Source organism: Salmo salar, chromosome 09 (assembly GCF_965601325.2).
Source record: "Salmo salar chromosome 09, fSalSal1, whole genome shotgun sequence".
In the NCBI taxonomy this organism is placed as follows: domain Eukaryota; kingdom Metazoa; phylum Chordata; class Actinopteri; order Salmoniformes; family Salmonidae; genus Salmo; species Salmo salar.
Window position 1 is genome coordinate 27,565,928 of NC_138299.1, and position 72,089 is coordinate 27,638,016.

General features: G+C 42.4%; 3 protein-coding genes and 1 pseudogene across 5 annotated transcripts; 3 read left to right on the forward strand and 1 right to left on the reverse strand.

The window, feature by feature from the left end:
* The first annotated feature begins 2,564 nt into the window (after positions 1–2,564).
* LOC106611128 (all trans-polyprenyl-diphosphate synthase PDSS2) lies at positions 2,565–26,613 on the forward strand. 3 transcript variants are annotated; one of them, XM_082955701.1, is made up of 7 exons: positions 2,565–2,807; positions 3,112–3,246; positions 3,375–7,403; positions 9,080–9,203; positions 23,104–23,178; positions 24,620–24,751; positions 25,905–26,613. In XM_082955701.1, the coding sequence occupies exons 4-7, from the start codon at positions 9,114–9,116 to the stop codon at positions 26,061–26,063; spliced, it is 456 nt and encodes a 151-aa protein (XP_082811827.1). In that variant the 5' UTR covers positions 2,565–2,807; positions 3,112–3,246; positions 3,375–7,403; positions 9,080–9,113; the 3' UTR covers positions 26,064–26,613. The 3 variants fall into 3 exon arrangements, with proteins under 3 accessions (XP_082811827.1, XP_014066482.1, XP_014066479.1); XM_014211007.3 differs by having other exon boundaries at positions 7,258–7,403; XM_014211004.3 differs by lacking the exon at positions 3,375–7,403.
* A 10,087-nt stretch (positions 26,614–36,700) lies between these two features.
* LOC106611127 (BEN domain-containing protein 3) lies at positions 36,701–41,402 on the forward strand. Its single transcript, XM_014211003.3, has 4 exons — positions 36,701–36,850; positions 38,049–38,103; positions 38,239–38,435; positions 38,614–41,402. The coding sequence occupies exons 2-4, from the start codon at positions 38,052–38,054 to the stop codon at positions 40,852–40,854; spliced, it is 2,490 nt and encodes an 829-aa protein (XP_014066478.1). The 5' UTR covers positions 36,701–36,850; positions 38,049–38,051; the 3' UTR covers positions 40,855–41,402.
* A 4,128-nt stretch (positions 41,403–45,530) lies between these two features.
* On the reverse strand, positions 45,531–48,213 carry LOC106611126 (transmembrane protein 151B pseudogene; annotated as a pseudogene).
* A 4,866-nt stretch (positions 48,214–53,079) lies between these two features.
* Positions 53,080–60,396, forward strand: LOC106611140 (growth/differentiation factor 6-A). Its single transcript, XM_014211035.3, has 2 exons — positions 53,080–53,541; positions 56,424–60,396. The coding sequence occupies exons 1-2, from the start codon at positions 53,214–53,216 to the stop codon at positions 57,425–57,427; spliced, it is 1,332 nt and encodes a 443-aa protein (XP_014066510.1). The 5' UTR covers positions 53,080–53,213; the 3' UTR covers positions 57,428–60,396.
* Positions 60,397–72,089: the final 11,693 nt, after the last annotated feature.

Genomic DNA, 72,089 nt, shown 5'->3' on the forward strand with positions numbered 1-72,089 from the left:
GGACTCTAACCCGGAAGCTTACAAGAAATCCTGCTATGCCCTGCGACGAACCATCAAACAGGAAAAGCGTCAATACAGGGCTAAGATTGAATCATACTACACGGCTCCGATGCTCATCTTATGTGGCAGGGCTTGCAAACTATTGCAGACTACAAAGGGAAGCACAGCCGCGAGCTGCCCAGTGACACGAGCGTACCAGACGAGCTAAATCACTTCTATGCTTGCTTCGAGGCAAGCAACACTGAGGCATGCATGAGAGGATAGTGCTGTTCCGGACGACTGTGTGATCACGCTCTCCGTAGCCGATGTGAGTAAGACCTTTAAACAGGTCAACATACACAAGGCTGCGGGGCCAGACGGATTACCAGGACGTGTGCTCCGGGCATGTGCTGACCAACTGGCAGGTGTCTTCACTGACATTTTCAACATGTCCCTGATTGAGTCTGTAATACCAACATGTTTCAAGCATACCACCATAGTCCCTGTGCCCAAGAACAAAAAGGCAACCTGCCTAAATGACTACAGACCCGTAGCACTCACGTCCGTAGCCATGAAGTGCCTTGAAAGGTTGGTAATGGCTCACATCAACACCATTATCCCAGAAACCCTAGACCCACTCCAATTTGCATACCGCCCAAACAGATCCACAGATGACGCAATCTCTATTGCACTTCACACAGCCCTTTCCCACCTGGACAAAAGGAACACTTATGTGAGAATGGTATTCATTGACTACTGCTCAGCAATCAACACCATAGAACCCTTACAGCTCATCACTAAGCTAAGGATCCTGGGACTAAACACCTCCCTCTGCAACTGGATCCTGGATTTCCTGATGGGCCACCCCCAGGTGGTGAGGGTAGGTAACAACACATCTGCCACGCTGATCCTCAACACTGGAGCTCCCCAGGGGTGCATGCTCAGTCCCCTCCTGTACTCCCTGTTCACCCATGACTGCATGGCCAGGCACGACTCCAACACCATCATTAAGTTTACAGATGACACAACAGTGGTAGGCCTGATCACCGACAACGACAAGACAGCCTATAGGGAGGAGGTCAGATACCTGGCCGGGTGGTGCCAGAATAACAACCTATCCCTCAACGTAACTAAGACTAAGCAGATGATTGTGGACTACAGGAAAAAAGAGGACCGAGCACGCCCCATTCTCATCGACGGGGCTGTAGTGGAGCAGGTTGAGAGCTTCAAGTTCCTTGGTGTCCACATCAACAACTAACTAGAATGGTCCAAACACACCAAGACAGTCGTGAAGAGGACACGACAAAGCCTATTCCCCCTCAGGAAACTAAAAAGATTTGGCATGGGTCCTGAGATCGTCAAAAGGTTCTACAGCTACAACATCGAGAGCATCCTGACTGGTTGCATCACTGCCTGGTATGGCAATTGCTCAGCCTCTTACCGCAAGGCACTACAGAGGGTAGTGCGTACGGCCCAGTACATCACTGGGGCTAAGCTGCCTGCCATCCAGGACCTCTACACCAGGCGGTGTCAGAGGAAGGCCCTAAAAATTGTCAAAGACCCCAGCCACCCCAGTCATAGACTGTTCTCTCTACTACCGCATGGCAAGCGGAACCGGAGTGCCAGGTCTAGGCCAAAAAGGCTTCTCAACAGTTTTTACCCCCAAGCCATAAGACTCCTGAACAGGTAATCAAATGGCTACCCGGACTATTTGCATTGTGTGCCCCCCCAAACCCTCTTTTTATGCTGCTGCTACTCTCTGTTTATCATATATGCATAGTCACTTTAACTATACATTCATGTACATACTACCTCAATTGGGCCGACCAAACAGTGCTCCTGCACATTGGCTAACCGGGCTATCTGCATTGTGTCCCGCCACCAGCCAACCCCTCTTTTACGCTACTGCTACTCTCTGTTCATCATATATGCATAGTCACTTTAACCATATCTACATGTACATACTACCTCAATCAGCCTGACTAACCGGTGTCTGTATGTAGCCTCACTACTTTTATTGCGTCGCTACTGTATATAGCCCGTCTTTTTACTGTTGTTTTATTTCTTTTTTACTGTTGTTTTATTTCTTTACCTACCTATTGTTCACCTAATACCTTTTTTGCACTATTGGTTAGAGCCTGTAAGTAAGCATTTCAGTGTAAGGTCTACTGCACCTGTTGTATTCAGCGCACGTTACATATAAACTCTATTTGATGTCAATGACGCTTCTTGAGAAGAACAATTCAATCCTAAATCGACAGAAAATACAAAAATGCATGTTTTTCTTTTCATTTTTGTCACTATTTCGCTATTAATGTTGAATCCTTCACAGTTAATCAAAATTAAACAATGTTTTGTCCATTTTAAATCCACAGGCAACCCAAATCTTTATAGAGTGGACTTTATAACACATTTTTACAAGATACATGCATATCTAATCTTTTTTGGTGATACAAAGCACAAGACAGCGTTCACTTGCAGCCTATTTTAAAACTGATTCCAAATGCTGATAAATGGGGCACAACCATGGAAATAGAATCCATTGATTCTATTTATATGGGCATAAGGTACTGTTGTAAACGTTTTGCGACATACCGTAGGGCGTTTCATCAAGATGGCGGCTTCCTGTGTCAATGCTTAACTTTTTAGGTCGTGTGTTGCGGAATATTTACAATACTTTATAGGATATCTCAAAGGGAATAAGTATCAAATTAAGTAGGGTGATAACCCAGCATTATACTCAGGACATACGTGGCGCCGTAATGTAAAGAACTCAAATAAATATGACATTGTCGCCAGCGAGGATGACACCCATCATAACGTTACAGGTGTTGCTAACATGATATATTGTAAATATGGATAGCTAGCTAGCTAGATATCTAATTTAGTAACTTAATGTAATTGCCTGCCATTGTTTAGTTTATTTGTTTAATCGACTTATTCTAGCTTGTGCTAAGCTTTGATCGAAAACTCAAGGGTTTGCTTTACCCTTGTTTCAAGTTAAATGAGTAAAAAACCTTCAGCTGTAAAGATGACAGTAATTTGGTTTCGACTCGTGCATCGGTTTGTTAAACCGTGGACAGAGGAACATAAGTATTTTCTCCAACGCAACGCTTTCTAATTTGAATAAAGTGGTCTCGGATGCAGAGAAAATCGTGGGTTATCCGACCTTCTTCATGAGCCTGCGCTGAGTGATGAACTTAGTAATGTAGCAATGCACTTGAGGAAACTGGTTGGAACAAAACACCCGTTACTCAGCACTGCAAGGTATGGTTTACACACAAACATATAGTATTGCAAATGATATTACATCATGTTTGTAATGCAAGTATTTACATGCACAATTTCATCATGCACAAACAATGTAACTCTATGTTGGCTATCTGTGGTTTTAGAAGACTTGATTCTGTCAGTTATGACTGTGATGTCAATCACCATCTTCCCAACAATAACTTCTGATCAAGCTGATCCAACCAACTTCTGCCTCCTCGACTGACCAGGTCACCCCCACAACAATGCTCCAAAATGTAGGAACAGTACAGGGCCTGTTTTCTTTTCACATAGGCTTATAGCAGCTGGCACCATATGCCATCAGGCCAGTTCAGTTCCCTTTAAGTGACTCAAGCCATGCTGCAGTTAACCAGGGTATCAGTCTGTTTGTGCCATCATGACACTCCTTGCCATGGGAGTTGACATGATGGCACAAACAGATCTGGTACCAGGCTATGCCTCAGTTTGCAATGTGAGAAGAAAATAGACCCATCCACATTGGGTGCACCTACTGTAGGTCAAATTAGGTTGTATTTAGAGTGCACAATCCTATTAATTGATTTACTGAGGAAAACCCTGGGTTTCTGGCCCCTCAGTACAGGCTACACTATAGGCTATGTACAAGGGCTAAAGATCTCCGTCTTATGGATTCTGGAGAGGTCATTTTTAAGATCAGTGTAGAGGGGGGCTGGCTTGAAGATGACAGCCTTATACAGTTACAAATATATTTATTTTCTCTTTTACACTGTGTGCACTGAACTGAGATGCATGATTGTTGATGACACTCCGCTGTTCAGATGAAGGGAATGAAACAGTCTATAATGCACACCACAGTAGCGCTCAACCCAGACAGTGCTGTGTAGGCTACTGTAGCTGTTGGCAAAGTAATTCAAAGCCTATAATTTATCACTCAGGATGATACTTTCCAGTGCTACTATTTTTGCCATGGAATGTTATTAAAACAGACCTATAGTAGAGTAGTTTACCTATTTACCTAGTCGGCTTGTTGTTGTGTGTTCTATGTGAGATAAATACGCCTCTCGAGGTGCATACAAGTTCCGAGAGCCATAGGAATGCTCTCGGAAACGTATTCTGACAAGCAGTAAATGCACAACAATTCTTAAAGCACGACTGCCTTTAAAAAGCAATGAATCCCTTTGAAAAGGGCCTATGTGGCATCGATATGAGTCAGAAACAGTTATTCTAGTGTCAAAATGTACTACGAAGTGTAAATAGGATCATGTTGGTCATAAAGTCAGTCTCGTCTAAAAGGGAGTTTGGAACATCCGTGCGTCACAACGGGTAAATGAAGGTTGGGTTTTGATTTGACGATATACATTTGCCCACTAACATGGGGTGAACAGCTGCGGTAATTGCTCTCTATCCAATAGCATAGACCATGAGACAGACCTGCCCAGTAGACTTTGTTTACATAAGACATGTCACACATTTTTTTTACTTGAGAAATACTGCACTAAACACCTTAGTTAGATGTAAAATTGCCAAACTAAACATCCTTGGCAAAAACATAACTCATGAAATCTGTAAAAAATGTTTATCGTAGATTCATTCTGGAGATTTTGTGAAGTGAAATAGGATATTGCATCAACAGTGTTTCATGGGGGACAAACATCATTAACCAAACGCGGAATCGGTCAGGAAACACACCTCCAAGACTGAAATCTAGTTTTTCTAATGAACAACAGAAAAACACACGTGCCAATTGGAGTGTTCAGTGGCTCTTTAATGCAATTGCAGGAAAATACATTTCGTTAAATATATTTTGAAAGCAGTTTTGGCCTTTGTTTAAAAAAAGAGCGGGATCCTGGTTTTATGTTGTTACCGTGTTTATTTCTCTACTCCTTCAATTGTGTGGAATCATTTTACAAATGCAGTTTTACAACCTGAATTTCAAGCAGGGTTTAGGAACAGCTGCGGAACAGTTTGTCATGGGATTTTCTTGTTGTTGCTTTAACCGCTGGTGTGTCAAAGATGCTGTCATTGAGAGCAAGTGTGATGACTGGATGGTTGCACAGCTTAAGCCCCATAATTAACCATCCTTATGTCTCAGACAAGTTTTAATTTGTTGTTATTTTGTAAGCTGTTTCATGATTTGTACCGCTCCCTGAGAAAGATGCTGGTGTCTTCTCTTGTTTGTTTTTTTTAGCTGTAGAGGACTGAGCTGAGTAGAGCGTCTACCCTCTTGTGGCTTGTATTGGCAATTCAATTGTCTCCTCTCCTTGGGCAGTGCCTACTGGTATTGTCAACAAAGTTATGTGTAGACTAGTGACCTCAGACAAATAGTCATCCAGTAAATGTAAGCAAAAGAAAAGCCTGGGGAAAAAACAGCCTACACTAAATCAAATGGAGGATTGACATAAGAAAATAAGAGATTGTTTGATGATGCAATGGAAACCAAAATAATACAATTAGTGTGATTTTCCTTCAGAGAATTCTAGCCTACTAAAAGGTTGAAGCAAAAGAAACTCACTCAAAATGTGTCTAATTTCAATGATAAGTTCCATGGAATCTGTGCTGTGCAGATTATTTTAGGGCCAAGTGCTGTCAAAAACTAGATTTGTCTGTGTTTGATACAATGGGTGTACAAAACATTAGGAACACCTGCGCTTTCCGTGATATAGACTGACCAGGTGAAAGCTATGATCCCTTATTGATGTCACCTGTTAAATCCACTTCAATTAGTGGAGATGAAGTGGAGAAGACAGGTTAAAATGGATTTTTAAGCCATTTCATTGAGATATGAATTATGTGTGTACGATTTAGACGGTGAATGGGAAGACAAAAGGTTTAAGTGCCTTTGAATGGGGTGGTAGTAGGTGCCGGGCGCACCAGTTTGAGTGTGTCAAGAACTTCAACGCTGCTGGGTTTTTCACACTCAACATTTTCCTGTGTGTATCAAGAATGGTCCACCACCCAAAGGACATCCAGCCAACTTGACACAACTGTGGGAAGCATTGTAGTCAATATGGGCCAGCATCCATGTGGAACACTTTCGACACCTTGTAGAGTCCATACCCCAACGAATTAAGGCTGTTCTGAGGGGTAAAGGGGGTGCAGCTCAATATTAGAAAGGTGTTTCTAAAGTTTTGTAAACTCAGTGTATATATTTCCAAACTCAGGTTGGAGTAATACTGTGAGATTGTGAAAATTATGATAATGCCCTTTTAGTGTAAGAGCTTTTTGAAAAGACGGGTGGTAAATCACCAGGCGGTAAATTTGTTATTAGACCAATAAGAAAGACTTCCAAACCTCTCTGCCATAACAGATAGTTTTCAATTTTCCTGTCCCCACTCATACCACTCCCAGACAGTCTGAGCAAAATTCTTGCTTGAGAAATTTCTCTTTGCTAAGAAGCCATTTTTGTTTATTTTTGTCCTTTTATTTGAAAAAAATCAAAGGTATTTAATTGTTACCCAGAAATGATTTTATATTGAGATAAAAAACAGCTGCTTTGTTCATTTAAATGCTCAACCCCAAATGACTGTGCAACACGAGCAGGCAGTGTGACATGAACTCATCTAAACATTTGACCTTGGTGTTCCCTTTTCCTTTCATTCTTAAAAAATTCAGTTCAGCTAAGTCTGGAGTTAGAGTGGCAATGCAGAACAGAAGAACTTTCACATTGTTGCAGGGAAAGACCTTGACCCAGTTTGACTTTTCTCTGCAAGTGGCTTCCATTGTTTTCAACTGAGTTTTTGTCGTCACATGTAGGAGTTCAGGAAATATTTAGAGGTAGATGCCAAATCCCATTTTGTACACTAAGGAGTTTATCCAATTGCTACCCTCAAGTGATTGTGTTCTCAATTAAGAAAATGGTTATTGATGCTTTGCCCCAAAAATGGTCTAACTACATGTGATACATTTTAAGAGCTGTGCAGTACTAGGTCTATGTACTAGACCAACAGATAAGATTCAGAGAGCGCTGTAGTAGTGCTACCCATTAAAATGACATTGACCCATCTCTCTTTCTCTCTCCCTCTTTCCCAGCACTCATCCCGGGCCCCACCCTTTTGCAGGAAGGTGGTTATGATTGATTGATGTGCCATGGTGTGGCGACTGGCATGAATATTAATCAACTGCCATCTTCAGGCTGCAGACCTGGCCAGTCTCGCCACAGGCAGACAACATTTTTGGTGTGGTTGCTGTTCTTTCAATTGAAAGCTATAGGAATTTCAGTGTAATTTCACGCCTCATAATGTCAGTTTTTACCTCTCAATAAATCTTGTTTGGTTACCTAGGGCTTTAAAAACCTGGCAAAAGTGTACTGAATTTTGTTGAGGTTAACCTAGGCTACATGCTGTTATTTTTGTTACAATTATGAACACAGAAAAGTATCAGATGACAACTTGTTTCATGTGATGGTTTTCCTTAGGTTCCACTGAGATAGGGATTTAACAGATAAAATTAGACCTGTCAGTTTCCGTACTTATCTATTGCACTTACCGTGTCTCCCATCTTCCTTTTTATATCTCTCTATTCCCCTCTCCCTGCCCATCTCTCCCTCTCTCTCCCCATCCTTTTCTCTCTTGTTCTGTTCCTCCGCCTCTCTTTCTCCTACTCTTTCTTCCTCTGCCTCTCGCACTTTCCCTTCATTCTCTGTCTGTCTCTTTCGTCCTCTCCTTTGCCTCTTTCTCTCCCCGGTTGGTGTCTGGGTGGGTGGTGCTCGGTGTCTACTCAGGGCTCTAACGAGAGTGTGATTCATGGCATAGGGGGCTCCCTGGGGACAGGATTAGATGTTCTCTGTCTAACCGCTCCCTCGGGACCACAGTTATTTTATCTTCACAGTGGCCAGCCCACCACTAGAGCCTTGCAGCTCTGCTTGAATTGTATGTTTGGCCCCGTTCTGCTGGCAAACAATGTGTTGTGCCACAGCTGATCAATATGGTTCGGTCTTTAATTAATCATTAGTCTCTTGTCTAAGCTTGCTTGTTTAAAGCTACACTCTGAGATGTATTAATTATTTTACTATAAAAGGCTGGGTTCCACCAACAAAAATGCAAGCAATGGAGAAATATTCCAAGGTGCATTCCATGACATGAATTTTCACAAACAGAACATTTTTTGTTCTTCCCTCACCTCCCTTCATAGCTGTGCTCTCAGGTTGACACTTTCCCCTAGCAATTAAAAAAAAAGGTTGTCTGGCAATTCAGCTACTGAAAATGTTTATCAAATTCTGATGTCTTGAAGGTATGCTCATTGAATATAAAGCCCTCCACCACTTCTCTGACAATGCAGTTGAATTAATGATGATTTTGAAAGGCAGTTGTCTCCATGAGTGTGTTGACCTTTCTCTGTGTCACCCCATGAAGCAGCAATTAGCCATTTTGTTTGCTTAGCATTGATGCGAGGGAATAAAGGGATTTTTGGGGCGCCCCTGGAGAGAGGCGTTGAAATCTACACACATCCTCATTAATATAGTGTCGCACCACCTCTCATTTCCATACAATTACTGGGAATTTTCTTTGTCATTGTTAAGAGGCTGCTTACTTAGCCTGCAATTCCACGCCAATTCTCTGCTTGCCATAATGGATTTTGGGATGATGAAAATACGTATGTTTTTTTTTTTACTCCTGAAGGACATTTTATTTAAATGTGTGGGAAAGATGAAATATCATACATGAAATGGAACATTTTGGCAAATTCAAGATGTGGCCCAAGGCATGCCTGTGTTGTGTCAATCTCACCTACATTTCATTTTTCTGTCTTCATTCAAATGTATTTTTTTGTGTATGAAAAGAGCATATCTCCACAAATGTATAAACCCTTACCCAACAATAAATTACTGATTGATGCCTGGCCCTCTTCTCAGGGGCTTCATCTATGACAGCAGAAACAACCTTCAGATGAGAGGCCTGGTGGTCCTGTTGATGTCCCAGCCAGCACACAGCCTCAGACCTCCTGCCCCAGGACATGGTCAGCAGCATCTACCACAGGTAAACACGCCTCATGTTCCTCCATAGCTTTCTTTCCTTGTCTCCTTTCCTTCAGACGGGAAAATACTTTTCATTGCTCCTGATCTGACAGCACCCACACACACCAGCTCCACTTTGTCATTTTTTCCGATGACAACATTCACTTATTCACTCAAACGCAAGCACCCCGCACACATACAGAATGTTGCCCAGAACATGGAATTTTGTGTGGAGATTACTCTACAACCATGCCAAGTGGTTACCAGAAGTCGCTGTTGTGTTTGGCAGGTGGTACACTGGGTGTCTGAATGGCCTTTTTCTTGCTCCTAGCTGGCAAGCAGCACTGCCTCAACTATAGCTTCAGTGGAGAAGTCTGTCAAGCAGGACGGGAGGGGGGGATAGTGTGGAGTGGCTGTAATGAATATGCTTACAGTCTGACTTATCAAGTTATCGACCATCCATACGATTAGGGCTCCAGCTATTGAAATAACCCAAAATTCAAAGTAAACAAAAGCAATACATCAGCTACTTCAGGATCCCCAAACTGCAAAATGTTGCATCCAGTTTCATGAGGATTGTGTCTTCTACTCAAATCACGTTTTGTCACATGCGCCGAATACAACAAGTGTAGACTTTACTGTTAAATGTTTGTTTACGAGCCCTTTCCCAACAATGCAGAGTTAAAAAGTATGAAAAATGAGCAGAAATGGTAACACAATAAAAAAACAATAACGAGACTATATACAAGGAGTCCCAGTACCGAGTCAATGTGCAGGGGTACGAGGTAATATGTACATGTCGGTAGGGGTAAAAGTGACTAGGCAATCAGGATAGATAATAAACAGAGTATCAGCAGCGTATGTGAAGAGTGCGTGTGTGTGTTTTGCGTCAAAATGCATGCATGTGTGTGTGAGCATATGTAGTCTGTTGGAATGTCAGTGTAGTATGTGTGAGTGGGGGGTAAAGTCCAGTGAGTGTGCATAGAGCCTGTGATGTGTCACGATGATGAACTATATTACATCATACTCCCTGTCCTTTGTATTTCTGTCGGACCCTCTCTCTCTCTGACACTTTCTCTCACCCTTCTCCTTTCTCTCTTCCCCCTGCCCCTCTCGCTCTCACTTTGTCTTGCCCCCTCTCCTCTGTTGAAGGAATGTGGGCTCATTAGCACCTGGGCCAGAGCACTGATGGGGGGATTGATTTATACCTCCAGGGGAATTTTCTCCTCCCTCATGACAGACAGCATTTGTAAAATGTCTCCCACTCCAGTGCCCAGTACTGATGGCTCACCAGGGAACTCAGCATAGAGAGAGGGCCAGAGCTGTATGGAATCAGAGAGATGGAGACAGAAGGAGAGATGGACAGAGAGAAAGGGAGACAGACATAAACAGACAGACACAGAAGACAAAACAGCCAGATACCCAGAGACAAAACAGCCAGATACCCAGAGACAAAACAGCCAGATACCCAGAGACAAAACAGCCAGATACCCAGAGACAAAACAGACAGATACCCAGAGACAAAACAGACAGATACCCAGAGACAAAACAGACAGATACCCAGAGACAAAACAGACAGATACCCAGAGACAAAACAGACAGATACCCAGAGACAAAACAGACAGATACCCAGAGACAAAACAGACAGATACCCAGAGACAAAACAGCCAGATACCCAGAGACAAAACAGCCAGATACCCAGAGACAAAACAGACAGATACCCAGAGACAAAACAGACAGATACACAGCTGTATTGCAGGGTATTGCGGACCCTGTAGAGGGAGGAAAATGGAACAGAACACTCAGGACAAGGGGCGTGTTAGGGGCGGGAACGCCTCAGCAAGATGGCATGAGTTGCTATGCAACCGGCTGCCGAAGCTATTTATACACAAGTCCCCTTCTCCCCTTTTTCCTCCCCTGGCTCCAACGCTGCTTATCATGAGTTGTAGATCTGAGGCAGAGACTTCGAGGCTTCTTTAGGGGTCCTAGTGTGGGGTGGGAAGGGTGTCTGTTGAAGGAGTGGTGGTGGGAAGGGTGTCTGTTGAAGGAGTGGTGGTGGGAAGGGTGTCTGTTGAAGGAGTGGTGGTGGGAAGGTTGTCTGTTGGAGGAGTGGTGGTGGTGGGAAGGGTGTCTGTTGGAGGAGTGGTGGTGGTGGGAAGGGTGTCTGTTGGAGGAGTGGTGGTGGTGGGAAGGGTGTCTGTTGGAGGAGGGGTGGTGGTGGGGGAAAGGGTGTCTGTTGGAGGAGGGGTGGTGGTGTGAAGGGTGTCTGTTGGAGGAGGAGTGGTGGTGGTGGGAAGGGTGTCTGTTGGAGGAGGAGTGGTGGTGGGAAGGGTGTCTGTTGGAGGAGGAGGGGTGGTGGTGGGAAGGGTGTCTGTTGGAGGAGGAGGGGTGGTGGTGGGAAGGGTGTCTGTTGGAGGAGGAGGGGTGGTGGTGGGAAGGGTGTCTGTTGGAGGAGGAGTGGTGGTGGTGGTGTGAAGGGTGTCTGTTGGAGGAGGAGGGGTGGTGGTGGGAAGGGTGTCTGTTGGAGGAGGAGGGGTGGTGGTGGGAAGGGTGTCTGTTGGAGGAGGAGTGGTGGTGGTGGGAAGGGTGTCTGTTGGAGGAGGAGTGGTGGTGGTGGTGTGAAGGGTGTCTGTTGGAGGAGGAGTGGTGGTGGTGGGAAGGGTGTCTGTTGGAGGGGTGGTGGTGTGAAGGGTGTCTGTTGGAGGAGGAGGGGTGGTGGTGGGAAGGGTGTCTGTTGGAGGAGGAGGGGTGGTGGTGGGAAGGGTGTCTGTTGAAGGAGTGGTGGTGGGAAGGGTGTCTGTTGAAGGAGTGGTGGTGGGAAGGGTGTCTGTTGGAGGAGTGGTGGTGGTGGGAAGGGTGTCTGTTGGAGGAGTGGTGGTGGTGGGAAGGGTGTCTGTTGGAGGAGGGGTGGTGGTGGTGGGAAGGGTGTCTGTTGGAGGAGGAGTGGTGGTGGTGGTGTGAAGGGTGTCTGTTGGAGGAGGAGTGGTGGTGGTGGTGTGAAGGGTGTCTGTTGGAGGAGGAGGGGTGGTGGTGGGAAGGGTGTCTGTTGGAGGAGGAGGGGTGGTGGTGGGAAGGGTGTCTGTTGGAGGAGGAGTGGTGGTGGTGGTGTGAAGGGTGTCTGTTGGAGGAGGAGTGGTGGTGGTGGGAAGGGTGTCTGTTGGAGGGGTGGTGGTGTGAAGGGTGTCTGTTGGAGGAGGAGGGGTGGTGGTGGGAAGGGTGTCTGTTGGAGGAGGAGGGGTGGTGGTGGGAAGGGTGTCTGTTGAAGGAGTGGTGGTGGGAAGGGTGTCTGTTGGAGGAGTGGTGGTGGTGGGAAGGGTGTCTGTTGGAGGAGGGGTGGTGGTGGTGGGAAGGGTGTCTGTTGGAGGAGGAGTGGTGGTGGTGGTGTGAAGGGTGTCTGTTGGAGGAGGAGGGGTGGTGGTGGGAAGGGTGTCTGTTGGAGGAGGAGGGGTGGTGGTGGGAAAGGGTGTCTGTTGGAGGAGGGGTGGTGGTGTGAAGGGTGTCTGTTGGAGGAGGAGTGGTGGTGGTGGGAAGGGTGTCTGTTGGAGGAGGAGTGGTGGTGGTGGGAAGGGTGTCTGTTGGAGGAGGAGGGGTGGTGGTGGGAAGGGTGTCTGTTGGAGGAGGAGGGGTGGTGGTGGGAAGGGTGTCTGTTGGAGGAGGAGGGGTGGTGGTGGGAAGGGTGTCTGTTGGAGGAGGAGGGGTGGTGGTGGGAAGGGTGTCTGTTGGAGGAGGAGTGGTGGTGGTGGGAAGGGTGTCTGTTGGAGGAGGAGGGGTGGTGGTGGGAAGGGTGTCTGTTGGAGGAGGAGTGGTGGTGGTGGTGGGAAGGGTGTCTGTTGGAGGAGGAGGGGTGGTGGGAAGGGTGGTGGGAAGGGTGTCTGTTGGAGGAGGAGGAGGGGTGGTGGTGGTGGTGGGAAGGGTGTCTGTTGGAGGAGGAGGAGGAGTGGTGGTGGTGGGAAGGGTGTCTGTCGGAGGAGTGGTGGTGGTGGTGGGAAGGGTGTCTGTTGGAGGAGGAGGAGTGGTGGTGGTGGGAAGGGTGTCTGTCGGAGGAGGAGGAGTGGTGGTGGTGGGAAGGGTGTCTGTTGGAGGAGGAGGAGTGGTGGTGGTGGGAAGGGTGTCTGTCGGAGGAGGAGGAGTGGTGGTGGTGGGAAGGGTGTCTGTTGGAGGAGGAGGAGTGGTGGTGGTGGGAAGGGTGTCTGTCGGAGGAGGAGGAGTGGTGGTGGTGGGAAGGGTGTCTGTTGGAGGAGGAGGAGTGGTGGTGGTGGGAAGGGTGTCTGTCGGAGGAGGAGGAGTGGTGGTGGTGGGAAGGGTGTCTGTTGGAGGAGGAGTGGTGGTGGTGGTGGGAAGGGTGTCTGTCGGAGGAGGAGGAGTGGTGGTGGTGGGAAGGGTGTCTGTTGGAGGAGGAGTGGTGGTGGTGGTGGGAAGGGTGTCTGTCGGAGGAGGAGGAGTGGTGGTGGTGGGAAGGGTGTCTGTTGGAGGAGGAGTGGTGGTGGGAAGGGTGTCTGTCGGAATAGCTGCCAGTGCCAACATTATTATTATTATTATTATTATTTAGCTGCATTTGTACAGGATGTACTCAATACCCCGCTTTATACTTTTGCTGCAGTAGCAATACGCTCAGTATTTGTCTAAGATTTGCTAAGATTTGTACCCAGGTTAAGATTTGATGTAAGTAGTGTGGCCAGATAAATTAATAAACTGCATTGAATGTTGAATCGATGAATCAAATGTTAAATTAGCCTAAATGTTGAGAACAATTTATGTATGTAATTTTCATCCCTAACTTGTAGTCTGTTAAAACATCTACACTGACACATTTTAATCCTGTGTGTTAATAACATCACTGCAGCGATTGAAATGAAAGACATTGTCAAAGAGAGGACAAATGTACTACTCTTCACAGAAGGGGGACAATGGGTATGATTGAGCAGAGAAATAAATGACATTATAGCAATTTAATAACAACTCTCTCTGAGCAACTGTAGAACATGTCTGGCAGCAGGTAATTACAAGGCATGCATGTCTACAATGTATTATGGGCAGGAACAACTAGAATTGACAGATGACTGGATTTGAAATGTCTTATCAGGACTGCTTCACACCATCTGAAAGATGGCCCTAAAGTGTCCATCAGCGCAGCCATCCCTGGCTCCCTCCACAGACTGACCCCCCCCCCCTCAGTATGTCTGTCTTGCCTCGGCAGGCTCAGCCCATATGGAGGGGGGGGATCTAATTATCCCCCAGCAAAGACTGAATCAACGTTTGATTATAGCCTCCCTCTGGCCACGTTCAAAGACTCCATTCAAAAACAATTTGCATGTCTTTTCTCTGGTAATCAAGAATAGCTGTTATTTCTAATGACTATAATGGCATTTAGTAAAGGCTTATTTATTTTTCCTCAATAATGAAAAACGTTATTTTTAAAATGTATTTTAAAGATGCGTTCAGGAAGATTGAAAATTACCTCGTTTTTTTTTTTTTTAAACCCACCGTTTTGGACTCGACGCGTCAATGCATGGCTCATACATGCATAATAAACCATCTGCAGTCCTATCCCAGCGGTTGAAAGGCACCGAATCCTTACATTCTTATTACCTGGCATCATTTAGTGCACGAGATACGCGCTCGTTCATGTCCTTTAGTGAGCGCGCTCTGAAGCGAGATTGCCTGGCTACGTGACTTTAACATTTAGTTATTTAGATAACAACGAAAATACAGAGAATAAATATATCGATCAAATCCATGCAACCTAAGTTTGAAATGTTTAAGTTAGATCTGTTAGACCTCGGTTGTAGTTTCATTTCTCTCTTTCAATAGACTACATTTCTCCGGAATAGTGTTGAGCGATTAACCGAATTGTATGCGTTTTTTCGGTTATTAAACAACTAATTGACGGACTTTTGAATTCCATTTAGTTCGTTTTAGTGAGCCCAACGCACCGTTTCTCTAGAGATAAATCAAATCATTGCAGTTGATTGCCAGCGATCATCATTAATCAGGTAGACACTAGGGCTATATATTATCACTACATGACTTTGAAGGAGTAAGTCATTTGAGGCAAACATATTGTAGGTAGGTTATAACTTTTCCATTGTATAAATTACATTATCACAATAGATTGCTTGCCATACTAGTCTGTACAGCAATGGGAATTAGCCACAACCATGTTTAAGGGCGGGGCTGGGCAGGTTACTTTCTAAATGTAAAAGATAGTTATTAGTTACCTGTCCAAAATTCTAATCAGTAACGTAACTTTTGGATTACCCAAACTGAGTAATGTAATCTGATTACATTCAGTCACTTTTAGATTACTTTCCCCTTGAGAGGCATTAGAAGAAGACAAAAATGTATGTTACCAATTGAACAACATCTATTGCAGGATAAATCAATGTTAAAGTTTACATAGCTGGCCATATATGGATGTTACATTTTACTTTATGGTTTGGTTATGTAGGTGTCTTTTAACCCATCGCTTTCTACTACATATAATAATATGATTCAATTATCTTTACATTAAAAACCAAAGTCTGTCAGAATTCCACTCATTCCAATAAATGTTATACCCATTGATCTTCAAGAATAGGACTTGGAAATATGGAAGTATAGATTAGCCAAATAGTTTTACCTGAGCATAACCCCAAAACTAAGGACTTATTAGCCAGCCCCTCTGTTTATGATTTTGTTTTCTAGGAGGACTGATTGGGCTCATTGATTCGAATTCAAAAATAAATGCTGCACTCATGGAATGGCATGCTTTGGAGCACTACTGAAAAGTGCTTTTTACATGTGAAAAATGAATGCCATACAGTGAGGGGGAAAAAGTATTTGATCCCCTGCTGATTTTGTACGTTTGCCCACTTACAAAGAAATGATCAGTCTATAATTTTAATGGTAGGTTTATTTGAACAGTGAGAGACAGAATAACAACAAAAAAATCCAGAAAAACGCATGTCAAAAATGTTAGAAAATGATTTGCATTATAATGAGGGAAATAAGTATTTGACCCCTCTGCAAAACATGACTTAGTACTTGGTGGCAAAACCCTTGTTGGCAATCACAGAGGTCAGACGTTTCTTGTAGTTGGCCACCAGGTTTGCACACATCTCAGGAGGGATTTTGTCCCACTCCTCTTTGCAGATCTTCTCCAAGTCATTAAGGTTTTGAGGCTGACGTTTGGCAACTCGAACCTTCAGCTCCCTCCACAGATTTTCTATGGGATTAAGGTCTGGAGACTGGCTAGGCCACTCCAGGACCTTAATGTGCTTCTTCTTGAGCCACTCCTTTGTTGCCTTGGCCGTGTGTTTTGGTCATTGTCATGCTGGAATGCCCATCCACGACCCATTTTCAATGCCCTGGCTGAGGGAAGGAGGTTCTCACCCAAGATTTGACAGTACATGGCCCCGTCAAATGATGCGGTGAAGTTGTCCTGTCCCCTTAGCAGAAAAACACCCCCAATGCATAATGTTTCCACCTCCATGTTTGACGGTGGAGATGGTGTTGTTGGGGTCATAGGCAGCATTCCTCCTCCTCCAAACACGGCGAGTTGAGTTGATGCCAAAGAGCTCCATTTTGGTCTCATCTGACCACAACACTTTCACCAGTTGTCCTCTGAATCATTCAGATGTTCATTGGCAAACTTCAGACGGGCATGTATATGTATTCTTGAGCAGGGGGACCTTTCTGGCGCTGCAGGATTTAAGTCCTTCACGGCGTAGTGTGTTACCAATTGTTTTCTTGGTGACTATGGTCCCAGCTGCCTTGAGATCATTGACAAGATCCTCCCGTGTAGTTCTGGGCTGATTCCTCACCGTTCTCATGATCATTGCTACTCCACGAGGTGAGATCTTGCATGGAGCCCCAGGCCGAGGGATATTGACAGTTCTTTTGTGTTTCTTCCATTTGCGAATAATCGCACCAAATGTTGTCACCTTCTCACCAAACTGCTTGGCGATGGTCTTGTAGCCCATTCCAGCCTTGTGTAGGTCTACAATCTAGTCCCTGATATCCTTGGAGAGCTCTTTGGTCTTGGCCATGGTGGAGAGTTCGGAATCTGATTGATTGATTGCTTCTGTGGACATGTCTTTTTTATAGGTAACAAGCTGCAGTTAGGAGCACTCCCTTTAAGAGTGTGCTCCTACTCTCAGTTCGTTACCTGTATAAAAAACACCGGGGAGCCAGAAATCTTTCTGATTGAGAGGGGGTCAAATACTTATTTCCCTCATTAAAATGCAAATCAATTTATAACATTTTTGACATGCGTTTTTCTGGATATTTTTGTTGTTATTCTGTCTCTCACTGTTCAAATAAACCTACCATTAAAATTACAGACTGATCCTTTCTTCATCAGTGGGCAAACGTACAAAATCAGCAGGGGATCAAATACTTTTTCCCCCCACTGTATACTGCATTTGCTATAGGCCTGTTTACCTTTTTGTTGGTGACACTTTGATATCTTGATAATATGCAGCTGTTTAAAGGGCAAATCCACAGCTGAAAACTGTTGTTCTGATTAAAGAAGCAATACAACTGTCCTTTAGACTAGTTGAGTATCTGGAGCATCAGCATTTATGGGTTTGATTACAGGCTCAAAATGGCCAGAAACAATGAACTTTCATCTGAAACTCGTCAGTCTATTCTTGCTCTGAGAAATGAAGGCTATTCCATGCGAGAATTTGCCAAGAAACTGAAGATCTTGTACAACGCTGTGTACTACTCCCTTCAGAGAACAGAGCAAACTGGCGCTAACCAGAATAGAAAGAGTGGGAGGCCCCGGTGCACAACTGAGCAAGAGGACAAGTACATTAGAGTGTCTAGTTTGAGAAACAGACGCCTCACAAGTCCTCAACTGGCAGATTCATTAAATAATACCCGCAAAACACCAGTCTCAATGTCAACAGTGAAGAGGTGACACTGGGATGCTGGCGTCCAGGCAGAGTTACTCTGTCCAGTGTCTGTGTTCTTTTGCCCATCTTAATATTTTCTTTTTATTGGCCAGTCTGAAATATATGGCTTTTTCTTTGCAACTCTGCCTAGAAGGCCAGCATCCCGGATACGCCTTTTTACTGTTACCGTTGAGACTGGTGTTTTGTTTGTACTGTTTAATAAAGCTGCCAGTTGAACAAATGAAAATATATTTGACATTCTTCAAAGTAGCCACCCTTTGCCTTGAAGACAGCTTTGCACACTCTTGGCATTCTCTCAACCAGCTTCATGAGGTAGTCACCTAGAATGCATTTCAATTATTCAATCAACAGCCTTGTTAAAAGTTAATTTGTGGAATTTCTTTCCTTCTCAAAGCGTTTGAGCCAGTCAGTTGTGTTGTGACAAGGTAGGGGTGGTATACAGAAGATGGCTCTATTTGGTAAAAGACCAAGTCTATATTATGGCAAGAACAGCTCAAATAAGCAAATAGAAATGACAGTCCATCATTACTTTAAGACCTGAAGGTCAGTCAATCTGGAAAATTTCAAGAACTTTTAGTGTCTTCAAGTGCAGTCGCAAAAACCATCAAGTGCTATGATGAAACTAGCTCTCATGAGGACCGCCACAGGAAAGGAAGACCCAGAGTTACCTCTGCTGCAGAGGATAAGTTCTTTAGAGTTACCATCCTCGGAAATTGCAGCCCAAATAAATGCTTCAGAGTTTAAGTAACCGACACATCTCAAAATCAACTGTTCAGAGGAGACTGTGTGAATCAGGCCTTCATGGTCGAATTACTGCAAAGAAACCACTACTAAAGGACACCAATAAGAAGAGACTTGCTTGGGCCAAGAAACACGAGCAATGGACATTAGACCGGTGGAAATATGTCCTTTTAATCTGATGAGTCCAAATTTGAGATTTTGGGTTCCAATCGCTATGTCTTTGAGACGCAGAGTAGGGGAACAGATGTTCTCCACATGTGTGGTTCCCACCGTGAAGCGGTGGGAGGTGTAATGGTGTTGGGGGTGCTTTGCTGGTGACACTGTCAGTGATTTATTTAGAATTCAAGGCACACTTAACCAGCATGGCTACCACAGCATTCTGCAGCGATATGCCATCTGATTTGCGCTTAGTGGGACTATCATTTGTTTTTCAACAGGACATCAGGTGACCTGGCCTCCACAATTACCCGACCTCATCCCAATTGAGATGGTTTGGGATGAGTTGGACCGCAGAGTGAAGGAAAAGCAGCCAACAAGTGCTCAGCATATGTGGGAACACCTTCAAGACTGTTGGAAAAGCATTCCAGGTGAAGCTGGATGAGAGAGTGCCAAGAGTGTGCAAAGCTGTCATCAAGGCAAAGCATGGCTACTTTGAAGAATTTAAAATATATTTTGATTTAACTTTTTTTGATTACTACATGATTGCATGTGTTATTTCATAGTTTTGATGTCTTAACTATTATTCTACAATGTCGAAAATAGTAAAAAATAAAATAAAACCCTTGAATGAGTGGGTGTATCTAAACCTTTGAAAAAATTGATGTAGCAACTACAGATTGCCCCTGTAAGGCTATCAAAAGTGTGCAAGTTTGAGCATGTGTCCATTGGGCCAATGGATGCACTATGCAGCATTTGCAAGAGCGCATTTTTCACTGGCTGTCCACTGGTTTCAAAAACAATGATTGATAGGCAGCTTAAACTTTTGAATTCAACCATTATTGGGTTCAAATAAACATTTAGATTTGTGAACAGCCATCCACAACAACCCAATCCGTAAAGCACAAATAGCTAAATGAGAGAGCAGCAGTGTGATTCCCATCAATGCGCTATGTAGATATCAATAATAAGTGATATTTATCCGCCGCAATCACCTCATGTTTCAGCATAATAATGCACGGCCCCATGTCGCAAGGATTTGTACACAATTCCTGGAAGCTGAAAATGTCCCAGCGCTTCCATGGCCTGCAAAATCACCAGACATGTCATCAATTGAGCATGTTTAGAATGCTCTGGATTGACGTGTACGACAGCGTGTTCCAGTTCCCGCCAATATTCAGCAACTTTGCAAACCATTGAAGAGGAGTTGGACAACATTTCACAGGCCTCAATCAAAAGCCTGATCAACTCTATGTGAAGGAGATGTGTCACGCTGCATGAGGCAAATGGTGGTCACACCAGATACTGACCGGTTTTCTGATCCATGCCCCTACCTTTTTTTTTATTTTAAGAGATCTGTGACCAACAGATGCATGTCTGTATTCCCAGTCATGTAAAATCCATAGATTTGGCCCTAATGAATTTATTTCAATTGACTAATTTCCTTATGAACTGTAACTCAATAAAATCTTTGGAATTGTGGCATGTTGCATTTTTGTTCAGTGTATGTTTTACTGATGACAATTCGATAATGTAAATATTTCCTCCTCTGTAGCCAGAGCTCATCCACACGGCCTTCCTGGTGCATCATGGGATCGTCAACCTAAAGGAGTGGACCAACTTTGATGGTCCCCTGAAGGACATGCAGTTTGGAAACAAGATGTCCGTTCTCAGTGGGGACTGGCTTGCACTGGACTGGCCCAGCTGTCTTCCAAAATGCAATCTGATTTCAGCCTTTTACCTGTGAGGTTTCAATAGATTGTCAGTGAGATGAAGATGATACTTGACAATGTTGAGATTGCAGCAGTACAGATACGGATATTAATGAGAATACAAACAGTATAAGCAGAGGAGTTTAAACACCACTTACATCAGCTTGCTGTGTCAAGTTTTCCTGGCCGTTGTGGATTGATCGAATCAACAAATCTATTCTCTCACTTAGGCCACTGGCAGGCAGACTGATACTCACACACACACACACAAAATATGCTTGGGTGGGAATAATGCACCCCCATTTACACAGGTTACATTCTTTTACGTTCTTCTACTCATTCTTACTAAGCACTTATGTAGATTGTGTTTCTGTGTGTGGGCATGGGGGTCACAGATCACTTCCAGTGCATACACTGGCAATCCTTTGAGGACAGAATGTGTCACCAACCTCAACTGTCAGAATGTGGCTGCACAAGAGGATCATAATAACCTATTTTCTCTCTGCTTTGCAATCTTCCAAATTCTCCCCTCAGCTCAGATTGTCTGTCTGAGCATGCACAAACAGGGATTTAAAATGCCACCTAAAGACACTGTGATCATGACAATTCTGATAACAGAAGTACCCGTTTCTATAAATTTGGGCATTGTCAAAGTGATATACATAGGCATTTTTAACACCTTACATGAACATCATGGCACTCATTTGTTTTGCAGTATAATTCATATTGTCGTCTTTTCAATAATGTAATGACATTCTAGAGCTCCCCTGTTGGACATACCTACATGTGCCCCCCACTCTCCCCCTAACAGTAAAATGTTCACAAGAGTTGTAAAACAAAGTCTACTTGAAATTAGTACTCACGTGTGTCTAAACTATGGTCATGACACTGTCTCTTAAACAAACGGACAATGACAAATAGAGACCCCTATTCAATACTTGATAGAGAATAAAATGTTCACACTCACCAATTGCTTGATATTTTACATTTTTCAAGGATTGTTGTGTGTTACCAAGACAGACATGACTGTAGTAGCAGTCGTAGCATAAGAGCTTAGAGGTGTATAAGCATTTCACATAAACCAGGGAATTTTTTAGGGGAGCAATTGATCTGGATTATGTGTTCCGGCCTTGAGAGGAATCCTAGGCCGGTATAAATGGTAAAGTGATCTCGGAGCCCAGCTCCGGTTTCTCTCCCTCACAGACCTGTCGGCAAAACACGATCTGCCTGGATTTGGGAGTAGAGTAAGGGGGAGGCGGGGGCTTATCTGATACTTTCCTAAAAAAGACCCCCCCCCCCCCTTTCATTTTCCTCATTCCCAGCCTAGCAAAGACAGCACATCTGGGAACACTGTAGGGGTATTGTCCTTTTGGGCCTTTTGTGAGGCTTGAGTTTCTTTAATATTTCCTAAAGGATCTGGTTACCCCAAGCGCACTATGAAGACTGATAGAGACACACTCTCAAATCATGAAAAAACCTCTTGACTGTAAGAGAGTACAACATATGGATTGTCTTTCTTATCATCTACCTAGAACTGTACATCTTTGTGCCCATACGCTGTTCTTTAGGAGCAATTGATTGTGAAAGAAGATAAAGCTGATAAACATCGTGTTTGTGATTATTTAAACTCAGTCACTGATTTGGACAATCATATAAAATGAGGTGCCTGACTGAATTTACTTTGTAGGATTAGTATCATGTGTGTGAGTGAGGGTGCTATTTAAAATGTAGTCATGGATTCCCACTGCAAGAGGGTCTGGGCAACTGCAGACAGATGACACAATATGACCTGAGTTTTTTTACATTCATTCCACTACATGCCCACACACTTGGACCTAGTAGACTTGTGAGAATTCCTCAAAGGCACGGGAGGGAGCTAGTGTAAAACATAACAATAAAAGTTATGAATATACAATACTGCCCAGCCACACCCTGTTGAGCAGATTGAAGTTATATCTAAAATAAGAAGGTATCAAATTGATAATCAATTCTGAGTTGGGTTGTTGATGACAAAGAGCCCAAGCACCAGATGTCAGACCACTGCTCCAGAGCCTCATCAACCCCTCAGCCCTCATGACATTTCCTGATTTCTGCCTTGCCATCTGCCTTTCAGCTTCTCAGACTGGATACCTGATAAAGCCTCATAATACAGTTTAAACTGGGGGTCGCTATAAATAAGATTCAAATTGATAAAGCTCAGTCTGGGTGTGCTTAATAAAAACAGCAGGCAGTCCTGTCAGTCCACACTGGTCCGATAATGAGCTGGCAATGTGAGGAGTTAGAGCTGGTCAATTTACAACCCAGACACCCTCTTAGTCTAAACCCCATCCCCATCTCTCTTCAGAGCAATTTCAATACTACTTAAAGTACTTTCAATGGTGGTTAAGCAAAGCTTTTTTTCTTTTGCGTTTGACAGGTTGTGGAGTTGATATCGAGTGCCATTGGTTACTTGGTGCAGGGAATGTACCATGAGATCCCCAACAGTTTGGAGGTAAGACAATTTCTATACCACTACCAGGGTAACCCTAGCCAGCTATAGTTACAGGTAACTGCCAAAATAAAGGAAACGCCAACAACGTGTCTTTAGGGCGTTGGGCACCAGAACAGCCTCAATGCACCTTGGCACAGATTCTACAGGTGTCTGGAACTCCACAGGAGGGATGTGAAACCCTTCCTTCCATAAAATATTCAGTCGATTTGGTGTTTTGTTGATGGTGCTAGAAAACACTGTCTCAGATGCCGCTCCAGAATCTCCCATAAGTGTTCAATTGGGTTGAGATCTGGTGACTGAGACACACACACTTTAAACCACCTGTGCTCCTTTTGAGACCCCCCTTTCAAAGTCACTGAGATCTCTTCTAGCCATGGTAGCCAAAATAATGGGCAACTGGACATTGTTGTATACATGACCCTAAGCATGATGGGATGTTAATTGCTTAAATAACTCAGAAAACCACACCTGTGTGGAAGCACCTGCTTTCAATATATTTTGTATCCCTTATTTACTCAAGTGTTTCCTTTATTTTGGCAGTTACCTGTAGTTACATGACACAATACAAACTGAGAACATTCCTAAAAAAATCTTTCCAGGCATCCCCTACTACAGTTATGGTCATAGTAACTAAAAAATTTGTTGTTTTTTTTTACAAAAAACTAAAACGTGCATTTTACTAAATTATTAATTTGGACCAACTTTTTAGTGGGCTTAAATGAATAACACTGTTCTATCAGGTATCTGCTATTATTATGTACTGGATGCTACTAGACGCTACTGGATGCTACTGGACGTACCTGATTATTTGTGACGGGTAGAGCGATACGGTTACACCTCACCCTTTGAAGAAGAGCTTTCCCAGCAGAACTCAGTGTTGTGTTCTACCTCAGAGGAGGTTCCAGTTTCAACCTGGGCTCTTCTCTCCTTGGAGCTTTATACTGTGTTTATAAATCACAGTTTTTAACAAAATAAATAGTTTTAGTCTACAGTTTATATTTTTCCACTGAAATGCTCTTATGTACTGTATATTCTATGGTTGGAGCTGTTATTCGAAATGTAGATATTTGGATAAAAATGTACGTCTACATAATGGAAACAGTCATAACTGAATACATAACATTTTATGTAAACTGCTCTTCTCAGGACAATAGCCTGACTGATGAAATCAACATGGTCATGTGGGAGGAGCAGACGTCCTTGTCCCATGGTGCCTTGCTGGCAAAAAGCTCTCAGGCAGCGATGGAGCTCATTGCAGGAAACCTGAGTGATTGGCTTTGCTGAAAAGTATAGATTCATGCTGCTCCCCTTGACTTTCCTAAAAATGTGAAAATGCGAGTGAAAAGGACACAGTGGGTATTTGCAATCTACTGAGAGGTGGTGAAATGTAACATGTAAGGATCATGATTATAGACTAATGCTGTCATTCCCCCCTCTTTAGTTGAATTCTAACCTGCAGCTATTTGTAAAGACCAGCTCAGCAGACCCAGTAACCTTCAGTTTTAACTCGGCCCCTGTGGTTTTCCACCGGCAGATTGTGGGGCAGGAGAGATGGCGTCATCAGCTGCAACAGGTACTGAACCACTTATCCTGTGCTATTACTTTTTCTGATTTTTTAAAATTGTTTATATAGCTACAAGGTAAATATGAATACTTCTTGAATTTTCTTTCCCATCATCTTTCTCTGTAAACTATTGGAAGACAAATGGACTATACAAAGGTCAGCAGAGTGAATGTACATACAGTGGATGTTTTTTATTGTGGTATGGTAGCACGGTGGGTTGCAAGACTGTCAAAGATGCTTAGATAGTGTTGATATCCACTGTAACCAATCTCAAGTTTGACATTTCCTTCCCAAAGTCAGTTAGAGAGGAAAGGAGGGGACAAATGGGGGTGCAGGAAGAGACAACGGGGGGGGGGGGGAAATCTCTGGTCACGTCTGAAACCAGATCGTGGGGGATTAGGTACCCAAGACTATTTGTGGAGGAGACAGAGAGACTGAGACAGTTGCATTGTCAGAGAATCTCCTTCATGAGGACATGAGGGGGGATATGGGGAGAATGTTTCCTCCTAACTGCACCACACTTATTGTAGCTACGATCATTTTCATATAGATTAGTATTTACAATATAATAAATGTGTCCTGCTTGCCTGGGCTTTTACGCTGAAATACATATTGTGTCAAACACGAGGTGTGCCCTGTGTGCTGCTCCTGTTAGTCTTAAATGTAATGCAGTCTGAACAACCATGGAAATGATCTGTCAGACCATATTTTGGATATCTCAGCCACCTGTTGTTCAACATAGGAAGAGAAAGTGATGGACAGGACTTTCTGGGGACTAATGGAGTGTGGAGGAGACTTGGTGTTTGCTGTGTCCCCGTTTCCAAACTGAGGAGCGTGCACCCACATTAGTGCAGTGGAGCAATGCTCCATGCCTGCTGTTTTTTAAGCGAAAGCCCACAGGGTCTTTTCAGTCCCAGAATTCATTAGGTAGAACGCCCTAAGCAAAAAGATCTCCTGACTGAGCCAGAGCAGAAGGGGGGGGGAAAGACACCCAGGACTACTCAGTGTGTCTGGGGGGAGGGGGAGTCTCATGACCAATGTAGTTTTCTATAGACCACTGCACATTCCCATCCTCAGTGTTCACAATAGGATGCTCATTTCAACATTTGCTTACATAAAAAAAAATGCTGAAGTCATGTCCTATGGTCTCTTCCTGTAACAGCTGCGGTCCACGATCAAGTTGGAGAAAGGTGTCACCTCGACAATAGATCTGTGTCGTTACCACGGCAACAACGCTCTGGAGTCCACCCAGTGTTTCCCTTCCTCTGAGGCACGCTCAGCCTTGGAGAACATCGCTCACATTTACATTTACGTCATTTAGCAGACGCTCTTATCCAGAGCGACTTACAAATTGGTGCATTCACCTTATGATATCCAGTGGAACAACCACTTTACAATAGTACATCTATATATCTTTTTTTTTGGGGGGGGGGGGGGGGGGGGGGGGTTAGAAGGATTACTTTATCCTATCCCAGGTATTCCTTAAAGAGGTGGGGTTTCAGGTGTCTACGGAAGGTGGTGATTGACTCCGCTGTCCTGGCGTCGTGAGGGAGCTTGTTCCACCATTGGGGTGCCAGGGCAGCGAACAGTTTTGACTGGGCTGAGCGGGAACTGTGCTTCCTCAGAGGTAGGGAGGCGAGCAGGCCAGAGGTGGACGCTGTCACAAAGTTCTGACCCCCTACTCTCCTGTGGCCTCAGGACAACGTGCACAATCAATCGATGCTAGAAAAACAATCTTGGTTCCATTTAAGCCAATCAGTGAGCAGAATACTCACAACCCCCTAAGTCCTACCGGTGTTTACCGGAAATGAAACTACAGATCACACCTTTAACTCCATTTAACTGTTTGCTATTAAAACAATTCACATCCAGTCATCGTTGTTGAGTTATTTTATTGTGTTTACTACTTTACTGCTATTACGACTTTGCTCTGTCACTGCAACAGAAAACAAAAATCTAGGATGGGAAATGTCAACTTTCGTTGGCCGTGCCACGAGGAGCACACTTGAAGCTCCACCAGCAGTAATTATTAATGAGTCCCATTCCCGTGACCTGCAGCAAATGGACAGGAAATGCAAGGGTATTGATTGGGCCGATGTGCGCTGTGGGTTGGCGCCAGGGTGGTGGCCTGTGGTTTCCCTGGCACTCTCGGCAGGGGATAGCTAAGGTGTGAAACTGGGTAGAGAACAATGTTCCCTCTAAGCACGAGATTGAACTTCGCTCAACTTTTTAGAGTTTTCCCTGTTAGTTAACACTATCAACATTTCCCTTTACTGTGGGAATTGTGATCGAATCAACACAATATTAGCCACTTTCAATGCAACATACTGAAACAAAACAAACTATGCAAGACTTAGTATGCAAAACTAACTATGCAAGAGCTTTTGTTGTAGGCTGAACGCATTGGAGTATGATTCTATTGCATTGACAGGCATGACTCAGGCCTGTACTCTACACAGACCGGTGAGCCTTAACCAATAAGCTGCAGTATTGCAAAGCAGACCATTTGCCATATGGATTTGTGCTATTCACTTTGAACTGGAGTGTTTTACAGCATGAGCGGTCAGGATTATTATGCTCTTGTTTTGAGATCAAAGCAAAAGCTGCATGTAGCCACGTGTGCACATTTGTTCATATTCTTTGCTAGTTAGTGAGTTATTGGCCCAGTTATACCTCATTTGTAGTCAGCAATGTGGTAGTGATTGCTTCCTACAAGATTCACAAAACCTGTACATTTCTAGCCATCTTTGAAAATCCAGTCAGGTAAAGAGCTTTTTTTTGTCTTAAAGGGGCAGTGTTGTATTTTGAGACGGGCTTGAATAAGCTAAGTAGCCAATAGGCAGAGGGTAGCATCATTTATCTGATTATCTGTAATAATGGTAGAGAGACTGTAAAAATAATGCATTTTATTTTGTAAAGTGGTTTCTAGCATCAAACATCACCTAATTTTCAGTCCCCTCCTTGTCCGAAGGACAAGTGGGTGAACAGGTTAATGTCAAGCCCTGCATGTTTATGTCAAAAGTCTCATGGAATGTAGGCCTACATTGAACACCACACATTGGCTGCTACTGTAGGCTGAATGATAGAACAGCTATTTCCATGTTAAAATGTTATGTGATGCATTTTCTACATTGTTTTTTATAATAGGCCACTGGTAGGCCTACATTATGATCAAATAGCCACAGTAGCCTAAAACAGTAAATTAAAGCCGGTACAGTAGACGCGCACCGGAAGTTGCACAGAAATTTCACATGGTTCAAGTTTGCACTCAACAGACCTGAAATTTGCTCAGTGCCGAAAAATAGAGGGAACATTGGTGGAGAAGAGTCACCACTACCATCAGTGTCTGTGTTACATGCGGCCTGGCCTGAAGGGCATGTGGTACAGAGGAAGGGGAAAAGACCAGGACTGCGAGGCTGATCCAGTAATGCAGAGGGAATTTTAAATAAAAATGTGCATCTCAGTCAGTGGGATGTGGGTAGTCGTTTGAGTCCACTCCTATGTTTTTGGCTCTGTTAGGTTAGCTGCAGTGTTGCCTCCATTTAGTAGGAGCATTGTGTACAAGAGCAAGCCTCTGGCCATTGATGTAATATTAATCCATGCCGTGAGCAGACAGGAGGAAATAAACATGGGAAGTTAAAGGGACATAACATAAAGAGGAGACTAGGGGAAAACCGCTTTGGGTCTTCAAATAACTAAAAAAAAAGTTTTTCTTAACTGGGATTTTATTTCTTCCTGAGAACATTTACCTGTCTTTCTTGAGATCCTTTCTACAGGCCCAGAATTACAGGTGTGGATCTCTAGTTAGAATTCGGTCCTTACAGTTTAGTGATCACTTCAAGGCAGGGAGGGAGGGAGGAAGGTTGCGGTTTAGAAGTCTCCATACAGAGTGACCGCTCCATGTACAGTATCATACATCTGAACCCCAACACTGTTATTGTTCATAGAGATGATTTTTGTGGTTGGGTGCGACGGATAGCAAGACTGCTAGGATGACAAGATGGCTGAGTTTACACAAATAACGTTGTGGAGGGGGCAGCAGGCAGCAGCTACCCCCTGTGAGTGGGTGTCTGTGTGGTGTAATTACAGATGAGGCGCAGTGGAGAGCCAGCCAGCACAGCAAAACAGATTCCATTACAGCATCCCCACATCATGCTCTTACAGACAGAGGACAATGCCACTTCAAAGTCCACAAAACAGAGACTTCAGACTTCGAGTGTCTTCAAGGGGCGGCAGGCAGCCTTGTGGTTAGAGCGTTGGGCCTGTAACCCAAAGGTTGCTAGATCGAATCCCCGAGCTGACAAGGCAAATAAGAATTTGTTCTTAACTGACTTGCCTAGTTAAAGGTAAAAAAACAAAAAACAAAACAAAAGGGGGCATAATCTCTACATGACACTCAAAAGAAGATGTGAGTACTCCGTGGTCTAGTCCACTAACATAACAACGTAACTGACAGGAGTGTCCCAAAATGGACACATCAATCCATTGGTTTGCCTGCATTCTACATCTAACTTTAATTGAAGATCTACCCCTTTACCTGGCATTCAGTATTCTATATTAAACAAGAATATAAACTATAAACGCAACATGCAACAATTTAAAATATTTTATTGAGTTACAGTTCATATAAGGAATCAGTCAATTTAAATAAATCTATGGATTTCACATGACTGGGAATACAGATATGCATTTGTTGGTCACAGATACCTTAAAAAAAAGGTAGGGGCGTGGTCTGCAATATATACGTGGTCTGCGGTTGCGAGGCCGGTTGGACATACTGCCAAATTCTCTAAAACGGCTTATGGTAGAGAAATTAACATTTACATTTTCTGGGAACAGCTCTGGTGGACATTCCTGCAGTTGTCGTGCCAATTGCACGCTCCCTCAACTTGAGACATCCTAGTCATTGTGTTGTGTGACAAAACTGCGCATTGTAGAGTGGCCTTTTATTGTCCCCAGCACAAGGTGCACCTGTGTAATTATTATGCTGTTTAATCAGCTTCTTGATATGCCACACCTGTCAGGTGGCTGGATTATCTTGGCAAAGGAGAAATTCTCACAGGGATGTAAACAAATGTGTGCACAACATTTGAGGGAAATAAGCTTTTTGTGCGTATGGAACATCTCTGGGATATTTTATTTCCTCTCATGAAACATGGGACTGACACTTTACATGTTGCGTTCATATTTTTGTTTAGTGTATTTTGTGTGAATTTGAAAGATCTCTAATCAATAATAGTGCCATGATAGACTTTCAATTAGTCTTTTCACAAATTACCTTTCTGTGAACACCTGTTAATACCATCACATGGCTGACTGTGATGGATGAAACCACTCAGTGCATTAGGAACAATATGCTGTTCTCTCTTCAACAGAAACGAGCATATTGTCCAAAAATTACATTTTAACGAGCACTTCAAAGTGTTAAGTGCTGAATCCCAGCCCCTTTGATGCAAGCCTTTGCTTCAGTGACCTCCGACTTTCCAGCACAGGTCTCGCACTTCATTGGCTGACAGATCAGACTGCCACGCCACACACTGCCTCTGAGACAGCTCATTACACAAATAATGACTGTCGCACCATCTCAGCTGCAGCGCATTGTCTTGTTATATCAGCCCAACATCGACACATTTGTGACCAGTCAGTGCTAGAACATTGGGTACTAACTGGTGTGCATGGATGTTAGATATGATACAGTATGTCCTCGACAGAATAAGGTCAAGTTGTGCTCCCATCATTGTGATGGCACTGAAATATCTTTGTTAATTTGCAGAATCCATTTGTAATGCCATGGAATTTGGGTCTGGGATTTGGCGTTTCCAATATGGTAATTTATTGACAATTATTCCTGTTTATTATATCCTCCTTTTGTATAGCCTTTTCATGGGTCTCCCACCAATTCGGCGCCTTTATGATTTCACATAATTAAACAATTCTGTCATAAAATGTTTTCCCATCCCATGAGGTCATTTTTGTTTTACTATAGTAAGTGTCTATTAAAGGCCCAGTGCAGTCAAAAATGGGATTTTCCTGTGTTATATTTATTTCCACAATATGAGGTTGAGATAATACTGTGACATTGTGAAAATTATGATAATGCCCTTTTAGTGTAAGAGCTGTTTGAAAAGACAGCCTGAAATTTCAACCTGTTTTAGTGGGATGGAGTTTTGGCCTTCCCTGTGGCAATTATACTGAACAAGAATATAAATGCAACATGTAAAGTGCCATGTTTCATAAGCTGAAATAAAAGATCACAGAAATGTTCCATACGCACAAAAATATTATTGCTCTCAATTTTTGTGCACATCCCTGTTAGTGCCAAGATAATCGATCCACCTGACAGGTGTTGCATATCAAGAAGCTGTTTAAACAGCATGATCATTAATTACATAGGTGCACCTTGTGCTAGGGTCAATAAAAGGCCACTCTAAAATGTGCAGTTTTGTGACAACACAATGCCACAGATGTTTCAAATTTTGAGGGAACGTGCAATTGTAACGCTGACTGCAGAAATGTCCACCAGAGCAGTTGCCAGAAAATTGAATGTTTTAGAGAATTTGGCATTACGTCCAACCGGACTAAAAACCGCAGATCACGTGTAACCACGCCAGCCCAGGACCTCCACATCCGGCTTCTTCACCTGCGGGGATCATCTGAGACCAGACACGCAGACAGCTGATGAAACTGAGGAGTATTTCTGTCTGTAATAAAGCCCCTTTGTGGATAAAAACTCACTCTGTGTAAACTATTGGTCACTAAATCCGTCTAGAATGACCACGTAAAAACGGTAGACTGGTATGCCCTCACCCGTCTGAGTGGTCGGCTATGAATGCCCTCACCTGCTACATACTGAAACTGATTGGTTCGGTTCTGTCCTCTATAGTGCTGTGTGGTTAGAACATGATGTTGAGGCCCATACTGAACACTTGGTCACCACCACATGCACACACACACGCAGACACAGCTGTTTCCATTTGAAGATGTTTATATGATTTTGGTCATCTGAATGACTTGGAATCTTCAAATGGAAACAGCTGTGTGTGTGTGTTGTGGTCAACGGAGTGTCTGCCTCAACTAGCAGGGGATTAATCAGTCAAATGTATTTATGAAGCCCTTTTTACATCAGCCGATGTCACAAAGTGCTATACAGAAACCCAGGCTAAAACCCCAAACAGCAAGCAATGCAGATGTAGATGCATGGATCCCCATTGGGAGGAGAGGACGACTCCGCAACCAGAACAGGCCCCATGGCAGCGGCTGGCTGTGGCTCCACGACTGGAGCAAGAGTCTCCTTAACTGTGGCTGGTCGAGGAGCTGGCTGAGGAGGGTGCAGACCTTGGTTTCATGGACTGTGCACTCTGGAGTTGTCTTCATCTGCTTGGGAGCTAGGCCGGTTCCGACGCTCCCGTGCCTCTGGCCGGGGGGGCCAAGAGGGACATCGGTCGGGACAGCAGCTGGAGGCGCTCCCGACGATCTTGCAAATACCACCATGGAGGTGGAGAACACTCAGGCCGGGAGGGCCTGGAGTAGTGTCTCTCAGGGGAGTAGCCGGGCCAACTCGGGGAGGACCGGCAGTGATAGCGCTCCCATGGCGGTGATGATGGCTCTAATCGGGGAGGCCTAGAGCGTTGGTGGTCAGGAGAGTAGTGGCGGTGCTGGTGCTCCCGCGGCGGTGACTCAGGCCAGGAGAGCCTAGAGTATGCCCTCCTGCTGCAGGTACTTGTATTCTCTCTTCAGCTCCCAAATGGTGAGGGTGTGGTCACTCCCTGACCACTGAGGAGGCCTGTAGCAGGGCTGGTAGTCTCATAGATGAGAGAGGTGTGTAGGGCCTCGCAACTCATCTTCCTTAGAAACATGGGTCTTCTCCCTCCGGATGACGATAACACTCTGACCTGAATGGGCGGGTACAGTGTCCAGATGCGCATTTCCAAGCTCTCTGATTCGTTGGGAATGGCAGAGCTATGATGGGTGAGGGATAACTTACAGTTGAAGTCGGAAGTTTACGTACACTTAGATTGGAGTCATTAAAACTCGTTTTTCAACCACTCCACGAATTTCTTGTTAACAAACTATAGTTTTGGCAAGTCGGTTAGGACATCTACTTTGTGCATGACACAAGTCATTTTTCCAACAATTGTTTACAGACAGATTATTTCACTTATAATTCACTGTATCACAATTCCAGTGGGTCAGAAGTTTACAAACACTAAGTTGACTGTGCCTTTAAACAGTTTGGAAAATTCCAGAAAATGATGTCATGGCTTTAGAAGCTTCTGATAGGCTAATTGACATCATTTGAGTCAATTGGAGGTGTACCTGTGAGTGTATTTCAAGGCCTACCTTCAAACTCAGTGCCTCTTTGCTTGACATCATGGGAAAATCAAAAGAAATCAGCCAAGACCTCAGAAAAAAAATCGTAGACCTCCACAAGTCTGGTTCATCCTTGGGAGCAATTCCCAAATGCACGAAGGTACCACATTCATCTGTACAAACAATAGCACGCAAGTATAAACACCATGGGACCACGCAGCCGTCATACCGCTCAGGAAGGAGACGCTTTCTGTCTCCTAGAGATGAATGTACTTTGGTGCGAAAAGTGCAAATCAATCCCAGAACAGCAAAGGACCTTGTGAAGATGCTGGAGGAAATAGGTACAAAAGTATCTATATCCACAGTAAAACGAGTCCTATATCGACATAACCTGAAAGGCCGCTCAGCAAGGAAGAAGCCACTGCTCCAAAACTGCCATAAAAAAGCCAGACTATGGTTTGCAACTGCACACTTCCCAAAATAGATGGCATCATGAGGTAGGAAAATGATGTGGATATATTGAAGTAACATCTCAAGACATTAGTCAGGAAGTTAAAGCTTGGTCGCAAATGGGTCTTCCAAATGGACAATGACTCCAAGCATACTTCCAAAGTTGTCAAAATGTCTTAAGGACATCAAAGTCAAGGTATTGGAGTGGCCATCACAAAGCCCTGACCTCAACCCTATAGAAAATGTGTGGGCAGAACTGAAAAAGTGTGTGCGAGCAAGGAAGCCTACAAATGTGACTCAGTTACACCAGCTCTGTCAGGAGGAATGGGCCAAAATTCACCCAACTTATTGTGGGAAGCTTGTGGAAGGCTACCTGAAACGTTTGACCCAAGTTAAACTTTTTAAAGGCAATGCTAACAAAAGCTGAAATAAATCATTCTCTCTACTATTATTCTGACATTTCACATTCTTAAAATAAAGTGGTGATCCTAACTGATCTAAGACAGGGAATTTTTACTAGTATTAAATGTCAGGAATTGTGAAACTGAGTTTAAATGTATTAGGCTAAGGTGTATGTACATTTCTGACTTCAACTTTAGGTAGCCCGAGCAGCCAAACTAACGGGACTTAAGGGAAACTGAAGGGACTGTGACGGGAAGTTGGGTAACGAGGAGAGGAGCAGGACGGACTTTTTTACACTCTGATTGGCCAGGCTCTGCAATGGGTGGGTCTGGCTCCAAAGTGGGTGGGCTGATGCCCACCCATGGCTGCGCCCCTGTCCAGTCATATGAAATCCATAGATTAGAGACTAATGAATTTATTTCAATTGACTGATTTCCTTACATGAACTGTAACTCAGTAAAATCTTAATTGTTTCATGTTTCATTTATATTTGTGTTCAGTTTAGTTAATAGACCAATAAGCAAGAGAGTTCCAAACCTCTCTGCCAATAACAGCAAATTCTAGATTTTTCCCTCCCGACTCAGACCACTCCAGACAGTTCTAGCAAAATTCTTGCTTGAGAAATTGTCCTTTGCTAAGAATAATTTGTATCATTTTAATTTAACATTTTAAAAGGTACTTAATTGTTACATAGAAATGATTTGATATTGAGAACAGCTGATGGACCTACAATGTACAATGTAATATTGTTGTTTGGTGGTATTATACATTTTGTATTGTAAATATGTAGTGATGTTTTATGTGTGATGTAAGTGCCTTAATGTGTTTGGACTCCAGGAAGAGTAGCTTCTGCCTTGGCAGCGGCTAATGGGGATCACTAATAAATACAAATAAAGTAGCAGGGTTGACCAAAACAGGGTTGACGATTTCATCTTAAATCAACCATAAATCCTCGTGACAGGGGGAATGGAAGCTTGTTGTATGCAACAGGGAAGGGCAATTGAATGCAAGCCTCACAAAACAAATGCAATTGTTAAAACATTTCTAGCCTGCCTGTCTATGGGTTGACAGGGTTGATGTATAATGCTAGACCCTCTGTTTTCTACCACAACACCAGATAAGAGTAGAACCAGCTCTCCTGCTTTACATTATTATTTGACTGTTTCTTTTGAAAAAAATATTTTAAAAGTAATAGTTTCACCATATTCAGTTCCGTCCACGTAACAGGGTTGACCTTAAAATTAGGGACATATGTAAATGACCCACTAATCACATTAAATAATTAGTATTCTTCAGAAATGACTGTCAAAGCAACAAAATACCTAGCACTTTACAATGACGGTAAAAACTTGGAGAAATGTTGGGATTAAGTGGGTTAAAGTCTTCCTAGAAGTTGTAGAGGGTGCACAGAGGGACTTGGCAAATTGTTAAATTTTGGCACTTTAGCAAGTCTTTATTCATATAAAAAAATAAGATTAATTGAATACTGCATTTAATCATTTAAAAGGGTAGAATAGCAGCTACCTTTGTCTACATAAAATCTTAGAAAGCCTCTAATCCTCACACATGCATTTATCCCCTTACAAAACTGGATTTGTGTTTTTGGATGCTGACATTTGGATCAAATGCAGTGGTGTAAAATACTTAAGTAAAACTACTTTAAAGTACTCCTTAAGTTGTTTTTGGGGTATCTGTACTTTACTATTTACATTTTTGCCAACTTTTACTACATTCCTGAAGAAAATAATGTACTTTTTACTCCATACATTTTTCCTGACACCCAAAAGTACTCCTTAGATTTTGACAGGAAAATGGTTCAATTCACACACTTATCAAGAAAACAACCCTACTGCCTCTGATCTGGCAGACTCATTAAACACAAATGCTTTGTTTGTAAATTATGTGTGAGTGTTTAGAGTGTGCTTTTGATACTTAAGTATATTTAAACCAAACACTTTTACTGAAGTAGTATTTTACTGGGTGACACTTTCTTGTCATTTTCTATTAAGGTATTACTTTTACTCAAGTATGACAATTGAGAACTTTTTCCACCACTGATAAAATGGGATGATGTTGGATTTAAGGCGTTTTAAGTGTGAGAAATACGATTTACTTAAATTATTATCTGGGAATCTGACTTGGACCTACAGTAGTGGGCCCATGAGCTATTTATTTACCGCCACCCTCTGTTGTAAATGCAATTCCATTTGAAAACACAGGAGGGAGACATATACCATAGTAATGTTACTTTTTATGTTCAAGTTGCAAGTGGAGCTAAAAAGGGTTGTCGATTGATTGAAATGTGTATTAAAGGACGGGGTTAATAAATCACTTTGATCGATGTTTTCATTGTCATTGAACACATTGTTTATAAAGTCTTCTATCACACATGTTTAGGTAAGCTATGTAATCTCATGGAATGTAAGTGAACACTAGAATTCACTTTGTGCAGGTGAAAATGAAACTGGATCCATTTTCTCCATGGTTTACTATTCGTTCGTGGCCCACTCTGCGAAGGTACTGCACATCTTCAGAGAGCGCTAATTGCAGCTACCTGTTGAAATGCAGAGAATATCTGCCTGTAGGCCAGCTCACGTGAAATAGCCTGCAAGGCTATCAAGCCTCATATGGGGATTCGCAAATTAGCCACAAATAATGTAACTAATATACCTTTCGATTCATTGCATTTTCGCGCAATTTGGGTTATTGTTTATCTCTGTTGTCATCATGCACAAGGCCCACGGCCACACAAAACACATCCACAGCTGTGCGGAAATGACACAGCAGGCGCGCGCCCAATCACGTCACGCGAGACAGCACAGAGAAGAAAAAAAAAGAGGAGAAACACGAACAACAGTTATCCGTGTGTGAAATTCCCACGACATTCTCGGCAAATATGTTAACCCAACCTTCAATTACTGCAAAGGACTCCATGAAATCGTAAAGGTGAGCTCGAACATCTGCGTTTTTGAGACAATTCCACGAAGACGAGTGGGAAAAACTCGTCCGAGGATATACACTGCCTCGTCACTAAAGAAGAATCCCTAAAAACAATGATTAGCTAGCTTTAATGCGAAGTAGAAATATCAATTTGCTGTGTTTTCAAATAAATCTCATTGCATTTTTAATTGCCACGAAAGACTGAAGTTGACAGCGTGAAAAGTATGACACAGCTGTGTGTGTAGTCCAAAGAGTATCTATTATATTGGCAAGATAGCCGAGTGACCGCTCTAACAATGGAAAAACATGTCCTTAATGATTGAAGGCAAGGGAGATCAGGTGGGTCCATTCTAGCCAGTGTGAGAGCAGATATGCGTGTGAACGTCAGGCACAACTAAGTGCGTTTTCTCAAAGTTGTCGAATGCCACGTGCATCCACTTATATCATTGTATTTGTAACAGCCTAAACATTATATTCGATTAAATAAGCCTCACGTTATTGAACACTCAAAGACCGACGTACAAAAAGGGGCTTATCTCACGTGGACAGATCTTGGGCGGAGTACATCCTCTCGTTTCGCCTCTTCCTCTCTCTGTGTACTCATGTTTTGGTTCATGGGCTTCTAGTGGAAGAATGAGGAAGTGGATGGGACAGAAACAGAAGTAAAAGGGGGCGAGTGAGAAGTCATAAAGCCTCTAGTTACAGACGTTGAGTCCTCTCTTGCATCACTACGAGAACACAACTCACCCACTGTTAACAGTTAAACAGCAGAGCACAAGTGTATTATATTTATTTGTAAAATGAATGTAGCTTGAATGTAATTCAGTATTTTCGATTAGTAAACATGCGCCCAAGCAGCTGATCAGGGTTCAGTATGACATCATGTAGGCCTAATTGCCCATGAACATGTTCAAGCAGGTGAAGTAGACAAAGTGAACAAGGGCCTGTTTGATTACGACAATAATAACATCATAGGCTTTACTTTCTATGGAACAACACTCACAGTTATGTTGTTGAATATAGAATGGGACTTTTAATCATTTTGAAATATCTTATGAAAGATTAAGCCTAACAATATAGCACACTTTGGACAATGGAATGTGTCTTTAGTCAAGGTTACTTAACTGTGCAGTGACATTTTAATTCTTAAACGAATAAAGATGTTACAGGTTTGATTTATTTTTATTCAATTTTTTCACTATAGGACATGAATTCCTCTGACCATGGGGAAAACTCGGATGGAGAAAAGCTTGAGAGAGGTAAGTCTATAAAATGTATTGACACTGTTATAATGCAACTATCCACTGAAATGGTTTGGATTGATCAACACCTAAATTGGGAAAATCAAATTAACTTGTAAATAACATAACATTGATTTTAAATGTTTTCTGCAGAGAGAGAACCCATTCAAGACATCAAGTTGGAGACGGATGACTGTGCTATTAGTGAGACAACTGATGGACCACGAAGATGGTCTCTTGGAACTAGTGAGGCCACCAGCAAACGTACTGTTATGGACATGGGCTGTGACGCTCACAATTCTGAATTGGACCAGTCTACCAGCAGCAAGAGAGTCAGGGTCTCTAGTGAGGTAAATTAATGAAATGGCATAATCTATACCTCATGCCTAACTGAACTTGCTAAATAGGCCTGTCTATGTGATGACATTTGTCCATCTATTTATTTAGCATGCTTATTCTAGTTCTTATATGACTTAGAAAATACATCTGCGATAAGAAATGGATCATGTTTTTGTTGTCTCTGTGTAGGCTGGGCGACGCTTACTGAGGAGATTGTCTGAAGAATCCACGAGGCCTCAACCCCTTTGCCTGACATCTGCTGACCAGGAGAAGACTATAGCCTCTTACAGGAAGCCTCTCTACAGCATCTCTCACAGAATCACAGAGAAGAAGCTCACATCAAGCCTTGACCAGCATGCTCAGCATGAGGGAGGAGTGCGGCTAAGCTACAGCAGCCTCTTATCTCCTCAACTGGTCAATACAGGGGAGCACAGCCGAAGTGAACCCCTCTCTGCCCTGGGGGCAGCAGGGTCCATGTCTTCAACAGACTCTAATCTATACTCCCTCATTGAGAAGATGTTTTTCATCCTCAATACGCTCAACTCAAGCATGACCCAACTGCACAGCAAGGTTGATCTACTTTCCCTAGAGGTCACTCGCATCAAGAAACAGATCAAACCCTCTGAGCTGGCGACTGAGTTCCATCCTCCGCCAGAATACCTGTTGACAAGTGAGGAACTGAGTCAGCTGATGGAACAGACATCAAATGCTGGTGAGTTGGGTTGTCGATTGCTGGTACACCTCTTCCCAGAACTTCTTAAAGCCAAGGAGTGCACTCGTGGTTGCATCGCCAACAAAAGAACGTTGGATTCCTTACATCTGCAGCTAATCCGCAACTATGTGGAGGTGTGTTATCCTCTGGTTAAGAACAACAACATTTGGCAGGATGAATGCCTATTACAGATGAATGACTTCTTTAACCGCTTCTGGGCCCAGAAGGATATGGAGAGTGGGCAACAGTCATGTGGGAAACAGATTATTACAAGCTTTGGTTTCAAAGCTGAGCAGAACCAGCCCTGCCATTTTATAAATGAGGAGGGACAAGAAGTGTACCTTGACTTAGATTCCAATGGTGACCACACCAACAACAACAACAAAGTAGTGCCAGACCTTGTGTTTGACACTCAGGAGGTCCGAGAGGATCTTGATGAGCTTTCTGCCCCTGAAGACTTTATGTTTCTTGTAAACCGACTTTTCCCTGAGGTTTTTGAGGAGGGGAGATTTCCAGAAGGTAGTGTGGGAAAGATGATCCTGGACTCTGACAGGATAGAAATTATCCGTAAATACATGGCAGCAAATTTTCCTGATGTCCCAGAAGATAGTTGGCTGCAGGTGTGTGTGCAGCGCATAGAAGACGCAATAGAGGGTTCTCACAGTAACGGCAATGGCAGCGATCCTGAGAACATGAACGATGAAAGCTATGACTCCACAAGCCTCCCTGACGATGTCTCTATCGTCAAGATCAGTGACTTGTGTGACTACGAGAGATCAGGTCGTAGGTCAAAAAAGTCCTTGCTTGTGCCAGTCGATTTTGAACAACTTGAGATGCCCCTACCAGATTTCAGTGTGCCTCAAGAGTATTTGCTCTCCAGGGAGCAGCTGAGGAACAACTATGACTGTAGCTTGTCAATTGGGAACTTTGCCTCTCGCCTGTTGGTACTTATGTTCCCTGAGCTCTTCACCTATGACAACGCACGGAAGCATTACAACTGTAGTGGCTCTCTCGGGAAGAAACAGCTTGATCCTGTGCGCGTTGACCTTATTCGCCACTACGTACAGCTCCTATATCCACGGGCCAAGAATGACAGAGTGTGGACCCTGGAATTTGTGGGTAAACTGGACGAGCGGTGCAGGCGACGAGACACGGAACAACGGCGGTCGTACCAGCAGCAACGTAAAGTCTATGCTCCTGAGTTGGAGCAAGAGCCTGTGGACTTTGTGGCTGCTTGCCAAGTGAACCAGCTCAACACAGAGCGCTTGAAGGACTTCGAGATTCCTCCACTACCGCCTGAAAAAAGTAGCAAAGACTTCTGCAAGATCCCCCTGGAGAAATTGACGGTGTCAATCCCGGACTTCCCAGTGCCTTCGGTCTACTGGCTCTCTGACGCTGAAGTGCGAGAGATTGTCCAGCAGAGCCTTTCTGTTGGAAACTTTTCTGCCCGTCTACTGGTCCGCCTCTTCCCTGAGCTCTTCACTCAGGAGAACCTGCGACTTCAGTATAACCACTCGGGTGCCTGCAATAAGAAGCAGCTGGATCCTGTGCGTCTCAGGCTCATCCGCCACTACGTAGAGGCCGTGTACCCAGTTGAGAAGATGGAGGAGGTCTGGCATTACGAATGCGTGCCAAGCATAGATGAGCGATGCCGGCGGCCCAACCGTAAGAAGTGTGACATACTGAAGAAGGCCAAGAGATCAAATACTGTGTCCTAGTCAAAGCTGAAAGCAACACTTAATTTTTTAATTCTAAATATTTACACAAGTACATAAGCTGAATAGCATAGTGAAGCCTTTGCACACGGTCCTGTGTAGGATAAGGCCAACTCTTAAAGGCTTTTCATTAGTACTTAATGGATGTATTTGTAATATTGAACTACAGCATTAGTCGTTTTTCATAGACGATATCATGATGATAGACTGTTTCCATGTACAAAAACAATACTGTAATAGCTAATCTAACTTACCCTGTAGATAAGCTGTTGTAGCCTTAAAAACAATAACATGTATATATTACAAAGACAGTAGATCAGTCAAATATGGATAGAAATTGTGATATTATTTTGTTCCATTGCACATGTTGTAGCAGTATGGCACCACTGGTCTTTTATAAAATGTTATGTTATACCTTCTTATAGAAGTTTGTACTATAAATCTGTATTAAACTATAGCAACAGGTCATGTTAACCCATTTGTAATAAAATCTGTCGAATTTAGCATTTCACTTTATTAGCATTTAGCTAATTAAATACTTATCCCACACATTTTCTTTGCATCTGATTCAAGCCATGACTATCCATTACTTAATTATGTAGAATGACTTGGAGAAATTAAGTCTGTTATTAACATCTGTTCATTCAAAATAGTGTCAAGGCCATTTCAAACCAGATAAGCCATTGATGACACGTACATTTGAAGTCGGAAGTTTACATACACTTAGGTTGGAGTCATTAAAACTCGTCATGTGAAAATCAAAAGAAATCACCCAAGACCTCAGGAAAAAAAATCTGAAAAAGTCTGGTTCATCCTTGGGAACAATTTCCAAATGCATGAAGGTACCACATTCATCTGTACAAACAATAGCACGCAGCCGTCATACCGTTTAGGAAGGAGACACGTTCTGTCTCCTAGAGATAAACATACTTTGGTGTGAAAACTGCAAATCAATCCCAGAACAACAGCAAAGGACCTTGTGAAGATGCTGGAGGAAACAGGTACAAAAGTATCTATATCCACAGTAAAACGAGTCCTATATCGACATAACCTGAAAGGCCGCTCAGCAAGGAAGAAGCTACTGCTCCAAAACCGCCATAAAAAAAGCCATACTACGGTTTGCAACTGCACATGGGAACAAAGATCGTACTTTTTGTAGAAATGTCCTCTGGTCTGATGAAACAAAAATAGAACTGTTTGGCCATAATGACCATCGTTATGTTTGGCGGAAAAGGGGATGCTTGCAAGCCGAAGAACACCATCCCAACCGTGAAGCACGGGGGTGGCAGCATCATGTTGTGGGGGTGCTTTGCTGCAGGAGGGACTGGTGCACTTCACAAAATAGATGGTGTCATGAGGAAGGAAAATTATGTGGATATATTGATGCAACATCTCAAGACAGCAGTCAGGAAGTTAAGCCATTTTGCCACAACTGTGGAAGTATGCTTTTGGTCATTGTCCATTTGGAAGACCCATTTGCAACCAAGCTTTACGGACAACAAAGTCAAGGTATTGGAGGGGCCATCACAAAGCCCTGACCCCAATCCTATAGAAAATGTGTAGGCAGAACTGAAAAAGTGTGTGCGAGCAAGGCCTACAAACCTGACTCAGTTACACCAGCTCTGTCAGGAGGAATGGGCCAAAATCCACCCAACTTATTGTGGGAAGCTTGTGGAAGGCTACCCGAAACATTTGACCCAAGTTAAACAATTTTAAAGGCAATGCTACCAAGTACTAATTGAGTGTATGTAAACTTCTGATCCACTGTCAGGAATTTTGAAAAACTGAGTTTAAATGTATTTGGCTAAGGTGATTGTAAACTTCCAACTTCAACTGTACCAAGAGGACTACTGTAAAAACTGAACCATTCACTTTGATGTAACATCATGCAAAATGTAGATATTACAATTCCTTTGTCAATGGCGATAAGTATAGTTAGTATTGTCCGCTGAAAACTCATTGTTTTAAGGCATCCTGCTTTGGAAGTTCCAAGTTTTTCCAGCACCTCAGAACAACGTTGTACTGGTCTCCATCCTTGGATTTGCCCAATTCCTTCTTAATGATGACTCTCAAAAGTGTGACAGTGTCTGTTTCTTTCTCTGACAATACCAGGTCCAAGGTGTCTACAACTTTAACCTGAAGAGAGAACCAAAGCTCAGTACAGTGAAGGAAACTTAAGACTTGTGCCAGAGCAGGGTGGGGTGTTGATTGGACTGCTCTATTGCTTCAGTGCACAGGGGATGGGTTTGGGTCCTTACAGTCTTATAAGATGTTGGAAGGTTGGCAGAAATATGTCTATTATATAAGTCATTACTAGGCACAAAAGTAACTCCCCAATTTACTTTTCTTGATGAGTTTCTGTCCATTTAGCCAAAGCTTGTTGCCATATAATGCATCCTCCACTTTGCAGAAATAAAGACAAAAAAAATCAGTTAGCCACTGCAGGTAGGCCTAGAGCCTTTTAAATAGTAGGGCAATTCCATTCCATATCAATCAATTCATTTGACCTCATCTCTTCATTCACCCGTGAGAGAAATTGTATAAATGTGATTTCTGGACCTGAATGACCAAGCTTTAAGGAGAGGTGCTCAAAGTCAACCCATATGGATCCCCTCAAATTGTTGCAGATATTGATGCCAAATACTAATGATACCATTACCCATTTTTTTTCTCCTTGAGTGCATCCAGTTGAAAATCTAAAGGCATAACTCTGTAACCACTCACTTGTGTGCTATATCTAGGCCAACTTTCATGATAACATAATGAAAGGACTGCACATATTTCTCCATGTCTTTGTAGTCTTTGGGTACACTGGAGTCATCCTCAGGTTCATCCTCATAGTCACTGTGCTCAGGATCCATTTCATCATCTTCCTCCTCATCCTGTACAGACTTGGCGCCTCCTTTTTGCTGCTTTTGAACCTCACTTGATGAAGACCTGACCAGGTCTTAGCTGAACTCCAGCGTGTAGGGAGCTTGTGTGTCCCAATGGTCATGGAGAAACCACACAGCTGGCGAGTGTGTAGTGTCCAGTAAGGTCCGTGTTTAGGGTTCAGCAGCTTTAGCCTTAGCAAGTGTCTCAGGGCAAGTGCCTGTACAAACAATCCTTGCATGCTGTAGCTCCTTGAAAAAGTAGACATTTACAACACAATAAAGTTACAAAGGGCAGTCGATTGTGATTTTCTGGTAGAACAAGCCTTTAGGAAATCAAGAACTATGTACATGTAATGTCATAGATGTTGTTGACAGTTATGTTGGTGGTCCACTCTATGGTAATGCTAAAGGTATGCTCACATTACAGTGGGGCTGTGGCCATGAGAGCACGTTAACAGGCTAATGAATGGCCCCACCCAGCAGTCTGTCGACCAATCGTGTTGTCATGCTGCGTCACGCTGTTGCTGAATCAATAGTCACCAAAGATTATGGATATACTGACAAGATACATGTCTCTCCGCCCTAGAAATAGGTGTCATTGTCCACAAAGCGTCATGACTGGCTGTCTAGCTCACCCCTATCCTTTTTTTTTTTTTTAGATTGGTGGATACATCTCATTATTGTAATCCTTTTTGAATATTCTATGAGGGTTGTTGACGGCAACCACCTGTATTCAATGGGGAGAGGGTGAGGCTATCCTCCTATCATGAATATCCATAGGCATATCGAGACAACTCCAATAGTGTTTTTTCTCAAAGTTGCCGACATTTCACATATCCTACTTATATCAGAACACTCCAGACAACTTAAGCATTACGAAACATATATTCGATAATATAAACCTCACGTAGCAAATAAGCCATTCATTTTTGTTGTTGACCAAATTCGATACACATTGACCTCAATACAAAAACTTGGTGGGCAAAACAACGAAAAAACGCCACCTGCTGGAGGGAGACAGATTTCCCGCTGAGTTGGGCCTCGCTCTTCATCAGCCATCACGCAATCCCTTCTCAAAGTCAGGGTATGGGTCGAGAACCTGCCTATTTTCCTCGAAAGTACGTGATGTGTCTATTTCAAAGCTATACGATATTACAGTGAACAAGTTAATTATCTCACATATCTGAAGATATTCTTGTTCACGAAATCATTCTAATGTCGGTTTTTGAGCTAGCACTCAATTGTCTCCCATTTACTCCATAAAAGAGAGCTTTCCTTGTCCATAATAGCCCAGCCCAGAATGCACCGTGCCCATTGACCACGCATGGGCAACATTGACAATGGGCGTTTTCAATGGAGTTTGCCAATTTCCTCAAAAGTATCTGACTTGACCCGTGTGAAGCCTGCAACAGTCAAATAACTTCCGCGTCAAGTTTGATGAACCTTCAAATTAAAAGTCTGACCTGTAAACGGTGAAAATGAATGTGAGCGCAAAAAATATGGAAAATGTGCACCATTATCATCATATCTTACCAATAATCAAGCACATACATTTCTAAGAGACATCATAGAGGAAAATACAATCCACACAAGCAAGAGTATGTTGCTTTTTAATGGAAGGACAGTGTAGCCTAGTACAGGTGTATTTACACCTCATGAAAACCACACAAATAAATCACAGGCATATGGGCGACATTCTTGTTTTTTCCATAACATTTAAATTAATATTTTCCAATATTTCAATCAAAAACTTTAATCAGTATTTGTTCATGCTCTTTTTAATATATATATATATATATATTTTAACCTAAATGTTGGTTTGTGATCAGTACCCCACTGGGCACACACTGGTTGAATCAACGTTGTTTCCAAGTCATCTCAATGAAATGACGTTGAACCAACGTGGAATAGACATTGAATTGATGTCTGTGCCCAGTGGGAGGTTTATTTTTTTCAATCATTCAAAGGATACAATGTGCCTCACAAACTGGTGACAGTCTATTTATTATTTGTGATTATTTTGTTGCAATATCTTATTTGCATTGCACAAGACTATGGAATTACTTTTCCCATCACTGTCATATTTTATGTATTTTCCAGACATGTTAATATACATATTTGTCAATTTAAACACACACTTGCTACAAAGTTTGAGAATAAATATACATTAACATTCATATACAATTCAACATTTACAGCTACAATTCATCATGTCTAGTGTGACCTTAAGTGATTATTAACAGATATTTGTCAGTTGTAGGAAAGAATTTGAGCCATGTTCTAACTCTTATATGAAAATATGTCTCATTTGCTTCATATTATTAAACCAATGGGAAAACCAAAACCCCTCTGAAAAGTTTAGTTGTATAACTTGCAGGTGCCTTTGTTAAAAAGGTGTTGGAGCACCACTTGCAGATTAAGTAAGCAATGTTACATTTCAATAGCCTATGTGACTATCATATAGTGTTCAAATATAACTGATACAAACAAAAGGAAGTCATATAAACTGTGCCATTGATGTTTGTTTTCATTTGGCAGTTATCTCAACATGTTGGTTCCAATTATGAGAGAATGGCGAAGTCATAGTTATTGCTGCTGATTTCTTTCCAGATTACTTTTATTTTAAAAACTTCTCTCAACTGATGTGTTGAATAAATGTGTATTGTTATTTCATAATTAAGAGGAAGACTTTATGAAAGTATTTATGAAATGAATGCAAATACAATTATACTCAATACACTTATTAATGTATATAGAACATAGACTCCAGCATTCATCCCCACCGGCCTTGGCTTATGCCTAAAGTTTACAAAAAAAATGACTTGACTGCATTGAATGTGTACATTTCTTTTTTGGTAACATCTCCATATTTTAGTGTTGTCACTGCCTAAATGTAACCCCTAGTGATCACTAGTTAAAAGGTATTGAGGGAATATGCACCTAAGATTTACATCTATCCAATCCCATTAACAATCTTATGCCATGAGGTTTTCTGTAGTTGTTAGTGTCACACGGAGCAAACATCTTTGTTCACACACAAAGTCATGCGCTCTGTGAATACATTGCATTGTCATAGAGAGGTCTCCACACAGGAGCCATTCCTATGAAAGGACCTGTGATTGTGGCAGTTCTCACTACAGTGAAAAATTAGCACTGGGAAGCAGAGAGCATCTTGGTAATCTGGGGGGTCCTCGTCGTCAGTGGTTAGGCGCCCGGAAAGGCAGCGGGTGTTCTCACTGGGACTCAGTTGCTCATCCAAACTGCTTCTACTCCTCCAGAAACAGCTGCGTCGCGATCCGTAGCGCCGGCCCAAGGAGAAGCGGCTGCCACTGTAGGGCACCCGGCCGACCCGCGGGCTACTGCCGGTACATATGCTGAGGGCACTTCTGGAGAAAACAGAGGAGCTGCTCATTGCCCGGTGACAGCGCTCACAGTTCTGTCTGAAACCGCCAAAGCCACCAGAGGAGCACTGGGCCAGTTCCATGAGACCGGCCTCAGAGTAGCTAGGCACTAACTGCTGGTTAGAACGGATGTGCCACTCCAGCTCTGTGCTGTCGATGGTGTTGACCCGAGGGATCCGGTGGCTGTAAGGGCGTTCATCGAGAGGCGTCACAGGGACGTAATCCGCCCCGAAGAGTTTCTCCACACGGTAATGGACGTAGGCAGTGCGGTACTCTGTGAAAACCCTCAGGGGCCACGATAAGGTGAGGAAGGATGCTGCCCAGAACACATGATGAGACACATACCATGGGTGGTGGTCAGGTTCAGAAAACACAATCACACACTCCTTTAAGTTAATGTCCTTCAGGTGCATCCCCTCCCGTGCCTCCATATAGTCATCAAGCCCCTCGTTGTCAGTGAAGAACCTTGCTCTTTGGGTGAGGTAGGAGTTCTCAGACTCCACATTAGCAAAACTAAAGCACTTGGTGAACCTCAGTTTGGTGAGTGGGGCCTTCTCCAGACCAAGCAGTTGTTTTGAGATGTCCTTCATCCCACAGTGACCATAGTCATAATCAGCCTCAGCCACATGGGTGTTGACCCGTTCGTGGTAGACCTGTGTGCTGGTGTAGGCGTCCCCATTACGATAGCGTGTGACCTGCCGAGTCCGTCTAACATAATGGTAGCTAATGGCCTTCCACCAGATGCAGGGTTTTGCTTGCTGCATCCTTTGGACACGTTCATAAATGCCCTCTACATCCATTTTATGCTGCAGCTCACTCTTGGCATTGCAGTGCCAGCACTCCACCAAGTAGACCAGGTAGAGCATGAGCAGGAAGGCCAGAGGGATGTAGATGTATCCGTCAGAACAGGGGCTGTCATGGTACATCATGGACTTCCCTTTGAAGGCACTGTCAAAGGTGAGGCGAGTCACCTTGGTGACATGACACCACACCATGGCTCCCATGCAGCCGTACATGAGCATGGAGAGCAGCAGGCATTTCCAGAAGCTCTCTCTACACAGGGACTTGCTCAGGGATTGCTTCAAGGGCCTCTGCTGTTAATTCAAAGCATGCAAAAAAGAGAGGATACAGTGTTGGTAAATGTAAACGGACACACCATTACAAAATTCTAACCATTCAACATTTGATTCCTTTGAGGGCTTCTGACGTTTTGTTAACAATATGTTTCCCCCTTCTTCAATGAAGCTCCTATTTGATGCACAGCAAGGTAGCTCAGCTCTTACATTAATCAGTCTAAACCTATAGGCAATTGAAACATATAGCCTACCAACTCTTAATAGGAAAATACTTGGTAAATAGCTATTTATCTTGCAAATACTATTAACCAACATCAAATGATCAAAATAATTGCCAATAATGTTCGATTGTCATGAATATCCAATAATGTCGGCTATGCAACATCTGTGACATTCAACCAAAAACACGGAAGGGGTTGGGTGCTTTATGCCTGAGGTTATGAACATGTTTTATTGTAGCAAGGCTTCTGGCAATTTTATGACAGCATAATATGATATGAGAGTGGTACCTCTTCTCTGGTGTCTTCCTCGAAAACGGTGGTTGTACTGCTCTCACTCGCTGCCGCAGCGGAGGCTGGAGGGGACATTGTGGTACCGATTAGCAGTAGGGCGTGGAGTTGCGAATTGCGCTTAAATTGCTTGCTCCGACGTTGAGATAGTCGCTTGTATCTATCCAGTGTCCTTTGTTAATTTGCACACAAATAGCTTGATTTATTTGCTAATTATAGCCTTTATACCCCATCAAGGCAGCAGCCGAGAGATCTGCTGGCAAACATTGCATCGAATAAAACATGCAGGTAACAGACCAATAAATGACCCATTCTGAGCTGTGATAAAAATGTCGCAATCAAGAAAACATTTATGCCAGCGGCAACTTGCAAGAGAATCAGTCTATTTAGAATAGTGTTTGAATTCTCCCTCACTCAGATTGAGGAACGTGACCTTGTCGGTATGCTGAAGTCATACTGTCCACTGAGCATTTTGTAGTCAACCTGAACATATAGGGTCGGCTCATACACCTGTTATAATGCCTTTGTATAATATGAATAACAACCTAACAATAATACCCCAATAATAATAATAATAATAATATTAGCATTACTAATACAAGCCTATAACAATACTACTAATTCTAATTACGCCTACTAATACCAGCCTACTAATAATACTATGTAGGCCTACTATTGCCTAATTTAATGTATACTCAATACATAACATACATACACACAACAAAACACAGCAAAAAAATTGTAAGATAACAAAAAGGCAAAAGCATATAGCTACTTAAATGGGCAAGACATGGTGAAATTGTTATGTTGGCTATGTTTAAAAAGAGATGTCTTGAGTGCAAGTTCAAATATTGTTCTGAAATGCAAACCCTAAATGAAACAGCAGATGGCATCGTATGCACATGTACAGTGCATTCGGAAAGTATTCAGACCACTTCACTTTTTCCACATTTTGTTATGTTGCAGCCTTATTCTAAAACTGATTAAATTGTTTTTCCCCCTCATCAATCTACACGCAATACCCCATAATGACAAGGCAAAAACAGGTTTATTGAATTTTTTGCAAATGTATTAAAAATAAAAAACGGAAATATCACATTTACATAAGTATTCAGACCCTTTACTCAGTACTTTGTTGAAGCACCATCAAGTCCGGGCTCTGGCTGGGCAACTCAAGGACATTCAGAGACTTGTCCCAAAGCCATTCCTGCGTTGTCTTGGCTGTGTGCTTAGGGTCGTTGTCCTGTTGGAAGGTGAACCTTCGCCCCAGTCTGAGGTCCTGAGCGCTCCGGAGCAGGTTCTCATAAAGGATCTCTCTGAACTTTGCTCCGTTCATCTTTCCCTCAATCCTTTTCATTATTATTTTTTTATTTCACCTTTATTTAACAGGTAGGCCAGTTGAGAACAAGTTCTCATTTACAACTGCGACCTGGCCAAGATAAAGCAAAGCAGTGCGACAAAAACAACAACACAGAGTTACACATGGGACAAACAAACGTACAGTCAATAACACAATAGAAAAATCTGTATACAGTGTGTGCAAATGAAGTAAGGAGGTAAGGCAATAAATAGGCCAATAGTGGCAAAGTAATTACAATTTAGCAATTTACACTGGAGTGATATATGTGCAGATGAGGATGTGCAAGTAGAAATACTGCCGTGCAAAAGAGCAGAAAAACAAATATGGGAATGAGGTAGTTGGTTGGGTGGGCTATTTACAGATGGGCTGTGTACAGCTGCAGTGATCAGTAAGCTGCTCTGACAGCTGACGCTTAAAGTTAGTGAGAGAGATATAAGTCTCAGTGAAGATATGTCTCAACTTCAGTGATTTTTGCATTTCGTTCAAGTCATTCGCAGCAGAGAACTGGAAGGAAAGGTGACCAAAGTAGTTGTTGGCTTTGGGGATGACCAGTGAAATATGCCTGCTAGAGCGCGTGCTACGGGTCGGTGTTGCTATGGTGACCAGTGAGCTGAGATAAGGCGGAGCTATACCTAGCAAAGACTTATAGATGAATCCTGACTAGTCTCTCAGTCTCTGCCGCTGAAAAACATCCCCACAGCATGATGCTGCCACCACCATGCTTCACCATAGGGATGGTGCCAGGTTTCCTCCAGACTTGACGCTTGGAATTCAGGCCAAAGACTTCAATCTTGGTTTCATCAGACCAGAGGATCTTGTTTCTCATTGTCTGAGAGTCCTTTAGGGGTCTTTTGCCAAACTCCAAGTCATGTCATGTGCCTTTCGCTGAGGAGTGGCTTTCGTCAGGCCACTCTACCATTAAGGCCTGACTGGTGGAGTGCTGCAGAGATGGTTGTCCTTCTGGAAGGTTCTCCCATCTCCACAGAGGAACTCTAGAACTCTGTCAGAGTGACCATTGGGTTCTTGGTCACCTCCCTGACCAAGGTCCTTCTCCCCCAATTGCTCAGTTTCGAAAATGGTGCAATTCACGCATGTTTCTGAGCCAACGGGAGAGAAGGGCCTTGGTCAGGGAGGTGACCAAGAACCTGATGGTCACTCTGTGGAGATGGGAGATGGGAGAACCTTCCAGAAAGACAACCATCTCTGTAGCACTCTAGCAATCAGGCCTTTATGGTAGAGTGGCCAGATGGAAGCCACTCCTCAGCTCTGGGAAGAGTCTTGGTGATTCCAAACTTCTTTCATTTAAGAATGATGGAGGTCACTGTGTTCTTGGGGACCTTCAAGATCTGTACCTCAACACAATCCAGTCTCGGAGCTCTATGGACAATTCCTTCGACCTCATGGCTTGCTTTTTGCTCTGACATGCACTGTCGACTGTGGGACCTTATATAGACAGGTGTGTGCCTTTCCAAATCATGTCCAATCAATTGAATTTAGCACAGATGGACTCCAATCAAGTTGTAGAAACATCTCAAGGATGATCAATGCCAACAGGATGCACCTGAGCTCAATTTCGAGTCTCATAGCAAAGGGTCTGAACACTTATGTAAATAAGGTATTTCTGTTTTTATTTTTAATACATTTGCAAACATTTCTAAAAACCTGTTTCCGGGGTATTGTGTGTAGATTAATGAAGAACAAAATGTATTTAATAAATGTTTTAATAAGGCTGTAATATAACAAAATATGGAAAAAGGGAAGGGGTCTGAATACTTTCCAGAATGCACTGTATGTGGAAAAACTAAGGCAGTAACAAGGCCTACAAAGTTGTAATTTGTGTATGTCAACTGCGCTATTTCTATTAAAAGGTCTACTGAATTTCGCTCAAAATAGATCAGAATATTTATGGGTAATTTTCCTCTCCAATACATATGCCAGCATTTATAAATAACTGAAAATTGGTAACTATTTACATTGAAATTAGGCTTATGTAAAATAGTTTTAGTATAGACCCATAGACCTAACGGTGAATTATTAGTTAAGTCTATATATTTATACATCTATAAATAAACGAATACATGTTCATTAGCTGCATGCACTGGAAATAATAACAGGTTATTAATCAATAGGCTACAGTGCATTCATAAGCGCACTATTTGGCAGTGAAGGAAAAAGTACACAATTGTCATACTTGAGTAAAAGTTAAGATACCTTAATAGAAAACGACTCAAGTAAAAGTGAAAGTCACCCAGTAAAATACAAAGTAAAAGTCTAAAAGTATTTGGTTTTAAATATACTTAAGTATCAAAAGTAAATGTAATTGCTAAAATATACTTATGTATCAAAAGTACAAATCGTTTCAAATTCCTTATATTAAGCAAATCTATTTAATTTAGGGATAGCCAGAGGCACACTCAAACACTCAGACATAATTTACAAATTAAACATTTGTGTTGCATGAGTCCGTGAGTCCGCCAGATCAGAGGCAGTAGGGATGACCTGGTATGTTCTCGTGATTAGTGCGTGAATTCCAGTCCTGCTATGCATTAAAAATGTAAGGAGTACTTTTGGGTGTCAGGGAAAATGTATGGAGTAAGAAGTACATGATTGTCTTCAGGCATGTAGTGAAGTAAAAGTACTCAAAAATATAAATAGTAAAGAAAAGTACCGATACCCCCCAAAAAAAACTTAAGCAGTACTTTAAAGTATTTTTACTTAAGTACTTAACACTAGGCTACTGCTATTTGGCAACAACAACAAAAATCTACCAATGTATTTTAACTGTTTATTACAGGTTCATAAACTATTAATAAACCCCATATACACGATTTATTAACAGTTTATAGATTCAAAAAATCCTAGACCTACCTACCTTATTAATATAAAGTGTCACCAAATATGAGCAGCTCATCACTTTGTCTGGGGAAAGAAGGGAGAGACACAAGCAACTTGATTTAAAAGGTAGCTTACAATTGCTGCTCCTCGCTAGGGGCGCTGGTTGAACACAGTGCAATAGAGAAGACAATGTAGCCACTCAGTGTCAGCCAAATCCATGATATTAACACAATCTAAAGAGCAAAGGGGAGTTTCCAAAGTAATCAAACCCGTCCAACTTTGTCATTTACAGCTTTAGACCACTGAAAATGGATCCTATTAGGGCTGCTGCTCCTTTGCTATGGTTTTCCCTGTGCTTTGGGAATATTATGGAGGCAGCGGTACTTGGATCATTGCAGTACCCCTCTAGCGCAGATGATAACGGGCTTGTTTCACATCTGGATGAGCAGAGTCGGAGAAAGCCGACCGCGGTGTCCAGGAAAGACCCTCCGATAAATGATACTATCGTCCCCCATGACTATATGGTATCGCTATACAGGACACTCTCTGCAATAGAGAGAAGAGGTCTTAACAGCAGTGTTCCTCGCTCCGCAAGACACGCCAACACGGTGACCAGTTTCGTGGATCAAGGAAAAGGTGGGTGAAAGTGATATCAGTAGCCTAGGCTAATTATTATTACTCGAGGTAGACTGTTAACTATGCTGGTTGTCATTTATTCTGGGTATGAAGGCTATTTATGTAGCTGTTTATACTGCATTTAATAAGTTATTTGTGATTAATTGGTTAGCCTATAATCAATCAGTTATCCAAATATCTACAGTGCCATTTGCTGTATTATAGCTCAGCCTATGTGGACTAGCCCATGTTGGAAAAGGATATGGTAAATACGAGACTGCAAAGGCAACATGCAACAAGTGCTTTGGGTATATTTAGAAAAATGTCTGTCATAGGATTAACTTTTTTTTCTCCGTATTAATTCATTAAAATCACAACTCATCATTCAAAAAACATAAATTGCAATATCTTTACAAAACCCTAACAGCGAATTGCTTGACAATATCCTTCTCCAGCATCCATTATTTATGAACGCATTCATTTTAAATGCGCCCCTATAGGCCTACACATTCCGACAACAGTGACTTATTGAAAAGTCGAAAGTAATGTAGGCTACGAATGAAACATTATTTGGGAAGGTATAGTACATTTGTTTCACATTTATTTGGGAAATACTCGAAATACTTCTTACTAAATATGTAGGCAAATGTCTCCGATTTCCAACATCTGCGATGTATAAACCTCACTGGCACCTTGAGTTAAACACTTCGAAAAGGCCTGCTTTCTCCCAGTCCAGGTGTTGCTGATAAAAAAGTTACTTGTAATTTAAAACTGGTGTTCAAAGATTGTCACAGAATAGTTGTTTTAATAAATATACTCTTTCAGTAGGCCTATTCCATAACATTTTATTGCAAGAACAAGTCACTAAACTAGCTATGTCCAAAACACACGTATCCCTTAACTACAGTATATCCAAAACAATTGTTTTCTATTGGGCTATTGTGCATTTTTGCATTGTGCAATTTGTTAGTCAGGACTCGGAATACATTTGTATGTAATATAAATAACAATGTTTTAGGATAATTTAAACCTATAAATGATAACAACAACAATAATGAAAACTATAATAATAACAACAACGATTATTATCATTTTTGTTTGTAGGGACCTGTGGCAAATAATTATTTCTCTACTCCCTCTCAAAACATGTTATACTGTGTGTTAAGTAATGTGTCATTCTTTTCTAAGGAGTTCAGTCATTTACATTGTCTTTTTGAGGATTCCAAACTTGTTTTAATTATCAAACAAAATTAGGTGGAAAAAGTGCATGTAGATTCCATAAAAGGCATGAATATCTTTTCTGTCTTGACGCAATATAATTTAAATGCATCAATGATACAAGAAGTATAATATTATATCCCTGAAGAGTCATTTCTTGCATTTTGGTTTCAGAGTCAGCGATTAGTATTACAACAATATTATAGTTTTTATTGATGTCATTTAGTTCCATCAATTTCTTTTTTTGGGGGGGGGGGGGGGGGGTCAATGTGCATCTGCATGTGATTTTGAATGTATTGCAATGATTTTCCTATTCACTTGACCCAATAAAACTCTGAGAGCAAGTTCACCTCAGGTACATGTAAACACAGAATGGATGAAAAGAATCCAGGTTCATCTTTTATAAACTGAGACTACAGCATTGTCTAGGTTATGTCATTGTTTTGTCTAGCAAGCGGATATTTGCTAGGATAGTGCTGCTCCCTTCACCTTTCATTGTCTGGGTATTCCACTTAAGCCTGCCTGGCTGGTCTTTCTCACAGGGGGACAACGGTTACAGATCCTCTGCATTCACCAAAGACTTGTGTGTTCTTTTCCAGCAGGAGCCTCACTGTGCACAATTATGTTTTATTTTGAGGTCCCTTCAATAATGCATCAATGACATGATGCCACAATCTGGCCTTGGATTCTTATGGTACTCATCTGTATTGGAGATGAAAGTCCCTTCATGTTTTACCATGGAACTGTTGTTTTGTCCTCAGGTTGCACTGTATCCCAGGACCTCATGCTTGGGCTGGATGTCAACATCAAAACTTTTGAAACAGTCTGTTCCCTCTTAGCAAGCTTTCCTCCCTGCCACATCTCATGGTTGCAACTGTGGTATGGCTGATATACTGTGAATAGCTGTTACGTGCCTATTTCAATTCTCAGCGGAGAGGAGGACGTGGACTTGACTAACACATTAGAGATGCTTAGAAATTATTTAAAGATTCTACTGTCTTTCTTTTTCATGTATGTGATACCTCATCAGGAGGTGAGTGCCAGGTCGCTATCTGTTTGTGGATTACAGCTGTATGTGCACCCAGAACGTTATGAAATCCAAACATTACACTAAACTTACATTACATTCCCATCACTTTGGTGTGTTAAAATCTCGAAAGTCACCACTCCTCTGAAATGTATAACTATGGACAGAGGAAGAGAGGGAGTTGAGGCCACTTCAGTTTAAATTTCTCCAGTGTCTCGCCAAGCCCTCCGCTCACTCAATCAGTGTAATTAGTGCATTCTGCCAAGGGCTTGGGCCTGACTAGAGGTCAGCCAAGTGCTTTCCTCCTGGCCTGCTCCTGCGGCTTTCGTCAGCTCTGTTGCTTGCATGTGGACTCAGGCGATTCAGGCCCAAACAGTATTCCCACCAAGGGGGACACACACAGACAGCGCTTCATGGCCGCATGCTTTCTGTCCACCTTAGAAAGCCACTGCAATTGACCAAAGGGGCGTTTCTGCCAAACGTTGAATACTTGTTTACGTATGGTCACAGACACTCAAAGAGATTTAAGTCGTCTGACGTCCAGTGCTTGATTTCGTTTACCACCCTCTTTTTGAGTAACTGTGTTTTAATAACTGTGTATGTGTTGGTGTGAGATTCAAATGACTAGCCTGTGTTTTCTTCCCCTATTCCCCTACAGATCCCTCCTCCTGGGGAAGTGGCCAGCGCTATCTCTTCGACCTCTCCAGCCTGTCCAGGACAGATGAGATTGTGGAGGCAGAACTGAGGATCCTGAGAAAGCCACCGCTGGATCGCCTTCCTATGCTGACGTGGGGCAGGAACCTTTATCGCCTCCTCCTCTACACATGTTCCTCCAAGGGGAACTCTGGGAGACGGCTGCTGGACTCCAGGACAGTCGACGTTCTGGACCGCGAGCCTCCCAAATGGGATGTCTTTGACGTGTGGGCCAGCGTGAATGCTCGGCGGAGGAGCCACAGGACAGCAGCGGGCAATGGCCTCCTCGTGGCCTGCTTTGACCTGCTGGTTGTTTCGGAGTTGACCAAAGAGGCAGCCAACCCTCTTACAGTAGGGCTGGGACGCCGGTCTCGGCAGCCCCAGGAGAGGGCCTTGCTGGTGGCTTTTTCTCGCACCCGCAGGAAAGAGAACCTGTTCAAGGAGATCAGGGAGCAGATGAAGGCAGTGCGCAGAGACTTGGGTTTTCTGGACCCTTCGGACCTCTCTGGTGACGTGATTGGTCACCTACCCAGGCGACGCCAACGCCGGACTGCCCTTACCGGCCGATCTATAGGCGGAGCTGGTGGGGGAGGAGGGGGAGGTGGTGGTGGAGGAGGAGGAGGAAGGGGCGGTGGAGGCGGGGGGCGCAGGAAGACTCGCTGCAGCCGTAGGCCGCTCCATGTCAACTTCAAGGAGTTGGGCTGGGACGACTGGATCATCGCACCGCTGGATTACGAGGCGCACCACTGTGAAGGCGTGTGCGACTTTCCGCTGCGCTCACACCTGGAGCCTACGAATCATGCCATCATTCAGACACTTATGAACTCTATGGACCCTGACTCCAGCCCACCCAGCTGCTGTGTCCCCTCCAAACTCAGCCCCATCAGCATCCTCTACATTGACTCTGGCAACAATGTGGTCTACAAGCAGTATGAGGACATGGTGGTGGAGAGCTGTGGCTGCAGGTAGCATAGCAACAGACAGGGGTGGTGGTGCTAGTCTTGCGTGGCGCTAGTCTCGTCATTCTGGAATTTTGGACTGGGGCTTGCAAAGAGCGGAGTCTGATTGTTTTGTGGGAAAATACGTTGGTGGTTTAAAGCGCTTCTTAACACTCGCATCCCCCTATCTCTTCCCCCTAAACCAGCTGTATTTTGTGATTTGTTGAAAAAAGTACAGACAAGTATGCTCATTACTGATCTGCCTCTGCTTAAGGGGAACATAATCTTATTTGCTGCTTAATTTATTAAAACGTGTCCATTGAGCTGCCATTTTATTTCTTGAGCTCTTTAGCATTTTTCTTTACTCATAACATGCTCTGGCTCTCTCTAGTCTCTCTCTCTCTGTCCCCATGGCTCTGTATGTTGCTCGATTCTGTCAACTTCAGTAAATGTCTGCTATGCTTCTGACTTTGGTTCTAGAACACTGCTTTAGTAGTGTATGAAACATCAGCCCTAGCTTTGAATTTACTGAGCAGCAGACAGAATTTGTTGGGATGAATAAAACAAGCCCAGATTTATAGCGTTATGATAACAGTGTTAGAGTACATTTGTGTGCCTATATGGAAAACTCAAAATAACATTGAGTCAATTACTACTTCTCACAAGACATCTGTCCAATAAACTGCTCCCATTGTGCTTGTTCTTACCAAAAAACAAAATTTCAAATGTATGGGAGGACACAATCAAAAAGGACTTTTGTATATTGCAGTTTGCAATTGCAGCACATAGCCTACACACTTCTTACTTAAGACACTACCGTCATCTCTTGGACATGGTTAAAATATAGTTTTTTAGATAAATGCTGCGCTTGGTGTTGTGAGCAATATGGATATTATTATTCATCTTTTCAGCAGGACAGAGAAAGTCACCCATTTTCTGGAGTTATCAAATCAAATGTATTTATATAGCCCTTCTTACATCAGCTGATATCTCAAAGTGCTGTACAGAAACCCAGCCTAAAACTCCAAACAGCAAGTAATGCAGGTGAAGAAGCACAGTGGCTAGGAAAATCTCCCTAGAAAGGCCAAAACCTAGGAAGAAACCTAGAGAGGAACCAGGCTTTGAGGGGTGGCCAGTCCTCTTCTGGCTGTGCCGGGTGGAGATTATAACAGAACATGGCCAAGATGTTCAAATGTTCATAAATGACCAGCATGGTCAAATAATAATAATCACAGTAGTTGTCGAGGGTGCAACAGGTCAGCACCTCAGGAGTAAATGTCAGTTGGCTTTTCATAGCCGATCATTGAGAGTATCTCTACCGCTCCTGCTGTCTCTAGAGAGTTGAAACAGCTAACAGAAAAGCTAACAGTTATCTGCTGTAGAAAACCTCTGTCTATCAGCCTTAGGAACAGTGATCTTTAGTTAGGGGGATGGTAAGGGTCCCATTTACACTGCTAACTTCCATCAGTAGCTGTGTGTCACCATGCATTTGCTTATATGCACTCTATGTCATTACATAGATCATTACTATGCAAAGATCCAAGGTATATGATATGGAATATTTAACAGGAGGTATGAAAGGCGACATGGAGAATTTCAAATATATTTTTATGGCACGAAGAATGATTTATTATTTCTTGCAACTGAGAAAAGTTCAATTTTTTCAGGGTACGCTATGTACTACAGCTGGTAATGTATATGACTTAAACAAGCAGATCCCATGATCACTTGAGATTGAAATGGCGATTCAACTCCCTGTAAACAGCACAGAAAAAATAGGCTATAATGTCCATAGGAATCCCTTGTTCATCAGTGAAATGGAATATTGAAATTCACTTTTTAGCACTCCAGGTACTGAATAATAAGCACATGATTTTGCAAAATAATGTTGATCAAACAGCTACATGTGTTGGTCTTTGGATGTCATTTTCACTTATTGAGTTTTATTTTACAGTTCACTCTACTTGCATATTAGCCTGGTGGTCCAGATATGTTTGTGCTTTAGCCAACTTTTCCCTGCCGTGTTTGTTCATTGTCATTCCAAACGTAGGTATCACGGCAAGACGTAAGTTGACACCTGCTTTCCAACGTGGTAATTAAGTGTAAACTCCCCACTGTATATTATTTCACAAATCCCAGATGAATCACATTAACACAAGGTAAATAAATATGCACATTCAAGACATAGGAAAGAAAACTACTTGCAATGAGTAAACTAGGCACAGGTCATATGTGATGTCCCCAAGAGAGAACTCTTGCGCAGATGTTTCATAGTATTGGTAAAAGCCTTTTGCTTTAAACTCTCTCGTGAACGCTTTGGTTGCAACGCTGTTTGTGGTAAAGTCATATCACTGAGTCTCAGTTTAAATTGAATTATATTTCCTGTCATTCCAAATGAAAATCAATTTCTTGAATTGAATTTGAGATTAGCGAACTCTTCTGCATGACCCTAGCCTGGTGTATAGAGATCTATAGATTCACCTTCTGCATGACCCTAGCCTGGTGTATAGAGATCTATAGATTCACCTTCTGCATGACCCTAGCCTGGTGTATTGAGATCTATGGATTATTTTCTTGAAGTAGATATATTTCCATCTTTTTGCACAAAAGGCAAATAGTTGATACTTTGACTAAAGACTGCATTTCTATGTATGGGGAGTATTTGTCCTGATATACAATATGTGAGTCAAATGTAATGTACTAATATGATATTTGAGCGTTTGCTGCTTTTGTTTGAAATTATGTTTGTTAAAATATTTCATTTACTTTCTAACCAAAATCCAAAGCAGCTTTCTTGCATTTTGTTCTACATTTTTTCATCCAAACCAGAGATTGTTTATTTTTTCCGGTTTTCTTTCACGATTATGTTAAACCGATTTGGTTCTTTATGAATTAAACAATATCCATCTAAAATGACTATATTGGCATTTTGAACTAAGGACTATGCTCAAAAACAAACCGACCACAAGAAAATATCTGCTTGTGGTTTATTTTAAAACAGCAGAGGAAATTCAGTGGCACAATCTCCAGGAAGCAGATAATACAGCTCCCCCAACATCATTGATATCACCTAACAGACATTGAACAATAGCAAAGTTTCCATCAATTTGCCATCATTTCTATAAATGTTTAATACAATTTAAACATTAGTCAAATAAAAAGGGGGCATAATGATATAACTTCCTGTAAACTCCCCTATTGCACACATTTTCTAAGAAAAGCGGTTACTATTTTTCGCTGATAGTCACAGTTCGCATTTTCAAAAAAGAGTTACCCTCCTTTTTGAAGATAGTTTCAACTGCAGTGACATTCTGCTCAGTGGAAAACAGTTACCATAGAAGCTTCTTGATTAGCTTGTATACACTTGATCTAAATTACATAAATATGGCAAAGGATAATTAAACAAAAGTGTCAGGCAGAAAATAAATCCCAAAAGCTAATGTAGTCCAGAGAGTAGCTCCTCTGGTATGCTGTGCCTTGATATCAGAAACGTTTCTATGTTTCTGCTTTGCTTGTATCCGTGTCCTATTACAACTACTTTGTACAATTGCTTTTTTCTGTTTCTTTGTGAATCATCATGCCAAACGCATTTTCATAAAAATGTCAGGACAAGACAGTGACCGGATTGTTCCATACTTCATTGCATGTTTACTTCAGCAAGCTTGTCTTAGCACGTCCATTGTCTTGAAATAGTATTCACACCCTGCACAGTTGTCCCATATAGTTGCACATTTTGTGACTGTGTCTAAACTTAAATCTGCTTGAAAATCTGTGGCTGTAAATCAATGATCACCATTCAACTTGACAAAGATTGAGCAATTTTGCCAAGAACAAATGACACATGTTGGGATGTGCTTTGAGTGTGTGGAGTGTTGTGTAAATCTTTGGGGGAAAATACCTCAAAATCCCAGACTCTAAGCCTAAGGCATCAAAAGGTGAAAGCTGTGCAATGGTTAGGATGGATGTGTTTGGAGACTCATGGATGCTTCGTGAGTACAAAGTGTTGCTGTGAATGTATGACTGCATTCTGTCTCGAGATCTGCATGCTTTATTCTAATTTAACCACATTATCAGTTGCAGCTTGATCTAGCAATGTTAAAGTTAGTATCTGTTAACACTGACATCTTTTTTTGTAAGCACATTTATTCATTATTGAAGTGAGATTCTGATATGAAATGCCCAGTACTTAACGTCTATGCAATGTGTATTTCCCCATCATTTTGCTCCTACCTATTCAAATATGCAGTCTTCCCCATTCTTTGAAAGGGAAATTCAGAAAAAGGTAACCTTTCCCTTTCCTTCCCCTCCTTTCCACATTTATTATGTGGATTTTTTGAACAAGAGAGCATTTGCTTTCTGGCAAAAACCCATATGAAGTTCACAAACAGAAATTGTATGTAAGACATGTATGAGGATTATAGTACAAGTTAAAGCTATTTTGTTGAAAAGGGAATTGTTTGAGATTTAACCGTTAGACGGCCATTAGTTCTACATGTGTTCATGTTAAATGCACTGTGTGTATGTATGTATTCTATGGGTTATAAAGGTCTGTAAATAATGTCATTGTAAATTAACTGTAAACAGCTCTGTTCTCTTTTGGAAATATCTTATAGTAGTATATATTTGAAAAATAATATGTAAGCACACTTTATCCTCATTCTCTGTTCACCTGTTTTTTTTTGTACAGATTATTTGATTAAATATTGTATTGATGATAATAATATGCATAATCTTCCTGTCCTCCTGACTGTAAGTGCCATTGAGAGCCTTCATAATACAGGTAAGAGCAAAAACGGTGATAACCACAGTCTTCCCTGTATGGCACTAGCTAGATTTGAAACATAGACATCAATGGAGACAGGAGCTTTTGACCTTGGGACAAAAATAACCCATAGTTGATGTTGTGGGATTTGGATATGTCATGATGTAATTTTGTTATAACAATTTGAGGGAGGCTGAAAATAAGCTATCTTAATGTCTAAACAAAACATAACAAAGAAAAACAATATAGGGACTTGGTCAAATTATGATTTGTTGCAGACGATGGTGGAACAGGAAAGAACCAGAAAGAGACCTGCCCCGCTAAAGAGACATTAAACAGTAATACTTGTTTGATTTGCCACAATTCAATCCACCAGTGCAAGATTACACAAAATACCATTGTCTCATGGTTTAAATCAAGTATAAGCAAATTAAGGGTTTTTGTCATTCCCTTTAATGGGGGCCAAAGATGGAGATTAGAGTAGGCTTGGTTTACACAGGGATTCTTTCCTTCAATATCTCCACAATGCAGCTGGTGATGGTTTTCTCTACAGACATGTTTCCCAATGTTTTCCATAAGTAAAAACTAGCTTGAGGTTTGGGTAGGGTAAGATATATTTACCTAAAGCAGATCTTTGAGCATGCACAGGTGCCTCGGCTGTCAGTCCATGGTCAATACCAAGTTCCTTGACAGAAAAAAAGAAATGATGACCACGAAGCATGTAACAATGTGTAGACAATGCTTAAACCAAGATTTAGTCCTCAGAATAACAATGTGTAGACAATGCTTAAACCAAGATTTAGTCCTCAGAATAACAATGTGTAGACAATGCTTAAACCAAGATTTAGTCCTCAGAATAACAATGTGTAGACAATGCTTAAACCAAGATTTAGTCCTCAGAATAACAATGTGTAGACAATGCTTAAACCAAGATTTAGTCCTCAGAATAACAATGTGTAGACAATGCTTAAACCAAGATTTAGTCCTCAGAATAACAATGTGTAGACAATGCTTAAACCAAGATTTAGTCCTCAGAATAACAATGTGTAGACAATGCTTAAACCAAGATTTAGTCCTCAGAATAACAATGTTGCCTGTATTGTAAAACTAACGTCAGTTTCTCCTTCCACTGGCCACTAAATTATATACTTGGGATACTGCATTTCCCCAGTGGCAGTCTTGGAATCCATATTTTCACTCAGCTCGTTTGAAATGTAGGCCCGCTAGGTGAAATGTGAATCCAATACCTGTTTGAAGACTTGGTGGTTAAGACTTAAATTCAATGTTTAGTTTAATCCACTGGTGTCATTCCTGAGCTTGAGTTTATTTCAATCAAGCAAAAACCAAATGGGAACTTGTTGAAAAACATTTTTTTTTATTTTAGATGACTTTGCCCAAAGGCAATTTAAGAACCTTATCCTTTTACAGTCCTAGAATTTGCAATCCTTCAGTTGCCAGCAAGCCCAACACATCCTTCCAGACCCAAAAAGGGAAGACAACTTAAAGTTATAAACACTTTCTCTGACAAAAGCAAACTCTTACTTCCAAGATTATATATTTTTTGCTCAAATAATAGTTTTGGTTATTGCATTCAAAACACAGAGATCACCTTCACTTAAACGATCAAGAAACCGGTGAATTCCAATAATTTGATTCTGAAAAATAAATGGCATTAATTAAAGTACTGCTATTCTGGCAACTTGACATTTATACACTGGCAGAAATAATTGCAAAATATTTTGGCTCATATTTTGACTACATCTTTAGAATGGGGATAATTGTCCTGAATCAGTTCTTGTGTGTTTTGGCTGCACATTTCTGTCTCTATTGCCATCTAGTTGTACCTTTATGGAAGAAATTGACTATTTAACCCCTCCTACAGAGGCGGAAAGTAGTCACAGGATTTTATGAATTGTGGGCAATTTGATAAAGGGACCATGCCATTGCTTTAAATGGATACGCGCAAATGAGAGAAAATATTAACTCAGACATCACTTCATTGTTTTTCTTTGTGGGAAATAGAATTTAAAAACCCAATAGTTTGTCATCAATGATACATTTCTTTGTCACACAAAATCAATCTTTCTTAGGAGTGATCCCCATTTGGGGGGGGGGGGGGGGGGGGGTTAAGAGAAATGTGAAAGAAGTAATGGGACTGCAATCACAAAGCAAGTCAATGGATGTGAAAGAACATACACGGAGTGTACAAAACATGAGGAACACCTTCCTAATATTGAGTTGCACCCCCCCCCCCCCTTTTGCCCTCAGAACAGCCTCAATTCGTCGGGGCATGGACTCTACAAGCTGTCGAAAGAGTTCCACAGGGATGCTGGCCCATGTTGACTCCAATGCTTCCCACAGTTGTGTCAAGTTGGCTGGATGTCCTTTGGGTGGTGGACAATTCTTGATACACACGGGAAACTGTCGAGTGTGAAAATCCCAGCAACGTTATAGTTCTTGACACAAACCGCTGCGCCTGGCACCTACTACCATACCCTGTTTAAAGGGACTTACATGTTTTGTCTTGCCCATTCACCCTTTGAATGGCACACAATCCATGTCTCAAGGCTTAAAAATCCTTCTTTAACCTTTCTCCTCTCCTTCATCTACACTGATTGAAATGGATTTAACACGATTGAAGAGGATTCAATAAGTGACCATTGCTTTCACCTGGATTCACCTGATCAGTCTCTGTCATAGAAAGAGTTCCTAATGTTTTGTACACTCATTGTACATGCCCCAGGTAAATACTTTTCCTAAATGTATTTCAATTGGAGATATTTAAGTTGAACAAAAGTCACTTTCGTGTTTAATATTTGTCATTTTTTTAAACTAAATATTTAATATAGAGTAGAGTACATCATTATTAGTAATTTCACCCCTTGCAAAGTCAAACTCAGCAAAAAAATAAACATCCCTTTTTCAGGACCCGGTCTTTCAAAGATAATTCCTATAAATCCCAATAGATCTTCACTGTAAAGGGTTTAAACACTGTTTCCCATGCTTGTTCAATGAACCATGAACAATTAAAGAACATGCACCTGTGGAACGGTCGTTAAGACACTAACAGCTCACAGACGGTAAGCAATTAAGGTCACAGTTATGAAAACTTAGGACACTAAAGAGGCCTTTCTACTGAATCTGAAAAACACCAAAAGAAAGATGCCCAGGGTCCCTGCTCATCTGCGTGAATGTGCCTTAGGCATGCTGCAAGGAGGCATGAGAACAGCAGATGTGGCCAGGGCAATAAATTGCAATGTCCGTACAGTGAGACGTTTAAGACAGCACTACAGGGAGACAGGACGGACAGCCGATCGTCCTCGCAGCGGCAGACCACATGTAACACCTGCACAGGATCGGTACATCCGAACATTACACCTGCGGGACAGGTACAGGATTGCAACAACTGCCCGAGTTACACCAGGAATGCACAATCCATCCATCAGTGCCCAGACAGTCTGCAATAGGCTGAGAGAGGCTGGACTGAGGGCTTGTAGGCCTGTTGTAAGGCAAGTCCTCACCAGACATCACCGGCAACAACGTCACCTATGGGCACAAACCCACTGTCGCTGGACCAGACAGGACTGGCAAAAAGTGCTCTTCACTGACGAGTCGCGGTTTTGTCTCACCAGGGGTGATGGTTGGATTTGTGTTTATCGTCAAAGGAATGAGCATTACACCGAGGCCTGTACGCTGGAGTGGGATCGATTTGGAGGTGGAGGGTCCATCATGGTCTGGGGCAGTGTGTCACAGCATCATCGGACTGAGCTTGTTGTCATTGCAGGCAACCTCAACGTTGTGCGTTACAGGGAAGACATCCTCCTCCCTCATGTGGTACCCTTCCTGCAGGCTCATCCTGACATGACCCTCCAGCATGACGATACCATCAGCCATACTGCTTGTCTGGGAGTGATTTCCTGCAAGACAGGAATGTCAGTGTTCTGCCATGGCCAGCGAAGAGCCCGGATCTCAATCCCATTGAGCACATCTGGGACCTGTTGGATCAAAGGGTGAGGGCTAGGGCCATTCCCCCCAGAAATGTCCGGGAACTTGCAGGTGACTTGGTGGAAGAGTGGGGTAACATTTACTTTTTTTTAAAACATTTTAGTCATTTAGCAGACGCTCTTATCCAGAGCGACTTACAGTAGTGAGTGCATACATTTCATACATTTTTTCCGTACTGGTCCCCCGTGGGAATCGAACCCACAACCCTGGCGTTGCAAACACCATGCTCTACCAACTGAGCAACACGGGAGCATCTCACAGCAACTGGAAAATCTGGTGCAGTCCATGAGGAGGAGATGCACTGCAGTACTTGATGCAGCTGGTGGCCACACCAGATATTGACTGTAACTTTTGATTTGGACCCCCCCTTTGTTCAGGGACATGTTATTCCATTTCTGTTAGTCACACGTCTGTGGAACTTGTTCAGTTTATGTCTCAGTTGTTGAATCTTATGTTCATACACATTTTTACACATGTTAAGTTTGCTGAAAATAAACACAGTTGACAGTGAGAGGACGTTTCTTTTTTTGCTGAGTTTTTATAATCGAAGGTCATGTAAAACCAAATTGACACGAGCACAACTCGCAAACATATGTTCAGTAGAGGATTAACAGTATAATAAACACCCAACTTTACTGCACCACCAATTGGTTTGTGTAATGAATTTCTAATTTAGTCTCTATATCTGAAATCCTTTCAATTGCATTGCAGTCATGACAAGGATGAACGAAACCACATCTAGCCTGTAACTCTCTCACCCTCTCAGCCCAGATCTCATCCATCACAATGGTATAAACACATTAGTCTCAGTGTGTATTCAACAGGAGCCTAAGCTTCAGATAACACTAAGCCTTCCATATTCATTTGCAGTTCAACATGGCAGATATCGAATACATCCAGCCAACTAATAAACCAAGGTTTAGAGACTCCCTGTCAAACACACATACCAAGGAAGGCTTTTTGAAGAGAGCTTTCCTGTAAATGGTTACATCACCAGTGGCTGGTGGCCAACAGTGGAAGGAGTACTCTGCCAGAGGTTGAAGGTCAAAGATGAACACCAAGTCTGCAGATTCCTGTCAGAAATAGAGTTTCTCAGATTTCCATAATATAGGAAATCCAACTTTAGATGGAGTTAACCTTTTGGAATGATGAGCATGCCTTGTCGTTGTTTCATCACAGATTTAGGGCTGAATTCAATAAAATATGCACTGCTGTAAAAACACATTGTTCTGGCACTACACCTTAGGGCAGGAAATGGAAACAAGCTATCTGTATCAGACTGTGTTGACAGAACACAGAAAAGTCTAAATAAAATAAAACAACTGAGTTGATGTGCCAACACATTTTGCCATGTGCAATCAAACATGTTCTACAAGAGTCTGGGATAATTCAGAAACAACATTTTTCTTTCCACGCAGCAGGAAAGCATGTTTGAGTTAATATGCCTTTGAGGTTGTTTGACACTAACGTGCATTTTTCCAGGACAAAAAGGATGTTGTTTTTGATCTGTTTTGTTTTTATAGTGACATATGTTACATTACAGTGTAATTAAGAACGTCTGAACTAATCAAATGTATCAATAGTTTCCAGCTGATTTTGCTTGGTCCTCTTCCACAAACAAACACATACCATTACTTTACAAAGTGCAGTATCACAATTTCCTGCCAACCCAAAAAACATTTGGCACCAACAAATACATATTTACATGATTGGTGGTACACAAATAAATAAAATTAGATTAATAATCTTATCAAAGTTTTGGTCATTATACTTCACTTCGCTATATATTAAAATACAAACAAATCTTAAAATAGAAATGGGAAATACATCCAATGTCCAAATAAAAGCTTAGTTGTTGAGGCCTACCTGATATCTCTGTAACTATAAGGCAGTGATGGTACTGTGGTGGTTATAACCACACGTTATAGGGAACTAGTTTAATTTGGTGTGTACTAAAGAGCTTTGACAATGATTTGCACAAATATCATAATGCTTTCATTTCACAACCAGATGTATTCACTCCTTAAAGGTTTTAAATTAATTTAGGTAACATAAACCTATAATATCATTATCCAATTGAGATTTCGATTACAATTTCATTACATCACAGTCGCGCTGTCATGCCACTTGGCTAGAGTGTATTTGAAACTATCTCCATGTTTGCAAATCGCCGTGGATCCATTCGACGATCATATCAGCCACTTCCTTTCCTGTGTCCAGGACTAAGGCGTGACGAATCCCTCGACTACACAGTCTGATGTCTCCATTTGGAAAGTCCCTCTTGATCTTCTGATGATACTGCACATGGTACCAGTGGTCACTGGCTCCATAGTAAAACACAAGCTGAACATAGGAACGACAAAACATCCATAACTAACATAGCATTTCATCTGTGAATATACCTCGCACCACAATGTCCCTGTCACTGCAAGATTTAAAAGGTTTTCATTCACTTATTCAAATTCTTCTATGCATAGTACAGTTTGTACTATCACCTTATTTACCGACAAAAGATGAAGTCCAAGGACTGTCAACCAGTGCAGATCCCTCGCCACTGCCGATCTGGTTAGCATCACAGAGAGGGAGAGAGTACACATTCACTCATGCACTGAGAGGCAGACACATTCTTCTCATTATTCCTGATGACAAAATGGATAAGGATAAAGTGGGGAAGAGGAAGAGGGAGAGAATATGTGTGAGAATGTTATAGCTACAGTGTAACCCATAACATCTTCACATCTGCCGACAAGGAAACATTAAAACGTGAGGGTATTTGAACAGGAGAATTATGAGGCTAATAAAATGGATCAACTGAGACATCTCTTAACTGCATTTTGTAAGTGTTCCACTGCATTGGGCCAATAGAACTCAGGAGCTCAACACCTCTCCATAGGTAACTGGATGGTGTGTAGGAGGATATGTTGCAGGTCCTCCATTAGTTTAAATGGGTCAGAGTGGGACAAACACTTTGAAGGACTGGCACCGTATTTCAAACAACAACTTTTCCTAAAATGTCAGTCTCTCTATGTCAGTCCATCTCTCTATTTGTCCACCATAGACTGTTTGTTTTATGGTCTATAATCACCCTGTAACATTTCTCAAGCCCATAATGGAGATTGAGTTATATTCCAACAAGGTCACACTGAGCATTAAATACATTTGTAGTATCACACAGGCGTGTGTAGCATCATTGTTTTAACATTTAATCAAAATTCAAAGGAAAGAGTACAATGACTAAGAAATTAGATATTCTATGTACACCCCCCCCCCCCCCCCCCCCCCCCCCCCAATTATCCATCTCAGTCGTCTTATACAGCTGGAAAATATAATAGGGGGACATGGATGGCTTATTGGATACCAGAAATGATAAGGCAAAAAAATGTGAGTGAAAGAGTGGGAAACCCCTCCCCAGAGAGCAACATAACCCAATGCCTTTGATTCTACGTTCCATTACATTTCCCTTTCAGCAGCATGTACTTTTTATTAAAAACATTAGTTGAGGGACATTTTTTTTCAAGCTGCACTCGCTGGAAAATATTGCTGCTATTTCAGATGTTTGAGAGTCCGTCCATAACTCATACACGCAAGCTGCACACACACACACACACACACACACACGCACACACACGCACACACACACACACACACACACACTAAAAGTAAAGATACCTTTATAGAAAATGACTCAGGTAAAAGCGAAAGTCAGCCAGTAAAATGGTACTTGATTAAAAGTCTAAAAGTATTGGGTTTAAAATATACACTAGATATACAAAAGTATGTGGACACCCCTTCAAATAAGTGGGTTCTGCTATTTCAGCCACACCCTTTGCTGGCAGGTGTATAAAATCGAGCACACAGCCATGCAACCTCCATAGACAAACATTGGCAGTAGAATGGCCTTACTGAAGAGCTCAGTGATTTTCAACATGGCACCGTCATAGGATGGCACCTTTCCAACAAGTCAGTTCATCAAATTTCTGCCCTGCTAGAGCTGCCCCGGTCAACGTAAGCGCTGTTATTGTGAAGTGGAAACATCTAGGAGCAACAATGGCTCAGCCGTGAAGTAGTAGGACACACAAGCTCACAGGACAGCAGTGCTGAGTTCCAAACTGCCTCTGGAAGCAACGTCAGCACAATAACTGTTCGTCGGGAGCTTCAGGAAATGGGTTTCCATGGTCGAGCAGCTGCACACAAGCCTAAGATCACCATGCACAATGCCAAGCATCAGCTGGAGTGGTGTAAAGCTCGCTGCCATTGGACTCTGGAGCAGTGGAAATGCGTTCTCTGGAGAGATGAATCACACTTCACCATCTGGCAGTCCGACGGACAAATCTGGGTTAGACGGATGCCAGGAAAACGCTACCTAACCCAATGTATAGTGCCAACTGTAAAGTTTGGTGGAGGAGGAATAATGGTCCGGGGCTGTTTTTCATGGTCCGAGATGGGCCCCTTAGTTCCAGTGAAGGAAATCTTAACGCTACAGCATCAATGACATTCTAGACAATTCTGTGCTTCCAACCTGTGGAAGCAGTTTGGGGAAGGCCCTTACCGGTTTCAGCACGACAATGCTCCTGTGCACAAAGCGAGGTCCATACAGAAATGGTTTGTCGAGATCGGTGTGGTAAAACTTGATTGGCATGCACAGAGCCCTGACCTCAACCCCATCGAACACCTTTTGGATGAATTGGAACGCCAACTGCGAGCCAGGCCTAACCGCCCAACATTAGTGTCCGACCTCACTAATGCTCTTTTGGCTGAATGGAAGCAAGTCCCCGCAACAATGTTCCAACATCTAGTGTAAAGCCTTCCCAGAAGAGTGGAGGCTGTTAAAGCAGAAAAGGGGAACCAACTCCATATTAACGCACATGAATTTGCAATGAGATGTTCGACGTGTAGGTGTCCACATACTTTTGGTCATGTAGTGTACTTAAGTATCAAAAGTAAATAGAATTGCTAAAATATACTTAAGTATCAAAATAATTTCAAATTCCTTATGTTAAGCAAGCCAGATGGCACAATTCGCATGCACGCACACACACACACACATACACACACGCACGCATGCACGCACACACACACAATAACTCATTTCAGCTCAACACAATGATTCAAGGAAATGTTCAGTGAGAGTAATCTGTAACTAGGCTGTACTCAGTGGGTGGATAGGGAGGAATATATGGAGGAGAAAACTGTTAATATCCTGTACAAATATCCTCCTGTCCAAGTTCTCTCTAAGTGATCACTCACGCCTATCTCCTCTCTGCCACAGTCCTTTTCTGGATGGGGTGTTGGCAGTGGGGGGTTTGTGTGTGTGTCTGTGTGTTTGAGTGTGCATGCATGCGTGTGTGTGTGTGTGTGTGTGTGTGTGTGTGTGGGGTGGGATTCAGGTCCCCTTATCTAGCTCCTAATTTTTATATCTTTTGCTGTTCCGAGGAGAAGGAAGCGATGGTCTGTTTGCACATCCGCAACGTGTGTATATTAATCGTAATCTATGAGCGGTATCGCCTTGTATTCGGAGTGTTTTCACACGCTTTGTTCCTGGCACAGGGCAGGAGAAAAATAATGCTTTTCCTATTTCCACCCCAAAAGCCAAGGGTAAGGGGCAGAGAGAGTGAAACACCAAAAGGTCCAAGTCAGTAAAGAGTGTGCAATACTTTCATATCTCACTGGTTTGTTTAGTCTTTGAGGTAATTTCCAATGTTCAGATGTGCTGTGGCATTCAAACGCTGCTCAATTGGTATGAAGTCACCTAGCGTGTGCCAGGAGAACATTCCCCACACCATCGCCACCAACCGTTGGCACCAGGTAGGATGGGTCCATGGACTCATGCTGCTTACACCAAATCCTGAATCTGCCATCAGTATGACGCAACAGGAACTGGGATTCATTGGACCAGGCGATGTTTTTCCACTCCTTAATTGTCCAG

Coding starts and splice junctions, on each gene's coding strand:
- LOC106611128 (XM_014211004.3), top strand. CDS start 3,194: ATGCACTTGAGGAAACTGGTTGGAACAAAACACCCGTTACTCAGCACT. Junction 23,179..24,619: donor AGATCCCCAACAGTTTGGAG/GTAAGACAATTT, acceptor CCCCCTCTTTAG/TTGAATTCTAACCTGCAGCT. Junction 24,752..25,904: donor GGCGTCATCAGCTGCAACAG/GTACTGAACCAC, acceptor TTCCTGTAACAG/CTGCGGTCCACGATCAAGTT.
- LOC106611127 (XM_014211003.3), top strand. CDS start 38,052: ATGAATTCCTCTGACCATGGGGAAAACTCGGATGGAGAAAAGCTTGAG. Junction 38,104..38,238: donor TGGAGAAAAGCTTGAGAGAG/GTAAGTCTATAA, acceptor TGTTTTCTGCAG/AGAGAGAACCCATTCAAGAC. Junction 38,436..38,613: donor GAGTCAGGGTCTCTAGTGAG/GTAAATTAATGA, acceptor GTCTCTGTGTAG/GCTGGGCGACGCTTACTGAG.
- LOC106611140 (XM_014211035.3), top strand. CDS start 53,214: ATGGATCCTATTAGGGCTGCTGCTCCTTTGCTATGGTTTTCCCTGTGC. Junction 53,542..56,423: donor TTTCGTGGATCAAGGAAAAG/GTGGGTGAAAGT, acceptor ATTCCCCTACAG/ATCCCTCCTCCTGGGGAAGT.